A 62,154-nucleotide genomic window follows, 5' to 3' on the forward strand; every position below is an offset into this window, starting at 1 on the left:
GCTAACAACTACAGGTTCAAAAAGGGGCCCTACTAGTTATACATTTGACAGTATTATTATCCACCCAGTCGGCCAACCACAAACCCAGGTCAGAGTTCACTCAAAAGAACACTAACTGGACTCTGGACCAAGATTGCAACATAAGAACATCCTGAATGTCCCTCTTCCCATGCACGCAGGAAATGTACAATTCCCTCTGAGAGAAACCAGAAATTAGCTGAGGGACTCCTACTCACCAGGCAAAAAAGAAAATATGTATATCAAAATGGTTAGGAAAGGCTGAGATCATCTCTAGCCATCACCCCACCCCTGGGGACAACCCCATACAATCTGGATGGAACCCTCAACTCCCAGCTTCTCCCAGAGGAGAGAGTTTGGACCACACATCTAGTGCCTCGGTGTCAACTGCCCCACCTGAGGGATGGACCCCTAAGCACCTAGCTCGGAAAGCCAGTGAGACTTGTGCTCACAAGTCCCACAGGACTACAGCAAACAAAGATGCAGTCCTTAATGGGCCTGCAAGCAGGGCTGCAGCTATCCCTACAGGGCTCAGCGCAGAGGGAGCAGGCAAAAGTCCACATCTTCCCGTTTCTCCCTGGAAGAGGTTTGACTGCATACTTTACAAGCTGCTGCCTGAAGGTCTGACTTCTAATTAGCATGCATCAGGGCTGACTACAATCTCCCCTGAGCCTGGAGGAGCCAGTGGGGACTTCCCCTGCCTTCTTCCCTCAGCTGATGCCAACAATAAAACCAAGTCACCAGCATCCCCCTGGAAGTAGCTTGTTCAAACATCTAGGGCCCTAACTATTAAAGCTGCTGCCTGAGGAACAAGCCCCCAGATCACTTAGCTCTAATAGCTAAGAGGGCTCAGCATTCAGGAGTCTCACGAGACAATAGCAAACGAAGAAATACTTGCTAATGAGCAAGCAAGCAAGCTCTTGGCCGCAGTGGCTATTCCTCCAGGGCTCAGCACAGAGGGAGCAGGCAAAAACTCTTCTCTGACTTTCCCCCCTGTAAGGGACTTAACTACATTCCTGTAGACGGCCGTCTTCTTCCGGTGTCTTCACAGTCTTCCCTCTGTGTCTGTCTGTGTCCTAATCTCTTCTTATAAAGACATGGGTCATGGTCATAATGGATTAGGGCCCATCCTACCAACCTCATTTAATTTTAGTTACCTCTTTAAACACCCTATCTCCAAATACAGTCACATTCTGAGACACTAGGGTTTAGGACTTCAACATGTGAATTTGAGAAGGGACGCATTTCAGCCTATAACACCATCTGAAGCTCTCTTCCATGCTCCTACTCCCACCGTCCTAGTTGAGACCTGTCTCCTGAGGTCTATCCTGGAATCTCAACCCCAGTCTGCCTGCACTCTATCTCCTACACTGCCCTCATTCTTGCTTTAGCTCTACCAAGATTTTAAAATAGGATAAAATTAGACCCCTTCGAATATGTTGCCCAAGGGTCAGCTCTTGTCTGGAAAACAAATATGTTGATAAAGTATGCTCTAAAAGCTTTTAAAAGTCTGCAAGCCAAAACAAAACAAAATCATTAGTCCTAGGGGTTAGTGCAGGAAAATATAATAAATGTACTTTTATTAAACGCTAGTTGAGACATTAGAAAAATTTCATATATACCAAACACCACACCTATGCTTATGTTGATGCTTTGTACTCAGTAGACATTTCATTTCTTACCTATGAAATTTGTAAAAATGTAAACAAATTATATTACCCGCTACAGATAAGGATGAGCTCGTCTATTTTGCTTACTGCTATATCCCAGGGCCCAGAATCTACATAAAATTATCAAACACTACATTCCTGATAGGAGTGATAATGATATAGCACTTTGGAAAGTAATTTCTTCACATAAATTCAAAGCTTTAAAAATATTTATTGAGCCAGTAATTCCAATAAGATTCTAACTTAAGGACATTATTCTAAATATGGAAATCTTCTGCAGGAAGATATTTCTTTCTGCACAAAAGTGTAACCCTGAGAAGATCATTTACATGTGTTTATAAGCGGGTCAAATCTTGAATAAAATAACAATAAAAATAATGGCTTAATAATGGGCCACTTACTATGTGTCACACATTAAGCTGAGTGTTTTACAAATATTACCCAATTTAATCACCACAACACCATAAATTAAATATTATTATTCCTATTTTTATAGATGGAGAAACTGAGACTTAAGATTAAGTAGCTTGTCCAAATTTAAGCCACTATTCAGTGATAGAGCCAATGTACAAACTGCAAAATGTAATTGATATTAGGATTCATTGCCCCCATTTCTGATATTTTTCAAGTCTGTATTCCCTTCAAGTCTACATTATTCTCATTCTTTCCCTCTCTCTCACTCAGAACTTAAGAATTTAAGTGTAGTATCCTTTCCAAGAGTCTTTCAATTTAAAAGAAGACAGCTGAAAGAAACAACGATTAACCAATATCAGTGGCTCTCAAAGTGTCAGCTAGGAACCCATGAGAGTCCCTGAGATCTTTTCAGGAGACCTATGAGGTCAAAACTTATTTCATAACAAATCCAAGATATTCATTGCTTGTTTCACTCTCATTATTTTACAATTGTATAATAGAGTTTTCCAGAAGCTACCTGATAGGTGTTATCTCAACAGACTGAATGCAGAAACAGATAAGAGAATCTAGCTGTCTTCTATGAAGCTAGACATTAATCAGATTTACAAAAATGGGGGTGGGGTGGGGATGCCACTGTTCTCATTATTATTATTATTATTATTATTTTAGTCTTGGAAAATGTAGTTCTTTTCATGATAGCATTATGTTAACATGTAATGGTCTTATTATAATATTTAAAATTTTTTTCTTTTAAATTTTAATACAGCAATATCAATAGATATAACTCACATAAACCAGAGCTCTCTGGGGTCCCCAGTCATTTTTAAAAGTGTGAAAGTGTCCTGAGACCAAAAAGTTTGAAAATCATTGACATAAATTAGTAATAATGAAATCCCTGTTAGTGGCTCCAGGTCAGCCAAGAAAACATTTTGGAGGATGTGACATTTCTAGCAGGTTCGATCTGTTCCACAGACGTGGAAAGCTACTCGACCCAAGTTTGCTTTTTAAAATTATATCCACCTCCAATATACAGCGACTAACAACTCATTTGTCTTTAAACCTAATAAACATTTTTTGGGCACCTACATGAATCAAGTATTTAACACAATCAATATTTGGCAGTGCTGAGACATCAACCTAAGTTTTCTTATTCCAGGTCAATTGCTCTTTCCCCTAGGTTGCCACTAAATAATGTTTTAAAGCAATCGATATAAACACACCCAAGAAGGAACATCACCACCCACTGTGCCAGTATGCTCTCTGTCTCTCTCTGTCTCTCTCACACACAAACACACAAACAACAGTCACACACAAACACACACACACCCTTCCTTAATAGGAACTGACAGAGTTAGATTCACATTTTCTGAGATAAAAAGAGAAATCACTGTTCAACTTTTGTTCTCCTGTGGCAAAACAGTCCCTTGATTATAACAATGACAGAAAAGGCTCTTGCTTCATTTCCATTGATAATAGCATTATTGAGCTATTAAGCTCTCCCCTGCATCACTTACTATTCTTGATGTTTTCCATTCAGTATCTCAATCCTTGCAATAACCTGTGAGCTAAGTATTACTATCTCCATTTTACAAATGAGGAGACTAATGCTCAGAAAGAGTAAATAACTTGTCCAGGTCACACAGCTATTACATTACAGATATGGGATTCATACCGAAATTTCTCTATGTGTAATGCCTCAGATTCTTAACCAGCTCTTTACTCTCCTTTGTAATCTTTATTCTTATTAATTCTCTATGTGATGTGTGAAAAGGGATTACTTGCTTGGCTGTCACATGGTTTGATAGCCCAGAGTAAAGGTAGTGGCTGGATATGGTGATATGGTGCACAAAGGCATGGGGAAAACCAAGTTTTATTCCTATTATCTACTTGCTGACTTTTCGGATAGTTTTAGTTCCTACTGTGTTATGGTTCCTCAAAGGTTTAAACAACAGGTCATGAAGCAAACGAAATGATTCATAGCAGTACTTATTCACCCAGCTATTCTGAGTTCAGTAAAAAATAATAAACTGACTCTCTTTTTTTAATGTTAACTTAGACACTAGAGAGAGCTTGTGCAATGTAGAGAGTATGGAAAGAAACATGGACACTGGCAAGTACAGTTAATTGAACATTTTATAGAACATTGAGAGAGTTCAGGGAAAGTGCATTTCCCATTTTTTATCTTCCCATGTTTAATGAAAATCCACCTATTATGACTGCATAGAAAAAGAGGAAATAGAAGAGAATTATCATTTTTATTTCTACTTAGTAGCTCATCCAAGCATTTGAATCTACTGGATCTACAGGCAATACATGCAGAGAGTCCACTGAAAGAGACAGGAGAAAGCATATACATCTGCCTTCAACCTTCCTCTCCCAGACTAAAACCTTCCCTTCCCTGACCACACAGTCTAGCCTTAAAGTAAATTTTGAAATAGACAAAAATTTCCTTCAACTCCAGGGACTCCTGTTTTGTGCTTTATCCCTCTTACCTTTCCAGTGGGGCGCCCCACCCCATTCTCCCTTGGGTACCTGGTGCCCAAATGAACTAAAAAATGTACTTGATCAGCTTTGGTGGAATATGGTACCAGTGTCTGATACCATTTATATTTCATTGATGACAAAAATCCATAAGTTAGAAGAATAAAGCCTTAGGATGAAATTTCAGGAAACGTGATTATTGATTAGCAGCTGCATTTTTGAAAAGCAAGTCCAGCCATATTGCTACCTTTTAAACCTAATCATTACATTTTTAAACCAAATTTTCAGTAGCAAAGTGTTTATAAATCCTGATGTTACTTTCTGCATATTCACTTTCTGATAATTATATGTCTTCCATGAAACGTTTTAAAGGACATTTTGTTTAAATTTTTTATAGCTTATACATATAGGAAAAAGGGAAAGAAAACGGAAGGAACAGGAGTCGTCCAAGGGAAGGAAGAGAGAAAAACTGAGTTTTTATAAAGAAATGATGCTTTCAAGGGATTTCACTATTAGAACATCGAAGGCTACCACTCTTCCTCCATGGGGCCCCATGTCCTAAAAGAAAAACAAGGGTAAAAACCCAATAGGCAGAGCTCCTATTGGGTAGAATAATATTCTGGATGTCAGACCATAATGCAAGAGCACACGTATAAAATTATGGAAAAGGCATATTATACTGACAGGACTCTGGCAACCAACATGCATGAAATGTTACACATAAAAGGAATCTCAGAGAGTATTATAAGGGAGGAAGAAATTTTCCTCTACCCTTTTAGATTTTTCTGGCTGGTCTAAGAATTAAATTGACATGAGACCGAATAACAGGAGAAAAATCAAACAAAGTTTATCCTAATAGCAACTGAAACCAAAAGACACAAGATCCAGAAAATTCACTCACAAAAATAGTCTAAGGAAGCAAAGACCTTCATTGCACAGGCGGTAAGGATGGTTTTGTGCTCCAGTCTCCCACAGGGTTTTTTCCAGCACTAACAAGCAACAAGGGTTGAGACAGCAAAGGTCCCTTATGGAATGGGACCCTTTATGACAAACTTCACTGACAGCTGACACAGCAGGACAAAGACAGTGCATCTCGGAACCCCAGTCAATTCAACTGGTCACCAAGATGCATGCCGGTGTGTGCATCCTCTGGATGGCGGAGATCAGAAAGGATATTCTCACAAAGCCAAGCTCTCAAGACCTATAATAAGACAAAAGAAAACCTCATCCTTTTTTTTTTTTTTCTTATTTGCACATAACAGCTTTAGCTAAGCTTTGGGTCTCTTGGTGCCAAATTAATACCTAAGAGGGATGTGCTGTGGAGTGGGAGATTGTGTATGGGTTTTACAGTGTACCTCATTCCACAGATGTTTCCTTGAGGTTAGTGGGTGACCTAGTGTCCATCTAACCTATTCCACGACCAACTTATCCTATCATGGGAGTCTTCTCAAGGTGGTGAGCACCCTAATGGCTCTTAAATGCTCCACCCATGCCCACCAACTTTGCAGCCTTGGCTTTCAAGATGTCCCTCAGCAATATCTTTTACCTCGTGTGCATATTAACCCACAACAAAGTTTCTGACCGCAGGGCTGGCCCAAACCACAGGTTTATAGGGCCTATGCCTGTGTCCTGCCCTATGGTTTTTCCTTTCTATGACAAATGACACAAAAGACAGAGACAAGGAAAAACGGTGACCATCTCTGGGAGAAGAAGGATCAATAAAAACCAAAAAGTACTCTACCAAATTTCCCAGTCACTAAGTCCAAAAAATTGTCTTCACAAATATTTTCTCCTGCTAATCCAAATTTAGAAAAGGAAAAAACCCACCACTCTCACTTCCATTGGACCCTGCAGGCAGAGATCTGGGAGACTGACATGGTAAGAACTTTTACCTCTTACCAGTTCTTGTCAGAGGTCCAGCATCTCTCAGCTGCAGCAGTTCCAGAGCAAGCTGTGTCCAGCCAGTTAAGTTGTCTCCCATCCTCATCGCAACTGTAGAAGAGGAAGAAATTTTCCTCTACACTTCTAGGTTCTTCTGGCTAGTCTAAGAATTAAATTGACATGAGACAGAATAACAGGAGAAAATAAAACAAGTTTAGTAACATGTATACTTGGGAGAAACTCAGGAAAACTGAGTAGCTCACCAAAATGGCCAAAGCCACCACCTTAAATACCCTCTTTAGTTAAAGACAAAAGAGGATGCTGGGGGTAGTGATTTGGGACTTCAAAAGGGAGTAAGGCAATTCACATGGAGATAGAAAAGCAAATGATTGGTAAACAGATGGTTGCCCTGCCTTGTAAAGACAATGGGACATGGAGAGGACTTTGATCAAATGGGCCTTGCTAGGTTCCTCCCTGTTGACTATACCTAGTTCATATTGTACTATAGATATCTATGGTGATAGCTCCTACGTGGAACAGGCCTTCTATCTTAAATTCTTTTAAGTAGTTAAGGGGAAGGCCAAACTTTCTTCCTGAGTCTTTTGTTCTTAAAAATAAGCCAAAGAGACACATTTTGGGGTAGCAAATTCTGCTCTCCTACAGTATTCTTATCCCATCCTCAAAATTACCATTGAAAGGAGGAAGAAAGGAAGGAATGGAAGGTGAGAGAGAGGAGGGAGTAGAAAGGAAGGAAGGGAGGGAGGGAGGGAGGGAGGGAAAGACAGAAAGAAAGACAAGAAAGAAAGACAGAAAGAGAAAGAAAGAAGTCAAAGGCAGGAAGGCAGAAAGAAAGAAAGAGAAAGAAAGAAAGGGAGGGAGGGAGGGAGGGAAGAAAAGAAAAAAGAAAGAAAGAAAGAAAAGAAGGAAGGAAGGAAAGAGAGAGAGAGGGAGAGAGGGAGGGAGGGAGGGAGAGAGGGAGGGAGGGAGGGAGGGAGGGAGAGAAAGAGGGAGGAAGGAGGGAGGGAGGGGGAGAGAGAGAGAGAAAGAGAGAAAGAAAGAAAGGAAGAAAGGAAAGAACGAAAAAGAAAGAAAAGAGTAAACTAACTAAAGCTGAAAATGCTAAAGATTTGTTCAAGAACAAAGAGCTAGAGAGTTGCTGAGTCAATTCTAGAATCTCCATTTCATTCCCAGTTCAGAAATTTTTTTCCACAGCTCCACTAGGATTCACTCTGTTTCAGTGACTTGGATTTAAACCCACTCATTTCTAGATGCATTCTCTGGAGACGTTTAGTAGGCACCATGTCCCCATATGTTCTCTTACTACCTTTTTTTTTTTCGTAACCAAATAAGGCATCTGCATCTCTGTGATGTTTGATTTCCAAGTAGAAATTAAACATTCAATACTACATGATCTGGTCATTCTTTTGCTTACTCTCAGATCCATTTTCTGCCCTTCTGTTTCTCTGTTCTGCGTATTGGGGGAATTAACCCCATAAACAACACAGACACCCTTCCCAACTGATTTCCACCTAAAGTTGACTAACGGAAGGCAAATGCAGGAGAATGGAGAGTGAGAGGAAGGGAGAAACAACCTTGTTTCCACTGGTGCCCTCCTTCCCACAGCCTAGAGTGGCATCTATAACTACATCTCCCTATGGCTCCAGCCCACTCAGAACAGCTCATTCCTTCACAGACCCAGCTCCCACGGGACAGCCCTCACCACAGCTCTAGCTTTCACCTAGATCCCCAGGTTTGGGAGCTCTTGTAACAACATCTCCTCCTGTTGTCCCCTAGGCATCGTTGGTAATGATTTCTTCCTGTTGCTAATATTAACTGACTTGCCATCTCTTGTTTGGCTTCTCAGATCATCATCGTCTGTGTGACTATTTTCTTGTATCAAACTCTCTGAAATGCCTAGAGAGTTTGCTGCTTCTTGACTGGACCCTCATGCATCTCAGTTGCAGAGCTAAAGTCTTCTCCCTTTAAAAGATACTTCTTTCTTAGCCACTGATGTCCTCTCATTCTTGCATACTCTTTCCTAGCCCATCAGTCCCCAAAGCCAAGAACTCACATAAGAGGAGGTTTGTGGACAAAGAAGGAAGATGGATACTTGATTTGAGCAGCATGGTGCTCCTCTATTTCTTTTATGGGCTACTTTATAAATGACTACAGCCCAAGAAGAGCTCGATGTAATCAGAATAATTGATGAAAGTTAATATTTAGTCTACTAGTGTCTCCAATGCTCCCCTCGACACACACATACACATTCCCATATCCATTTAGAATAATCACTATTTCACAAAGTTGGAAAAAACTCTGACTTTGCATTCATATCTTATTTTATTTGAAACTAGCACCATATACCTGGTGTTTGACAAACTACAAGCCAGAAAATCGTATACATATGCCAACTTTAAGATGATATACGTAAACTAAGACTATACAGTAAGATTGATTACGCATTGATTATTTGTCTTACAAAATGATTCATCATGTTACTCCTTCAAGTATCAAACATCTCTAGCGTATTTAAAATGTGATTTGATTACCAAAACTTATATTATGCTAGCAAACATTTCTTACCATGAGAAAAAAAAATCAACATACGAAATTTCACTATATTTCAATTTATTAGGGCCCAGTTTCCTTCAGCTCAGAGTGCTGAAGTCTACAATGGAGACTGTTCTGCTGAAAATATTACGCAAGTTAATATAGACTAAATAGTTGAGTATTTGGATTTTGTTCTACTTTGGAGCATTTGCTTTATGGGGTTTCCTTTAAAATAATGGAGATTTACACCATGGAAGTTTAAAGGAGGAGGTGCTTTAGAATATTTGGGGTGCCATGAAATCTGGAGAGCAAAGATAGGACCTAAAGATCAGATTCAGGGAACCCCATTAGAAAAGTGTTTTCCTTTGCACCAAGAAGGCAGTCATAGGAAGCTACAGCTGAAAATATTTGCCTTCTCATTATAATAAGCTTCCAGAAACCCTCCACTCCTGCATGCCAGAGTGGCACAGCTTGGGGTTACTTATTCTGAACCCCTACAGCATCAGTATTTGAGGTGCATTCAAAAGTGAAAGAGCTATGGCTTGGAGAATAATTTATTCTAATTCCGTTGGTTCACCAGAGAAAGATGCGCTTACTGAATGATGACTCAGCAAGTCTGTGGACACACGTAGAGATCTATGTTCTTTTTGTTTGTTTGTTTGTCACTTTATAAGTTACAGAGTTTTTAAAGGTTTGAATTCACAAACACACATATACAGACATACACAATTATTCTATAAGTCAGTTCAACTTTCTGATGAAATTTACCTAGGTCAAAATTTGGTTTACAAAATACAAGATATAATTTTATTTTTTATTGCTTTTACTACCCTGTCAATATTTAAGCGCTAAAAACTCTGTGATTTTGGTTATTTCTGCATCATTTTCCACTTACTTTTCAAAGGTTAATAACTTTGTTAATTATTTTCAAATAGAAAGATGCAACACTAGAAATAGTAACATTAGAGAGCAGGCTTGGCACTCGGAGATATTCATGATAGTAAGAGAGATCTAATCATTCTCTAGTTTTAACCCTACAGCTCTATCAATGAATTTAACAGCAAAAGAGGTGATAGTCCTAACCCAACCACAATTTGTAAGTTGATAGTAAGTAAATTTAAACCCAGCAAGATTTCTTTACAAGCTTATTTATAGCATTGATTTTATTGACTTCAGGGGAAGTCAAATGAGCCTAAATCTTGTGTCTTTTACGTGAAAGCCCTGCACCATAACTACAGAGGGCCAACTTACAACAATATTTACAATCCAAAAGAAGGAAATTTTAAAATCAAATCACCAGAGTGCTTTTGCCAACAGCTAAGGGGAGGAGGTGCGACCAGGGAACCAGGCAAAGAAAGGGTCACTGAGGGTCTGGTCAACAACTAACATGGTCTGTCAAATGTTTTTCAGACAAGAAGAAACTATGTGTTCTCTTTTGCAGAGGTTGCTGCCTCCATTTTGCAGATGTTGCTATCTTGCAGAGAAACTTACATGTTTGCACCAAGACCCTTGCAAAACGTTCCAGGCCCAAGTGTCCTAAAGTTAGTTTAAATTCATTAGCATCTAAAATTCGCCTCCTCTGGGAGGGTCCAAACAGCCATTTTTAGATCATGCAATGTATGTAATAGCATGTTTACCTGCTACACCTGTGCCCTAAATGAATACAGTTGTTACACAGTTGTTACAAATAAACCTTGTATCTTCTGCTCTGTTGTGTATAAAGTCTCCATCAGCCCTGAGCTCAGAGAGACACTGCATTGGGAGCTATCACAGGTGTTCTCCTTGCTTGTGCAAGCAATAAAACTTTTCTTCACCTACCTCTGCTTTGGCTGAGATTTTCGGCTCCATGCTCACCAACAGACAAACCCACTGAGTTCAGTTACAGAGGAGTTTGGAGTAATACAATGAAAATTACAATCAAGTAAATAAAGTAAAATTGCTTAAAGTTTCCTTCGAAGTCAACTTCAAAATTATCTTGGAAAGTAGAATTCACGTAGTAGGAGGAAATGGTTAAAGATCTCAGATGAGGAATAGCCAATCTGATGACTTATCAGATGTCCCAGGCATGTTAATATTCTTACTATATATATTAAAACAATTTGTTAGGCAAGAATACAGAATGATGAAACAATTATGTAGATCATGGTACACTATTTCTAGTGATGATGTCTATAAAAACGTAGAATTTTAAGGTAATCAACAGTAAAATAAGTGTTAAACAACTTTTCAACAATCCATCTGATGGTTTTTCCGAGAAGGAACACTATTGACTGGGAAAAAATAATAGGCGAATTTGAATGGAGTCAAATTTATGACAGTCACAACCACAGGAAAGTTAGCTTGGATCAAATTCATGAGACACCCAGCAGCTACAATGTCATATACTGAGAACTATGAACAATTTAACTCAAATAATTTGCTTCTAGATCATCTCACTGTGTTCAATAACGTGGTAGAGATGGTAAATATGAGAGCAAAGAACTGATTTAAATACTCTATGAATGTTCATCTATATATAAAACATAAGAGGTGAATACTAAGGATTGTTCTACTACACAGATTTTTCCTAGGATTCACAAAGGCAGTGTTCAGAGGCTTCTAATTTATTGCTAAAGTGTACTATTTTTTCTGTTGGAGGAAACAAAAAATGTAATGACAAAGTTATTAACTCATTTATATCCTTAATAATAGAGTAATTCTTAAAGCCAGTGTAGCAATCAAATATTCTCCCAAGACTGAATGCTTAAACATTGCCATGCAAAACTATGAATATTTTTACTGCAAAACACATGATTACTAGAGCAAAAATGAAGTTAAAGAATTTGACAAAGTTGATTGCAGGCACTGTAAGTTGTTTGACCCAGTATTAATGATAAAATTAAGAATCTTATTTTCATTAAAAAATCTCCTTGACATTATTTTTCCTAGAACAAAAAAAAAGCTAGAGCTCAAATAATTTTTCAGTTCACCATATAAAAAGTTGGTCTAATGTCTCAATCAGATGATAAGTATATAGAAATTTCCACTAAGAATAGTTTTAAAACTTTGCACCACACCACCTTTTTAGGAGCATTCTGGGTGTGTCCTCTTCAGTGACCTAAGGGTGAACCAGTTGTTATTTGTATCTGTACTTTTATGGAAGTCTAGATTAATGTAAAAAAAATTGCATCAATGGTGAATTTAAAATGTGGCTTCGTCTCTTTATAATTCAGCCTAACAATCATAATGTGATAGATCAGCATAGAATTGGATCTACAATGAAGTATCAAAACTAGGTAAAGGATGATTATTTATCCTAATGGAGAATAATAAAATATTGCTTTATATTGAAACATATATGAATATATTTTAGAGTAGAACTAAACTAATGATGCTTAATATGAAAGAAAGCACTTCAAATAAGTATGTCCTTGTGTGGAGCTATTTCAGGCTATGCCCTCAGATGCTGCCTTCCACCCTTACATTTCTTTGACCGTGAGGAGATATTTTTGTCAAAGCTTGTGAAACATTAGTGCAGTAGATACAAATTTGGATTAATTAATATCCTACATTATTGACTAGTTCTGTGACTTTGGAAATATGATTTAACTTCTCAGATTCTCAATTTATTCATCTTCAAAAATAGATAACAACATTTAATTCATAGAAGTACTTTAACAACTAAATGTAACAGTAATATAAAAATCAAGATGACTTGTTCTGTGTGTTTATCAACATTCAACTGTGGGAGACAAGCATGGAGGGAAATCATGCCTGCAGAATATGGTGAGTGCTATATCAGAATGGCTTCTAAACTCTCTGAGAGCACCCAGGAGAAACGGCTGAATTTGACCGAGGATAAAGGAGAAGTTATACAGAAGATGCTACACACAACAAAGGATATGACCAGAGAAGTTGAGGAAAAGCATAAGTAACCAAATAAAGGGAGTCACACAATATAAATGGTGAGAGGATTTTCAGGAGGTGTTGGGGACAAAATGGCAGATGAGAATTACAGGTGAAGGTTGGGGCTAAATTAAAGAGGTCCTAATAAGGATGTTGACTTTACAGCATATAAAGTAGAGAGCGGAGAAAAGAGTGTATTGCTTTTGTTTTTTTTAGTGATATATAATTGACATATAACACTGTGTCAATTTAAGGTGTACAATGTGTTAATTTGATATATTTATGTATCACAACATAATTACCACCATCGTGTTAGCTAACGTCTGACACCTAACACCTAATCCTGTCACATAATTATCATTTCTTTTTTGTAGTGAGAACAATTATGATCTAGTCTCTCACCAACTTTGAATTTTATAATGCAGATTGTTGACTATAATGACTATGCTGTGCATCCTATTTCCAGGATTTATTTATCTACTACTTGGAAGTTTGTACCCTTAAACAACATTTATTGGGAAGAATATATTGCTTTTAGAAAGATACTCCTAGCAGCAGTCTGGAGCGTGGTGTGACAAGAAGACACAGATGAAGGAAACTGCCACAGTAGTTCAAAAGCCAAGAGAAGAAACAATGAGAAAATTATAACAGCACAATTTACATAATATTAGAGTCAAAAAGACACTTTTCTAAAATTTAGGAACATACAAAACATGAGGAAAAAAAGAAAAATGTATGAAAAAATGCACTAAATGCAAGCAAAGCTATATTCAGAGACAAATTTATAATAAGTATATTGTCTAACTTTTTAAAAATAAGCTAATCATTGACCTGGAGAAATTACAAAAATAATTAAGTTTTAAAAAATAAGAGTAAAAGTAAATTTGAAACAAAAGGAAAACAATAAATGAATCAAAGGGCTTATATTTTCTGTAAAAAAATATTGTTAATAAATCTCTAGAAAATCTGCTCAAGAATAAAAGATTGAAGTAAATAACTTAAACATGGAAAAAGGGATCTGCTAATAAATAAAAGGGCTGTTATTTTAAATTACCAGTGAATTAAATGCAAAATTATATGTTAAGATATTTGAAAAGAAATTTGTGAAATAGATAATTTTCTGCAAAAAAAAATATTAAATTACAAAATTTACTCAAAGAAAAACAGCAACCTAAATAGAATAATATTCAGGTAAGAAAAGAAAAAAATCTATCAAAATATAAATTTTTGAAAAAGCTTGGAAACAATTTTACTGAGATACCCCTTATGTATTAAAGTAATATGTAGTTTCAATTATTACTAAAAGTATAGCAAATTTTCAGTGGATAGATATCTAAAGATCAACAACTGGCAAACAAATAACAAGCATATTGAAAAGTGCAATGGAGAAGAAAGATTTCACTTATAATAGCTATCAAAAACAATATAAAATATCTGAGAATAATCCTAACAATAAATATGTGGTCCCATAGGAAGGAAGCTCCCAAACTTTCCTGAGAATAATCAAAGACCTAAATAAATCTTTCTAGAAGCATCTGATCTAGTACGACTAAAGATAACAAAGAATGAGTTAATTTTGCCAAATCTAACCAAGTAAAAATATTATTAGATTATTTGAAATGCATAGATTATTGAAAATGGAAAATAATTAGAAATAATAACGGTTAATACTTATGTAGTGTTTACTATGCGCCACGGCACTTTTACATAGATAACCCATATAATCTTCATATCTATCCCTGAGATGCATAATATGCTTTTCTGCACTTTATGCAGGAGGGAAAAAAGAGCTCAGAAAAGGAAATTGCCTGAGATCACATAGCTCGTAGATTTTGGAACCAAGAATTGAATCCAGACAGCATGACTCCAAAATTCAAGCTCTAACCTGCTATGGTATTCAGCCTTTCAATCCCAAATGTCCAAAAATTGGAAACTGGTCAAATAAATTAGGATAGACATATATGTCTTTTAAAAATGGGAAATGCTTAGATACAATATTAAGTGAAAAAAAGGAATAAATAGAACATTATAATAATATAATCCCAGTTATATTATTTTCGCCTATGTGTGTAGGCCTGTATGTAGAAAGAATGCATTAAACGAAAAAAACTGGACAAAAATATACCAAATATGTTAACTGTGATTTGAGGTAAAATTATGTATTATTTTTATTTTTAATACATTCCAATTTTTCTGTAAGCAGCAAGTGCTACCTGTATAAGAAAATAAACAACAAAACTGAATTTTAAAAATAGGCATAAATAGTGACCATAGATTTAAAAAGATAAAAATTTGAATTAAAATAATATTTTACTTAACTGAGACATTGAGACATAGAAAGTTTCCCTCCTTTAACCTTTCCAAATTACATGAAATCAACTAAGAGCCAATGATGAAGCAAAGCTAAAATACCCCTCCTGCCTGATCCAACTCCCAACCATACCCCTCCCTCCTGCCCCCAAGCATATATGATACTACAGGCTAACAGGAATTAAAGTTTGATATATAAACAAGAAAATTGGAGGAAGTCACACATTTCAAATAGTATAAAAAGTTTGAGTCTTTTATTATTCAATTAGTATATAAGGATCAGCAAATTATGCTCCAATCTGTCCGATTAGACACTGTGTAATCCTAGACTCCATTGCAGGCTTTTTCTAGTACATTTCTCTAATGCAAGACATGAAAGAAAATAAAGCAAGCCAAAATCTTTTAGATTATTTTATACCTAAATGAAAATAACAAATAAGCTAAAATATTTTACCTTTTTATTCGAATACTAGAATCTCTTACTTTTTTTTGTTAAAAGTGCAATATTACTGAAATTCTTATCGAATGAACCGTCCAGGATGATGATTGATTTCAGCTCCCTTTCAGTATCCTTTCTGCCTCAGAAAACAACACCCCTCAAAAAAACATGGATGTTTAACCAAATAATGATCTGTTTGAGTATCTCTCTCAAAGTCCACATCTCCTAACTCAACAGGTCTCAAGTTGCACCTGGAAACACAAATTGTATTGCAGTAATGAAAATGTCAGCACAGGCCTCTATCTGCAGCCACAGCCACTTTCAGCTTTCAATTTTTATTTAAAAGGCTTAATTGGAAGTTTTATTACTCCCAATTAGGCTTTTTAATTAAAAAGAAAGGTTGAAAGAGGCTGCAGGCAAATACTGCTGAAACCCATATCAGCATAAAATCAAAGGAAATAAAAACAAAATTACGCCGTTGTAAAACAGCAGTTAGAGGCACAGTTTTCAATAATGTTTACCTCTGGTCATATTTAATGTTGACGATGAAGCGGACGTGACTGATTGGAAAAACCAGACTGTGTCTAATGTAACAATAAAATTCATCAAAATGATACTTAAAAGACCACATTAGCATTCAAGGCAAAAATCTACCAAAATGCACAGTTGGCAATTCAAGTAGTTAGCAACTCTAATTCACCAACACTGCACTAACTCTACACACTAATGTAGACTCTTAAAATCTCTTTAACAAGCAGAATACTATGTATAAACAATGTGGGTAAGTGTTTATTGTTGTAAGATGATTAGCTTTTTAATTTCCTAAAGAATTTTTTTTCTTCTGTATAAAGACTTAGCTTGTCATTATTGTCGAGTTTGGCACTAGTGATGGTTTTTTAACTCAAAAACGAAATTAGAACTTGCATTCGCTTATATTTTTGGCATCTTTTGAATTTCATGTAATATCTTCAGAGCAAAATAGAGCTTCTTATATAGAGGTGAGTTCATCATCTGAGGTAACAGGAATATGTAGAAACATTAGATCTGTAGCAGACACAATTTCATACCTAATAAACTTGGCTATTTATCCCGAATTTTATAATAAGAGTCAGAAGAAGATATTTAAAACAGCTCTCATATAAGCTGTGATACTGAAGAAGTTATTTCTCCATCTGGTAGCTTTCCAACTCACAGATTAGATTAATACTTGCCCCCAAATCACACAACCAAATTTTGGGAAAAAATATGCAAATGTCTATGCAGAGAAGGTAAATTTTAGTATGATATCAAGGCTGACAGAAATCTTTGTTGTTTATGTCCAGTCATTTAAGGAGTTCATATTTTGGCAGTTGGAATCTTGACTAAAAGATAATGCAGGTGGGGGCCACCCCGTGGCTTAGCGGTTAAGTCCCACGCTCTGCTACTGACGGCCCGGGTTCGGATCCCGGGCGCGCACCGACCCACCGCTTGTCCAGCCATGCTGAGGCAGCATCCCACATACGGCAACTAGCAGGATGTGCAACTATAACATACAACTATCTACTGGGGCTTTGGGGAGAAAAAGGGAAAGAAAAAAAAAAAAGGAGGATCGGCAATACATGTTAGCTCAGGGCCGGTCTTCCTTAGCAAATAGAGGAGGATTGGCATGGATGTTAGCTCAGGGCTGATCTTCCTCACAAAAAAAAAAAAAAAAAAAGATAATGCAGGTGTAATGCAGCCCCTCTGCATTTTTCTAGAGAAAATGATCGTGCATAATCTCTTTCAGGAGGAGACATTCACTAAACTTGAGCAGACCAGGAAGGAGGAGTGGGTATCTGTTGTGTCATGGATTACAGTCGTCTTCATCTCCTGGCTTCAACTCATGTCCTCTCCAATCCATTCTCTGCATATCAAATTTTCGTAAGGCATAAGTCAATTCAAATCATTCCTTGCTTTACAAACTCTTTTATGGCTTCTTCTAGTGGCTACGTGGCTACAATAAAATCCACACTCCTATGCGTGGCCTGCAAAGCTCCGCCTGATCTGGCTCATGACTTCAACCTCATCTTGCGTCTTCTTTCCAGCTCACTCTCCTCCAGTTACTAGGGCCTTTTCCCAGTTCTATGAGCACACTAACCAGCTGTCTCCTTCCTTGGGATATTAGCACAGGCCCCACTCTATGCCTAACACTCTTTCCAGTTTCCTAAGGGCTGGCTTTTTCTGTGCTTCTCAGTTTAAACACAGTCTCCATATAAACATTACGTCTTCAGAGAAGACTTCCCGAACCATTTAAAGGAAGTTCATCACAGTTACTATCTTATTCTTTCATAATTCATACATTTATATGCCCCATAACTTATCACAATTGTAATGATGATATTTAGTGGTCCACTTCCTTGTTTTCATATTTTTTTAATGTCTTCAACAAAAGAATATTTCAAAAAGGCAAGAACCATGACTGTTTTGTATGTCAATGTATCATACCACCTACCCAGCACCAAGCCCCATGCCTGGCATACAGCAGGCACTCATTAAACGTTTTTATCCCCCTTGTAACAATGTCTTTTATTTATTTATTTATTTGATTGTTTATTCAACAAATCTTTTTTCCAGCTTTATTGAAATATAATTGACATATAACATTGTATTCATTTAAGGTGTTCCATGTGATGATTTGATACACGTATAATTTGCAAAATGATTACCACAATAGGGTTAGTTAACGTCTCTATGACCTCACGTAATTATCCTTTTATTTTAGAGGTAAGAACATTTAAGATCTACTCTCACAGAAACTTTCAAGTATATAATATAAAATTGTTAATTATAGTCACTATGATGTACATCATATCCCCAGAACCATTCATCTTATAACTGGAAGTTTGTACACTTGGACCAACATCTCCCCATTTTCCCCATCCCCCAGCCCCTGGCAGCCACCATTCTACTCTCTGCTCTGAGTTTGTTTTTTTTATATTTCACATACAGGTGAGATCATGCAGAATTTGTCTTCCTTCGTCTGATATTTCACTTACCATAAAGCCCTCAAGTTCCATCCATGTTTTCACAAATGGCAGAAATCTTTCTTTCTCATGGCTGAATAATATCCCATTACATATAAATATATCTATATTTATATATATTATATTATATATTATTTATATATTATATATAAAATATCTCATTACATATATATATATATGCCACATCTTCTTTACCCATTCATTGGTAGATGGACACTTAGGTTGGTATCATGTCTTGGCTATTGGGAATAATACTGCAAGGAACATAAGAATACAGATATCTCTTCAAGATCCTGATTTCATTAGCTTTGGCCATAAATCAAGAGAAGCGGGATTGTTGGAACATATAGTACTTCTATTTAGGATTTTTTGAGGAACCTACATACTGTTTTCCACAGTGGCTGTGCCAGCTGACATCCCCACCAAGAGTGCCAGAGGGTTCCCTTTTCTCCACATCCTCACTAACACTTATCTCTTATCTTTTTCATTATAGTCATTCTAACAGATGTGAGGTGATATCTCACTGTGGTTTGACATGCATTTCTCTGATGATTAGTGATGTTGAGCATCTTTTTGTGTCCCTGTTAGCTATTTGTATGTCTTCTTTGGAAAAATGTCTATTCAAGTCCCCTGCTTACTTTTTAATCAGATTGTTGTTTTTTTGCTATTGAGTTTAGGAGTTTCTTACATATTTTGGATATTAACCCCATATTACATAGAGGGTTTGTAAATATTTTCTCCCAATCAATAGGTTGTATTTTCATTTTGTTAATTATTTCATTTGCTGTGCAGAAGCTTTTTAGTTTAAGGTAGTCCCACTTACTAATTTCTGCTTTTGTTGTTTGTGCTTTTGTTGTCATAACCAAAAATTTTTGCCAAGACCAACATAAAGGAACTTTTTCCCTGTTTTATTCTAGGAGATTTAGGTTTCAGGTCTCATGTTTAAGTCTTTCTTTTGAGTTAATTTTTTTTGAGTGATGTAAGATAGGGGTCCAGTATCAGTCTTCTGCATGTGATTATCCAGTTTTCACAACACTGATTAATGAAGAGACTATTCTTTCCCTATCGAGTATTCTTGGCTCCCTTGTCAAATATGGTTGATCACATATGAGATAGTTTGTTTCTGGGCTCTCTGTTCTGTTCCGTTGGTCTATGTGTCTATTTTTATACCAGTTTCATACTGTTTTGTTTTTGTTTTGCAGAGGAAGACTCGCCCTGAGCTAACATCTGTTGCCAATCTTCCCCTTTTTGCTTGAGAAAGATTCACCCTGAGCTAACATCTGTACCAATCTTCCTCTATTTTGCATGGGGGATGCCTCCACATCATGGCCACCAATGAGCTGTGCAGGTCTGCACCTGGGAACCGAATCCGGGCCACCAAAGCAGAGCACGCTGAACTTAACCACTAGCCATGGGGCCAGCCCCTGTTTCATACTGTTTTGATTACCATAGTTTTGGAATACAGTTTGAAATTAGGAAATGGGATGCCTCCAGCTTTGTTCTTCTTAGGATTGCTTTGGCTATTCAGGGTCTTTTGTGATTCCATATGAATTTTAGAATTGTTTGTTCTATTTCTGTGAAAACTGCTATTAGAATTTTGATAGGGATTGCATTGAATCTGTATATTGCTTTGAGTAGTATGGACATTTTAACATATTAATTCTACCGATCCATGAACATGGGGTAAATTCACATTTATTTGTGTCTTTTGAAATTTCTTTCATCAAAGTCTTACAGTTTTCAGTGGGCAGATCTTTCACTTCCTTGGTTAAATTTATTGCTAAGTGTTTTATTGTTTATGATGCAACTGTAAATCGGATTTTTTAAAATTTATTTTTCAGATAGTTCATTGTTAGTGTATAGAAATGCATTTTTTGTGTGTTGATTTTCTATCCTGCAACCTTACTGAATTTATTTATTAGTTCTAACAGCTATTTGGTGGAGTCTTTAGAGTTTTCTATATATCAGATCATGTCATCTGCCAGCAGAAACAATTTTACTTCTTCTTTTCTGACTTGGATGCCTTTTATTTCTTTATCTGCTGATTGCTCTGGCTAGGACTTCCAGTACTAGTTGAATAGCAATGGTGAGAGGGGGCACTCGTCTTGTTTCTGATCTTAGAGGAAAAGCTTTTGGCCTTTCACTGTCGAGTATGATGTTAGTTATGGGTTTGTCATATATGGCCTTTATTATGTTGAGGTATGTTCCTTCTATTCCCAATTTGTTGATAGTTTTTATCATGAAAGATGTTGAATTCTTTCAAATGCTTTTTCTGCATCTATTGAGATGATCACATGATTTTTGGCTTTCATTCTATTAATGTGGTGTATCAAATTTATTAATTTGCATATGTCGAACCATCCTTGTATCTTAGGGATAAAGCCTACTTGATCATTGTGTATGATCCTTTTAATATGCTGTTGAATTCAGTTTGCTAGTATTTTGATAAAAAATTTTGCATTTATATTCATCAGGAATATAGTTTTCTTTTTTTGAAGTGTCCTCATCTGGCTTTGGTATCAGGGTAATGGTAGCCTCGTAAAATGAGTTTGAGAGGGTTCCCTCCTCTTCGATTTTTGGGAAGAGTTTGAGAAGGATTGCATTAATTCTTCTGTAAATGTTTAGTAGAACTCACCAGTGAAACCATCTGGCTCAAGAATTTTCTTTGTTGGGAGGATTTTTGGTTACTGATTCAATCTCTTTACTTATTACTGGTCTGTTCAGATTTTCTATTTCTTTATGATTCAGTCCAGGTAGGTTGCATGTTTGGGGAATTTGTCCATTTCTCCTACATTATCCAATTTCTTAGCATATAATTGTTCCAAGTAGTCTCTTATGATCCTTTGTATTTCTGTGGTATCATATTTTATATCTCCTTGTTTGTTTCTAGTTTTATTTAGTGAGTCTTCTCTTTTTTTGATGAGTCTAGCTACAGGTTTATCAATTTTGTTCATCTTTTTAAAAAACTAGTTCTTAGTTTTGTTGATCTTTTCTATTGTTTTTCTGCTCTCTATTTCATTTATTACTGCCCTAATCTTTGTTATTTCCTTCCTTCTGCTAACTGTTGGCTTAGTTTGTTGTTGTTTTTCTAGTTCCTTGAGGTGTGATGTTAGGTTGTTTATTTGAGATATTTATTTTTTCTTAACATAGTCATTCATCACTATGAATTTCCATCTTAGAATTGCTTTTGCTGCAATTTTTTTTTTAAATTTTTGCTGCAAAATTTATGGGAATAAATTTTGATATATTGTTATTCCATTTTTGTTTGTTTCAATATATTTTTTTATTTCATCTTTGACCCATTGGTTGTTCAGGAGTGTATTGTTTAACCTCCACATATTTGTGAATTTTACAGTTTTCCTACTGGTATTGATTTCTAGTTTCAAACCTTTGTGGTCAGGAAAAATACTTGGTATGATTTTGATCTTTTTAAATGATAAGACTTGTTTTGTGATCTAACATGTGACCTACCCTGGAGATGTTCCATGTGTGCTTTAGAAGAATGTGTATTCTGCTGCTGTGGGAAGGAATGTCCTGTATATGTCTGTTAAGTCCATTTGATCTAAAGGATAGTTCAAGTCCAACATTTCGTCGTCAATTTTCTCTCTGGATAATCTACCCATTGTTGAAAGCAGGGTATTGAAATCCCTTAGTATTACCGTCTTGTTGTCCATTTCTCCCTTCAGATCTGTTAGTATTTGCTTAATATGTTTAGGTGCTCCAATGGTGGATGTATATATACATATTCATAATTGTTATATCCTGTTGATAATCTGACCCATTTGTCATTATATAATGACCTTCTTTGTCTCTTATTACAATCTTTGTCTTAAAGTCTATTTTGTTGGATATAAATATAGTTACCTCTGCTCCCTTTTGGTTTCCACTTGCATGGAATATCTTTCCATCTCTTCACTTTGAGCCTATGTGTGTCCTTAATTCTGAAGTTAGTCTCTTGTAGGCAGCATATAGTAGGATCTTGTTTTTTTACCCATTCAGCAATTCTATGCCTTTTTTTTTTTTTCCCAAGGAAGATCAGCCCTGAGCTAACATTCATGCCAGTCCTCCTCTTTTTTGCCGAGGAAGACTGGCTCTGAGCTAACATCTATTGCCAGTCCTCCTCCTTTTTTTCCCCAAAGCCCCAGTAGATAGTTGTATGTCATAGTTGCACATCCTTCTAGTTGCTGTATGTGGGACGCCGCTGCCTCAGTATGGCCGGAGAAGCGGTGCGTGGGTGCCCGCCCGGGATCCGAACCTGGGCCACCACTAGCAGAGCGCGTGCACTTAACCGCTAAGCCACGGAACCGGCCCCAACTCTATGCCTTTTGATTGGATAATTTAATCCCTTACATTTAGAATAATTACTGATAGATAAGGACATACTAATGTCATCTTATTAATTGTTTTTTGGCTGTTTTGTATTTCCCTTGTTCCTTTCTTTCTCTCTTGCTGTATTCCTTTGTGAATTGATGATTTTCCATAGTGGTATACATTGATTCTCTTCATCTTTTGTGAATCCATTGTAGGTTTTGCTTTGTGGTTACCATGAGGCTTACATAAAATACCTTATAGACCTAAAAGTCTATTTTATGCTGATAACAATTTAACTTTGATCACATACAAAAACTCTACTCTGTTACTCTTCCCTCTTTTTATGTTTTTGAAGTCACAATTTTCCTCTTATATTAAGTATTCATTAGGTTCATAGGACCACTTTGTGAGATAAAGTATTCTTTGTTGGCAGTTTTTTTCTTTCAGTACTTTCAATATATCATCCTACTCTCTCCTGGCCTATAAGGTTTCTGCTGAGAAATCTACTGATAGTCTTATGGGGATTCTCATGTAAGTGACAAGCTTCTTTTCTCCTGTTGCCTCTAAGATTTTCTCTGTCTTTTATTTTTGACAGTTTTATTATAATGTATCTTGGAGAAGATCTCTTAACGTTTAGTTTTTTTGAGGACCAATAAGCTTCATGAACTTGGATATCCAAATCTATCCCCAAATTTAGGATGTTCTCAGCCATTATTTCTTTAAATAAGCTTTCCATGCCCTGCTCCCTCTCCTCTCCTTCTAAGAGTCCCATAATTTCCAGATTGCTTGTCTTGATGGTACCCAATGTTTCCACAGGCCTTCTGCACTCTTTTTCATCCTTTTTCTTTGTTCTCCTGTGACTGGATAATTTCAAAGCTTCTGTCTTTTATTTTGCAGACTCTTTCTTATGCTTGATCCATTCTGTTATTAATGTTTCGTAATGTATTTTTCATTTCATTCATTATATTCTTCAGCTCCAGAATTTCTGTTTGGTTCTTCTTTATTCTTTTTATCTTTGTTAAACTTCTCATTTTGTTCCCCTATTGTTTTCCTAATTTTGTCAAATTGTCTTTCTGTGTTTTGTGTTTCTGGGTTTTTTTGGGGTTCACGGAGCTTTCTTAATCCAGCTATTTTTATTTTTTTGTCAGATAAATTGCAGATACTCATGTCTTTGGGATTGGTTACTGGAAAATTATTGGGATCCTTTTGTGGTGTCATGTTTCCTTGATTTTTCATTGTTTCTTCAAGTATTGAGTTGCTCTCTTCACATCTGTAGTAGCAGTCACCTCCTCTAGTCTTTACTGACTGGCTTCAGAAGAGAAATGCATTCTGTCAGCCCTGCTAAGGATTCTGAGGCTTTCTCAGGCCTTCTATAAATACAAATAACCTTACTGTCTTAATTTTCTACTGTTGTTATAACAAATTACTATAAATATAGTGGCTTAAAACAACACTAATTTATTATCTTACAGTTCTTGGGGTTATAAGTCTGACATGGGTCTCATTGTACTAAAATCAAGATATTTGCAATGCTCTGTTCCTTTCTGCTAAGGTCTGAACGTTTGTGTCCTCCCAAAATTCATATATGGAAATTCTAATGCCCAATGTGATGCAATCAATGAGGCAGAGCTTTTGGGAGGTGCTTAGATCATGTGAGTGAAGCCCTTATAAATAGGACTAGTGCTGTTATAAAAGAAACCCCACAGAGCTCTCTAGACTCTTCTGCCATATGAGGATACAACAAGAAGTCTGGAACCTGGAACAGGCCCCTCACTTGACCATGCTGGCACCCTGATCTTGGACTTCCAGCCTTCAGAAGAATAAGAAATACATTTCTGTCATTTATAAGCCACCCAGCCTGTGGTATTTTGTTATAGCAGCCTAAATGAACTAAGACACTGTCTGAAGTCTCTAGGGGAGAATGTGTTTCCTTGCATTCTCCAATTTCTATAGGGTGCCTGAATTCCTTGGCTTATGGCCTCCTTCTTCCATCTTCAAAGCCATAATTTCTCATCTCTCTGACCCCTCTTCTATCATCACATCTGCATCTTTGACCACAGCCAGGAAAAGTGCTCCCCCTTTTAAGGATTCATGTGATGAGGATGGACCCATCCAGATAAGCCAGGATGATCCCAAGGCCCTCAACCTTAATCACATCTGAAAAGCCTCATTTTCCTGGGAAAACAACATATTCATGAGTTCCAGGGATTAGGATGTGGGGAAACCACATATTTGGGGGAACCATCACTCTGTCTTCTACAATTATCTTTCTGAGTCTCAATTCTCTCACTAGTGTAACAAAAGAAATAATAGCTTCTACCTTACGTAGTTAAAAGGATAAAATGTGATTATACACACGAAGCATCTGAGCCAGCGTCTGGCATATAATTGTGAACCTAAAACTGTTAGCTACTCTTACAAATAACAACCTGCCCCTGCTGTGCCCAATCACTTCTAACAAAGCCCACTTTCTACTGCCACAAAATGGTTAGGGTCATTGGTTTTGAACCCTTGCCTATCACAGATTCTTTTCTATTTCTCAGAGGACAGATTTTTCTGTTTCTACAGGTTAATCTTAAATCTTTCATAAGCATTTGTCTCCCCTTCAAATAAGCAGGAGAGGTGGTACCAGGGGTTACCTGTACAAGTGAAATTTTCGAAACTGCCACTCACTAATGGGTCCTAAACCCCAAACTTCTCTTATGACCATTCATGGTTACTTTCCGATCTAAATAAACCTCACACTAAAATTCATCATAAACGTTCACATGTCTCTTTCCCCCAGGCCCAGAGCTGGACATGGTGAGGCAGCTAGCCAATCACCTGCTGTTTTCAGAGGGCCTGGCGTCACAGTGTAACCAGATTGCCAAGGTTCACCTAGAGGATTACCTGCTAAATCACAAGTTTAAAGAAAACAATTTAGAGTTACCCAAGAGGAAACAACACACTTACTTATCTCCAGACTCTCCACACAGACTGTATTAAATTTTCCGTAACCAAATTTACTGCAGGACTGAGAACAAGGATGTGATATTTCTGCTGAAAGTTTTTGATATTTGAAACTGCCTTGTGTAAAGAAGATGAAAATGTAGGTGCAATTCCCTATCTCTTTGGCAAAACATTTTTTCTATTTGGGAAAACTGCTTGGTCATCTAATTATTCCTGAGTACAAAGTAAAAATAAGTTCAAAGCACAGGACCTAAATTAAACTAGATAATGCTTTCCAAGGTCAAGATTTTTTAAACATGGTATCTGATATCATCAGACTGTTCGACAGTTCTTTTAGCACCAATTTCTGTGACGTTTTTAAATCAATAAAACAAATACTCAACTATTGGAGAGAAAAAGAAAGGAAAGATGGCATAAAATTCCTTTCTTAACAATTTCTAAACTAAATATATATTTGAATATTGCAATTGTTGAGCCAAGCTGGTAAGGAACACTTAGAGAACTATCTAGCATTTTTCCAACACTTGGCAGTCACTTCATTAGGTGTACAGCATAGGAATTTAGAAAACAAGTAGAATTCAGCCAAATAGATTTGTTGTAGTCAACACTCACAGATGCTAAAAACGAAAGCTTGTTTTGTTTGAAAAGGGCACCCCTATTCCCATCCCTGCCCATCAAGTGAAAGGGAAAATATATGAGGATGTCAACCGTGAAATGTCAGCATACTAAGTAGGGTATATAGCTCAAGTTTCTTGATATGAGAGGGAAAGATTTTGGTGAATACTATTTGAAAGTCCATCTGCCACAGAGTTCTCCTGTACTTTCCCGTGTTTTATAAGGCTGCTCGGGGGGATGTGCAGAGCGTGGAATTACTATCTCCACACATCGCCCATCACCACCCACAGCTGTTCCTGGGAGTACTGGAGAGAATTGGATGTACCAAAGAAAATGAATTTAGAAATAGAAGAGCTTCAGAATTTGAACAAGAAAAGGAAGAGAACTGAAGCAAATGATACGGTTACCTTACCCCATGAGACAAGCATGCGTGAATTAATGAATATTATAAGATTTTTTACTAAGCCTGAACATAACTACAAAATATAAAACGGGTCTAGATCTTTTGTTGTCACTATCAAAGGGCGAAAAATGAGCCAGTCCAATGTGACAGTGCTAACGGCATATAATGAAAGCTTGAAATTGAAATGGTGATAAGCTCCGTGTGCAAGTCCTGTAGATCAGATGAATATTTATTACAGTTACATTTCAGATTCTACTAAAGAGCACATAACATCTTAAAGAATAACTTTAAAAGCCCTCATCTTTTCATTTCAAAGGAAAAGAAAAAAGGGATATAACCTACATAATGAATGGCAATAGTCACAATATCGTAACGTTTCTCAAACCAGAAAAACCCCTAATCACGTCCCAGATTTAACAAGATGACATCCAACTATAAACAGGATCATTTCACACACAACGATATCACAGCCAGCTCTGCGGAGACAGCGGAGCGACATTACACAGTTTAAAAGCGCATTTGAAAAGGGAAAGTGCAACCAAACTACCTGGAGTATATGAGTGAACATCATAAGATTAATAATCTGTGAAATTTAGCCAAAATCTTGCCGTCCATAGCAGGTATTTCAGTTTTTCTTAGACAGTTAAGATGGCTGGAAACTTTTAAAGATAGGAGACTCGTTTGAAATGGATTTTGCTTTAAAAAAGATGGTTTTGATGTATCTCTACACAGCGTCAAAAGTAAACGGGCACCCAAGTGCAACAAGGGCTCTCAGGAAGACACATTTTCAATACTGACCTGGCCAAGGGTGAGACTGTGGAAAACATACTGAGGTTTGATTTGATGGTTGTCTCAAGCTAAAAAAAAAGAAAAAAGAAATAAAATAAATCTTCTCTCACTGTATCAACAACAAGATGGTGGCATTTCTTTTTGAATCATCAATAGAGTGATTACTCGTCCTATAGCATACAGCTCATTAATCTCTCTTATTAGACCAATGATAATTTGGACTAAAATTTACAGTCCACAAAGTATATTGGTTTGAGACAGTATAAAAAATATACCTAGCTAATGAAACTTACAATTTTTCTTTGTTTTCCCTTAATCATCTGGATAATTTGTCTAAAACATTGCCCCCATCTACCGCATCTTTCTAAATAAATATGGCTAAATACATATGACTCATTTTGCAATTGTGCCTCCCCCACCATTTCATATGAATCTGCCATCCTATTTTTCAAAACAGAGAAATCAAAAACACCCTCCGTATTTTAAGACTATAAAATCGTGGCAGAAAAGTACCAGAAGGTAAATATTCTTTTTTTTAATTTCCTTCCTCTTAACCAGTTTAGGGAAAAAAAACCTGTCTTGCTTGAGCTTTTAATTAGTTAATCTCCCAAACAGGTAAGTCGGTGCTGTTAAGTGCTGTTCTGGTTTCAAATAATTACCTGAAAATGAATGCCTGGGGTTAGATTAACTATTGCGTCATCAGCATTCATCACTACCGCTATAGCATGAAGTGAAAGGAAAATAACGTCAAATGAAGAGAGGAGATAAAACTATAAAAACACAATGGACACAATTTTTTTTTAAATCTTGGCATTGACCTTCTCCTCCCCAGACGCTATTTCATTGCACACATTGTGATGGTCACGTAAGAGCCACATTCTTGAAGCATATTTATCTGGCACAAATTTTGTATGTGTTTCTGCTTTTCACGCACAGACTTTCACACCTTAGCGGGCACCAGAACCACCTGGGGGAGCTTATTAAAAGTTAAGATTCCCAGATCTTTTCGGATGACATGCCTACCCAGACTAGGGAAACTAAAGAAAAAATAAACAAGTGGGACTTTATCAGATTAAAGAGCTTTTATAAGACAAATGAAACCAGAATCAAGATGAACAGACAAATGAAACCAGAATCAAGATGAACAGACAACCAACCAGCTGGGAGAGAATATTTGCAAAACATACATCAGACAAGGGGTTGATCTCCATAATATATAAAGAACTCACACAATTGAACAACAAAAAAACAAACAACCCGATCAAAAAATGGGCAGAGGAAATGAACAGACACTTCTCCAAGGAAGATATACAGATGGCCAATAGGCACATGAAAAGATGCTCAACATCACTAATCATCAGGGAAATGCAAATCAAAACAACACTAAGATACCACCTCACGCCCGTTAGAATGGCCATAATCACCAAGACAAAAAAACAACAAATGTTGGAGAGGATGTGGAGAAACAGGAACCCTCGTACACAGCTGGTGGGAATGCAAATTGGTGCAGCCTCTATGGAAAACGGTATGCAGATTCCTCAAAGAATTAAAAATAGAGATGCCCTATGATCCAGCCATCCCACTACTGGGAATCTATCCAACGCACCTGAAATCAACAATCCAAAGAGGCTTATGCACCCCTATGTGCATTGCAGCATTATTCACCATAGCCAAGAAGTGGAAGCAACCTAAGTGTCCCTCGACTGACGATTGGATTAAGAAAATGTGGTATATATATACAATGGAATACTACTCGGCCATAAAAAAAGACAAAATCGTCCCATTTGCAACAACATGGATGGGCCTGGAGCGTATTATGTTAAGCGAAATAAGCCAGAAAGAGAAAGACAAACACTGTATGATCTCACTCATATGTGGAATATAAACCAACACGTGGACAGAGAAAATTGGACCGTGGTTACCAGGGGCGGTGGGGGTGGGGGTGGGGGTGGGGGGTGGGGGGTGGGCACAAGGGGTGAAGGGAGTCATATATATGGTGATGGACAAACAAAAATGTACAACCCCAAATTTCACAATGTTAGAAACCATTAAAACATTAAAAAAAAAAAAAAAAAAGTTAAAATTCCCAGGACTCAAAAGGCTCTGAGGAATGTACATGTACATTTGGGGGCCCAGAAACTTCCAAACATTCCACATTGATTCTCATTTAGGGGGTCTATGGATGATACATGGAGAAACACTACCCTAGAGGCTCTTCACTACATCCTCTTCTACATATTGAAAGAAAAAAAGAGAAGATTCCCTGCATGTGCCTTGTACCTGGATAAGGCAGAAATTCAGCCACAATTTTATCTCACTTTCCACTGTATGAATGATGGTAATGCCACTGACCCTAAGCCGAACCTTCCAGTGACAGGTCTTCAGCCCCTCTCGAAGTAATTTATCCCATCTTTGAACAACTCTGATTGTTCTCTTCTTCTTACATTTGCATGAAGATCTTTGTTCTAACCTTTGGAATCACATTCTATAACAGCTATTTTATTCCAATAAGCCCTCAAACTGCCAGTGTAGGCACAGTGTAGACGGTCCCACCCAGACGACTGGCATGGGCACAAAACCCAGTGAAAATGCTCTGAAGGTCATACAAGATGGCTCATTCTTATCGAAAGATGGAAGGATTTAAGCGATTTGAGATTTGGGTAAAGCTTCATGTGAATATAAAACGTATAGACCATGAGAATGGGGAATGGAAACACAAAGGAGAGTTTGTTTTCTAAAGATACAAGATACACATGAAAAAATAAATTCAAACAATACGAAAGTTAAGAGTGAAAAGGTAAGGTCTTTTTTCTCAAATCTGACCTTCTAGCCCCATACTCCTAAAAACAGGTATTTCAACAGTTTTTATTTTCAGTTATTTTACTGGTTACCTTCTTCATAATATGTTTATTTGTCTCTCTTTACTTATAAAGGCCTGAAAGTTCCCCTCGTTTCCTCACCATGAGAGATGAGGAGAGGGCACCTACCTTACTTCATCTATCTGTCTCCCCTTCACCTTATACTACTTATTTGAGTTAGCCCAGTGGTTGCCTCTATGGCTTTAAATTACATAGTTAAATTTCCAGCCCTGAATTAATCATCTTGGGCAGCATCTAAAGATGATATGAAAAATGAGGAAATTAGCACAGATCCTTCCTAAAGGTAAGATGTTAAAAATGTTTTCTTAATCACCAACTTCTGTGTTAGGTGGCTGACCTGAGGCAAAGCTATTGAATTCATTCTCTCTTCTATCCATAGGCAGTAGTGTTGCTGACATGTATACTGTGGAGAATTGTTACAAAGTTTCTAAAACCTTATATTTCACACAAACATGAGTTTGTGGAATATACACACACTAGACTGATTGTCCTCAAACATTTCATTCAAACAGACACACTTATCTTCTTGTAACTTTCATATAACACATGATTTTAACTCACACAACGTGATTCTAATCTGTTCCGAAAGAGTTTATGCTTTATCTTAAGCTTCCTGGGTAACACACTCTATTTTCAGCCCCACAGAAAGCCTTCTTTATTTGACAGGGTCCTTGACTTTTAATCAAACTTCAACAACATCACTCAAGAGTAATAAAACATTTATTGCAAAAATGTCACCAACTAATGTCTTAGAACAAAGCCAAGCTATCAGTTCTGAAAGAATGGTTGCTTCCAAACTACCTCACTGGGTTAGTCTTGGCTGTAGAATAAATGACAGAAATTTACTCAAAAGCTAACATATAATGAAAGAAATGACAGAGCTATAAACAGGTACTTGATGAATCACAACAGTAAAAGATACGGCATTGTTGTAACATGTTCATAAACTACAATGGCAGACTTAATTATGCCCAATGGGAATGTGGTTGGTTTCATTGCTGTTATTTTGAGTAATGATATTGACAGTGAATCAAAAAGACAGAGAAACAACACTACAATTACAAACCAAAGAACAACTTTACAAGAATTCTATGTCGTACACAGCTAGGATGCAATTGTCATTTTTTCAATCACACTTGCACTACACAGAGAAATCACTTTCAGTATTGTCATGAAAGCTAATTTATGTAGACCAAAATTCGACTTTCCTGAAATTGATTCCTTAATTTTCCCAGTATGAAGTTAGTGTCTTGTAGAAAATATACAGGATTAACTAATCATACAATGTCCTTAAAGAATTTATAGTAAGGCTTTAAACATCAATGGACTAAATGCTCCAATTAAAAGGCATAGGGTGGCTGATTGGATAAAACAACAAGACCCATATACATGCTGCATACAAGAGACACACTTCAGACCTAAAGACACTCACAAACTGAAAGTGAAGGGATGGTAAAAGATACTCCACGCAAATGGCAATGAAAAGAAAGTTGGGGTAGCAATACTCATATCAGACAAAATAGACTTTAAAACAAAAACTGTAAAAGAGACAAAGAAGGGCATTACATAATGATCAAGGGAGCAATCCAACAAGAGGATGTAACACTTCTAAATATCTATGCACCCACCTAAATATATAAAGCAATTATTAACAGACATAAAAAGAGAAATAGACAGTAACACAATAATAGTAGGGGACTTTAACAGTCCACTTACACCAATGGATAGATCATCCAAACAGAAGATCAATAGGGAAACATTGGCCTTAAATGACACACTAGAACAGAGGGACCTAGTAGATATATACAGAGCATTCCATCCAAAAACCGAAGAATACACGTTCTTTTCAAATGCGCATGGAACATTCTCCAGGACTGATCACATATTAGGCCACAAAACAAGTCTCCATAATTTAAGAAGATTGAAATAATACCAAGTATCTTTTCTGACCACAACAGGATGAAACTAGAAATCAACTATAGGAAGAAAATCAGAAAAGCCACACATACGTGGAGATTAAACAAAATGCTACTGAACAACAATTGAGTCAATGACGAAATCAAAGAAGAAATCAAAAAATACCTGGAGAGAAATGAAAATGAAAATACGACATGCCAGAACTTATGGGATACAGCAAAAGCAGTTCTAAGAGGGAAGTTTATAGCAAAACAGGCTAATCTCAGCAAACAAGAAAAATCTCAAATAAACAATCTAACAATGCACCTAAAGAAACTGGAAAAAGAAGAACAAAGTCCAAAATCAGTGGAAGAAGGGAAATAATAAAAATCAGAGCAGAAATAAATGAAATAGAGACTAAAAAAAAAATATAAAAAATTAATAAAACCAAGAGCTCGTTCTTTAAAAAGATAAACAAAATTGACAAACCTTTAGCTAGACTCACCAAGAAAAAAAGAGAGAAGGCACAAATAAGTAAAATCAGAAATGAAAGAGGAGAAATTACAACAGACACCTCAGAAATACAAAAGATTATAAGAGAATACTATGAAAAGCTATATGCCAACCAATTCAACAATCTGGAAGAAATGGATAAATTCTTAGAATCATACAACCTTCCAAAACTGGATCAAGAAGAAATAGAGAATTTGAACAGACCAATCACCAGTAAGGAGATGGAAACAGTAATTAAAAACCTCCCCCAAAATAAAAGTCCAGGACCAGACGGCTTCCCTGGTGAATTCTACCAAACATTCAAAGAAGACTTAATACCTATCCTTCTCAAACTGTTCCAAAAAATGGAGGGGGGGGGGAGCTCCCTAACTCATTCTACAAAGCCGACATTACCCTAATACCAAAACCAGACAAGGACAACACAAAAAAAGAAAATTACAGGCCAATATCACTGATGAACATCGATGCAAAAATCCTCAACAAAATACTAGCAAATCTCATACAATACGTTAAAAAGATTATACACCGTGATCAAGTGGGATTGATTCCAGGTATGCAGGGATGGTTCAACATTCGCAAATCAATCAACATAATACACATTTATAAAATGAAGAATAAAAATCACATGATCATCTCAATAGATGCAGAGAAAGCATTTAACAAGATACAGCATCCATTTACGATAAAAACTCTGAATAAAATGGGTATAGAAGGAAAGTACCTCAACATAATAAAGGAGAGACAGAAATAGCCAATAAGCACATGAAAAAAAGGTTCAACATCACTAATCATTAGGAAAATGGAAAGCAAAAACACAGTGATCACCACTGCACACCCATTAGGATGGCTACTATCAAAAATCAGAAAATAACAAATCTCGGCAAGGACGTGGAGACACTGTAACTGTTGTGCACGCCTTCCTTTTCCTCTGGATGATTCACACCACACTGACACACTCAGCAAGTCAGCTGCACGCTTATACATTTACTCATTTATTTAAAAAATCTAGGCGAGGATTTATTTAACAAACACTTACATAAATATATTTACTTATTTATGTATTTATACTATTACTTTACTGCCTCCCATTCTCCTATGTCTCTTCTCCTTCCAGTTTAATCAAAACATCCTCCACAAAACACGTTCAAAAACAACCTAAGGCCCCAATCCACTGATATATAACAAAATATGACCACAAACCACAACACTTACACAACCCCGATCAATAGGCTGCAATTCTCATTATCATTCCATTAAAGTAATATGAAATTTCTGTTACTACATAACCAAAAGTCAACCCTAAAATCTCAAAAAATAATGATTTTCAATTTATAAATTATTATTTACCCCCCTTTGCGCCACAGTTCTCTTTGAGTCATTTTACTGGTCATCTGCATCACAGGGAATAATAAAAGAAAAAGAGTGCAAACATGATTTTACCAAACTGCTTATTATCCTAGAAAAATATATGGTGGAAGAAAAGGTTAAAATAATTTGCTGAAAGGGGCTTAGGTGTGAAATAATCGTTGGCTCACTGTGTGAGAGACTTCTCCACTGTGTTTTACATTCAGTCATCATCACACATTTGGTGAGTGATCAACAGTACCTTAAATTTAGTACTAATTTTATATTGTCATTCTTACAAAAACTGTGAACAGAAGGAATGAGAAAATAGATATGTAAATAATAAATAAACTTTAAGTAATGATTAATGCCAAGTATTTAAACTAAATTTCTAATACTTGTTTCAAAAGTTTCCACGGAGTATAAGTGAATCTCCACATGGACACTTCATGTTTCTACAACTCTCAGCAACCTCACAAGGTGTCAATGAGCTACTGATGGAAGGAGCATGTCCCACATCCCATTAATTAATCACAAAGGAGACAAAAGATATAATCATTAATCTATTTCAACTCAATTTACTGTTTATCAAAATGCTACTATTAAAATTACTGTTAATCATTGCTACTCCCAGGTTAGATGAACAAATATCAAAATTTCACATATAATCTTTAAAATACTTATCTTTTACAGAAATTCTTTCATCCCATAAATCATGTCTGCTTACAGTTTACCAAAAGAAGAAAATTATTTTAACAAAAAGGAATAATGTCTAAATTTTACCTTGCCGGGCATATTTCTTCCCATTTAAATCAATAGCAAAATCTTCAGGGTAGAAGTCAATTATACTAGAATCCTGTATCAGGGAGAAAAGCAAAGATTCAAAACAAAAGTCACATATTTCTGTTATAAAGAATTTGATACAACTTTCATTCAAGTTATCAGGCCTGATAAGAAAATGAAGTTTCATTCCTTTTAAAAAATGTTATTAAGATATCAGGTCACTAATCCCGGGCCTAGTAAAAACAAAATTCACAATTTTATTTTAAAAGATGAAAATAAAAAGGCCTTATTATAAAAGAATTTTAGAACTGACGACTGTGGGCCCAAGACAGTGAAGAGTTTATTAACTCTAATAATTCCTACTTCTCAGCTGGGTGTCACTCTTTCTAGCTAGGACACAAAACACACGCAGCGGTGACTGCAGGTAAACCAGCCTTCATGCTCTGGTACCCACCACACATGGCTGGAACCAATAAAAATAAGGACTTACAGGTATGCTGAGAACAAAATGACTGTTATAAGAATTTCTCCCAAACACACATCAATTTTATTTACTGGGTAGGGTACTGATGGCCAAGGAAAGCAGGGAAAAAAAAGTAGCAAAAAATATACAGAAGAATCCAAATACTTTTACTTTGTTTCTGGACTTCACTATTGTAACTATAAGATGCAAAAGCAATTGTGACTAGTGCTAGCAAAATGTACGACAAAAATCCAGTTATCAACACACTCAAAAACTAAGACACTCACAGGATCACGCGTGAGCTTCCGCCACGATGGAGGTAGGAAGTTACCACTTGCAGCTGGAAAAACTCCCATAAGTTGTTCCAGTCGTTTAAACTGCAAGAAAGAAAAAAAGTTTAAGATAAGACACAATTTTTATCTAAGCCAAAATTCTACAAATGTTATGGCTCTAAATACTCAAGCTTACCAGTTTAGTACCCTTCTCAAAATCAGAAGGCATGTCTGCAACACCTTCAAAGTCTGAAGCAAATGGTGCATAATGAAATGGATAATACCACTTCCAGGAAGCACAGCCCTAAAATCAGTAAAAACAAACAGAAAACAACAACAAAAACAAATCTATGTTAATGATGGACACGGTAAAGACAAAAGAAATTAAACTATCAACCTATAATATTCTACTGATAAAACATATGACTTCTGGTACATATTCCATGTATTAATTTTTTTCCATGAGTCCTCAAAGATGTTTGGATTAAATCTAAACTTTTACTGCGTATCAACGGCTCCTTGATTTAAAAAATACTGCAAAGCATCTTTAATAATCAGTACTTAATACCAAACTTTATACTAACAAACACAATTTGGTGAAGATTTTTATCCTTAAAATGTGTTTGGTGACATTTCTTTCCAACTCGAGAGCTGCTATCATCACATAAAATGAAGAACAACTGCAGCTGACACTCACTGAGTGTACAGGTGGGTAAGGGACATCACTAGAAGAGTGACTGAGAGTAACAGAGCCAAAAGTTTCATTTTACAATTCCCTATTATATTTTCATGTGACAACTTTCTCTTTACTTTAAAAATATTTAAGTAAACCAATCAAAAAGAAAAAACAGTAAGTTATACTCAAAGAAAAGAGAAGCCTTCCTGAAATGAGTTTTGACTCTGCGCCTAGTGAATTAAAATCCTGAGGGTCAGAGCCGACCCAGTGGCACAGCAGTCAAGTTCACACGTTCCACTTCAGCGGCCCAGGGTTCGCCGGTTTGAATCCTGGGCTCGGACCTACTCATCGCTCATCAAGCCATGCTGAGGCGGTGTCCCACATACAAGAACCAGAAGGATTTACAACTAGGATATACAACTAGGTACTGGGAGCTTTGGGGAGAAAAATGTTGAGGGTCAGAGTAAAACACGAAATGAGAATATTTTACAATTGATACTTAGTGTATTAAATTACTTTCTACTTTCCAACAAACTTCACCTATTCCCAAGTCACATCAAATCTGCTTCACTCCCCAAGCACGAAACCAGGTATTATCAGTGCTACAATCCCCTATATGTCCGCCTAATCGCTCACCAATCTGACATCTCATTTATCAAAAGCTTTAAGTCAGATACAGATTACTCCAATGAGAATGCACTTCATGTAACATCACTACACTATATGGAGGAAATGGGATCATTCAAATTCCTTTCAAATTCTTACCAGTTATTTTCCAGGCTTTTGTCCTTTGTTCAGTCATTTAGCGACTGTGTATTAGTTACTCTGTTATTTTTTATTCCAACTAAACAAAACAATAAACTTTAATAATTTTAAAGACCAAGTACTCTCAACCACAGTATTTAATGCTGAAATTCTTTAGCATAACAAAAATTAGCTTCGTTTATATATTAACACCTAAGGAGCTTCAAAGGCTTTACAAACAAATCTTATTTAAAGTAATGAATTTCTTTATAGGAAGCTTGAAAATATGAGTCTGGGTTCAATTTCAGAATATAGCTCAACAACACACACTATTATAGAAATAACTATTTTCTTAAAATGATTAACTAGAGATTTAGAGGAAAATATTCATTTTGTACCTGGTAATAATATCGAAGAACCCAGCAGAGCCCTTCAACGTACGACTGTACAACTTTACGACGGAATTTGTCATCAGCTGCATCAACGTCAAATTTGTTCTTGTAGTACCGCTGCTTCCAACCAGCTTCCCAAAGCCTAAAAATCAGGCAAAGCCAGTTCATGTTGAATTCATACACTTTCAGTAACTAGCTACCAATTTATCATCCAAATCAATTTATACTTAATATCCAGGTAAAATGTAAATGAGTTAAACAGTAATATTAACATAGCTTCATTTAATTATTTCTAAAAAGTCCACTCACAGGATTTATTATCAACTTAAAGATAGTTAAACGTTAAAAACTCAAACACTGATTCTAGAAAGATCATTACAAAACTACAGTAAAAAAAAAAGAGAATAACCATTTATTAAAGTAGATACACAACACTTGTTTGCTCAGATTTTCATACTGTTTTACATGTTTTTTTGATTGTAGAACAATTCTAAAACTACATTTTAAGATGCAAATACTGAAGATATTTTATATAGTTCAAGTTCCTCAGTTTGTTAAAGTATATCTAAATTACACAAAGAAAGTCAACTAAATTACTTTTTTAAAAAAGAATAATCTAGAAGCCAGGCAGAAATTAAGTATATACCTACTCTCCCTATCCTTGGGCCTTCTCCCTCATTCAGCAAAGCGTTGTTGGCATAAGTGAAGGACACGGACACACACACACACGTTCTGGTAAAACTTAGAAGGAGGTCATCAATTCACTAAATTTTCATTAATCACTGAAAATACAATGTGAAAAACCACATTTTCACTCAAAGTATATTTTTTTATTTTTTTAAGTACTCATTTCTCAATCTCTGAAAGATTTAAAGATGCCAAAGAATACTAAAAAAAAATCAAGAACGATCAAGAACGTCAGGATGATTCTCCATTAAGGGCTCTTTTCTACCATGTGCCAGATCTTACTAATTAATTGCAGTCATGTTTCAGAATACACCATATCAATTTTTTTTATTTACTTTTTTTTTGAGGACGATCAGCCCTGAGATAACATCCAATGCCAATCCTCCCCCTTTTTGCTGTGGAAGATTGGCCCTAGGCTAACATCCATGCCCATCTTCCTTTACTTTACAGGGGATGCCGCCACAGCATGGGTTGACAAGAGGTTGAACCTGCGAACCCCAGGCCGCCGAAGCGGAGTGCGCACACTTAACTGCTGTGCCACCGTGCCGGCCCCTACACCATACCAATTTTAACTTTGCCCCCACGCAAAAGATTTACAGAACATCAATTAGGAGAAATATCTTCTATCCATAATGTTGAATATCACTATTTTACAGAAACTACTAATGAAATAAATGCTAAGAACTCCAAGCATTTCTTGATAGAAGCAATTCTACTTTGATTATCTTCAGCACCAAAATTAAACAATAAAGTACTAAAAAAATCAAGTTAACTATTAAGCTGATATTGATCATGATGGCTACATGGTAAAACAAAAAATATACTCCAAGAGTTGCAGAAGCAGAGGATAAAAACTCAGATCAGGTAGATGCTCAATCACAAGTCACCACAGATCTCTGAATCTGACATCAAAAGATGTTGGGAAAATACAGAACCAGACATCACACTTCTGAAGTTTCTAATCATAAATACAAACACATCATCCACGTCCTATAAAAGAAGCATGAGCTGTGAACCACTAATGTTTAACTTTGAAATAAATCATTTTGCAAAATTCTAAATGAGTTACAATTATTGAGGTTGTTGGCCCTTTGCACTTGAGCCCAGGGTTCAAATCCAGATTTAATCACACAAGAAGCTGTTAATCTTATTATATAATGATCTCAAACTTCTGTATAAATTAAAGAATCCAATTTTCCTATTATAAATTTTAAGTATATAGCTAATGGGAATCTTCTCTGTCATGAACTATAGTTGTGCATATGCAAGTTCGTGGTTTTTAAAAATATATTTATCTCTTAACCGAAAGCCTTTTGCATATTTCATTTTAAAGAAGAAACTTTTCAATTGAGATGATTAAAACAAACTATATCAAGTAACCAAATGTAACTGAACTTTCTGGGTTAAGCAGCTTGAAAATTTAATCTCATAACAGTAACATTCAGATCACACAGAGCTAAACACCTCATGTCTAGCCGATCTAGTGCCTGGTCTCAGAGGGAAAAGTGGCTCGGAGGACAAAAACCAGCATGCATACTAATCTAGACACTTAGGTTTAACAGCTATAGCTTACACATCTCACTGGAATTTACTGACTATCCTAACCCTCCACATTAATTACTGGTGGATAAAAAGATCACAGGCAAGCATCTGAAGGCACTGCTGCTCTAAGCTAAATAGCATTAATTAGACGGCATCTATTTCAGCAATTTGCTAACAAAGTGCTACCAAAATATGGCTTCACCTGACGTTATCCTCTGGTTCAGGTTCACTGTCACTGTCTTCTGCTTTTCGCTTAATTCCTCCTATCGGAGACGGGGAGCCATCAGAAGTGAAACTCGTATTAGGAGATACTGAAGGACTCTGTAGACAATTATGACATTACAGAGGAAGGATTTAATTATTCATTTCACATAAGAAGTTACATCCAATTACTGTTACCACCATGCTCCACAGTAATACATTTTTTTTTAAGCTATTACATAGATATGGTAAATATATTTAGAAAGTATAAAGACTGATCTTGGCATACTCTACCTCTCCAAAAAAGAATAATATAGTACCAAGCCTCCTACGCTTAAACTCAAAAGAATTTGAACATTAAGGTAAAAACTGCTTCAGAAGAAATAAGAAAAACTTAATTTCATAGATTTTTTTTTTTTAATTATAGGACTTGAACATTTTCTTCCTTTGGTGGTTCCCTCGTGTTATGAATTTGTGATCACTTTCCACCAATTAACTAACAAAGCTGTAAGGGGAAAAATATATATATATGTATATAAATTAATACATAAAATACTCAATGCTGGTGAGAATAAAGTTAGATGTAAGTGGTTCAACCTAGTACAACCATTCTAGAAAGCAACAGTTTAATGAGACTCCGCCAGATATCTGTTAAACTATTTTATACCTGTTGTTTTAAAATTCATTGTACAAATAAAATCTATTAGTCATCTTAGAAAAATGCAGCTTTTATTATTTCAAAGACTTGGATACCACTTTAAATTTACCATTATCTTCCCTTTGTACCTAACTCAACGAACATAGTAGCACCCTAAAGTATTTTAATATTTAACTAAAAAATTAGGGGCAGCTTGGTGGCATAGTGGTTAAGTTCACACACTCCGCTTCAGCGGCCCGGGGTTCACAGGTTCAGATCCCGGGCGCACACCTACACATCACTCAGCAAGTCATGCTGTGGCGGCATCCTACATACAAAATAGAGGAGGATGGGCATAGATGTTAGCTTAGGGCCAAACTTTCTCAGCAAAAAGAGAAAGATTGACAACAGACGTTAGCTCAGAGCCAATCTTTCTCACACACACACACACACAAAAACTAAAATGTTCTGCAACTTTAATGTTAAATGACCAAAAACCGAAGTGGCAGAAAATGTTCTCATGGTAAAGTTTTTCTTCTGTTACTCACAGTATATTAGATATTTCAAGTAAATTATTTTTAAATCAAGAACTCAGGAGCCTATTTTAATGATACTGTAACTAAAACCTCAGCATGAAGGTAGTTCACAACAAAGGCCAAGAAAAGTTACAACAAAGCAAAACTATATTTCACATAGAGCTCACAACACTTTCCTTTAATAAATGTATAATATCAATTTTATTCATGATACTGTATGGCTAATACTATCAAAAAAAAAAAAAAGAAAAGAAAAAAGAAAACAGGGGCCAGCCCTGTGGCCTAGTGGTTAAGTTTGGGGCCCTCTGCTTCAGCGGCCCGGGTTCAGTTCCCGGGCACAGACCTAAAACACTCGTTGGCAGCCATCTATATACAAAATAGAAGAAGATGGGCACAGATGTTAGCTTAGGGCAAATCTTCCTCAAGCAAAAAGAGGAAGATTGGCAACAGATGATAGCTTAGGGCCAATCTTCCTCACCAAAAAAAACCCAAAAAAAAACCCCACAAAGAATAAAAATAAATCCAGGAAGGCACTGTTGTACTTGGAAAATGAGATGGGTATTTTCCGGCAGACACATCTGAGTCTGAAATACCAAGTCCAACCTTTAACAGCTGTATGGCCTTGGGCAATTTATTTAACCTCTGTCAGCCTCAACTTCAAACAGGGACGATACTGTTCTATCTCTTTACAGGTTATAGCAAGGAGTAAATGAAACAATATCTGTAAACATCAAAGCTGCCTGCCTGGCGCATGGCGGTTAACCATTCAGGAAGTCGTCTCTATTAGATTTTAAACAACACTAATCCATTTGGATTAAATTAGGAGAGTGATGTTCCTGTCAATCATCTAAGTACAGAGAAGGTGTAAACAAAGCAATCTTTCCCAAATTCACAAACAAGATATAAATTATCTTTAGACAACAAAAATAATACACCTTCAAGGGAAAAAAAGAAGAAAAGAAGGTGTTTGCTCTTTAACGCTAAAGATCTGCTGCTCTTTTCTGCTCTATCTCTACTAACAAAAGTATTCAGAAATATTCTTTCCTAAACATACCAGAGTCATACCAATTCATTCAAATTTCTTTTTAAAAAGCTGTTTTTGCAATCAAAGTTGATTAAACTGAGAATGGTCGCAAATATAATGAAACTACACTTCAGAATGCAAAATTTAAAAACAAATTTATGAGGAAACAGAAGCTATCTAATAAAACATTAACCATGTTGACCATCAGTAGATACCAGTCAAGTACTGGAGCCCAGCACACCCAAACAGCTCAGAAAAAATAACACAGCAAAAATCCATAACTGTAAAGGCTTCCTTTAAATAAACTGGTCATTTGGCTTCATGATTTCCTTAAATTCAACACATTCTAGATGAAAACTCCTCTATGCAAAGATTCCAGTAGAAATAACTGTGTCAAGGAGAATTAAGGCAGGATCAAATAAGCAACCTAATCACCAATCTCCCCATTCCTATTCCCATGGCAGACATTATTAATCAATATAGTCTAATCCTGTGGAGCCTGAATATTGGAATCTTTCTCAAAGCAATCATAGCTGGCAAAGTTTAAACCTACCTGCCTCCCTGAGATTAAGAAAAAAGCATTTTATCATCAACGTGGTCTTAGCAATACTAGTCACTCGCAGTTCATTCTGTGAGGACGGTAGTCACTATAATCTTAAATGATGGACATCAGCTTTTTCCATTCTACACAAGAATCTCACTGCAAAACCTTTCACTGACTCTCCATATCCCACTCTGTTAATGGTGTAAGGAATAAGACAAGAAAGGAAAAACAGACCAAAAAACACAACAGAAACCCCAGCCGCTTCTCTCAGAAGATGCAAAATCTGTTTCCAAATTCCAAATCTAAGGTCCTAAAACTTCTAAGTGTGAATTTATGGGAATATAAATTCAACCAGTCTCATGATATGGCAAAAATTTCACATATAGGGTTGCCTTGTGATAAAGGATTTGAGCATCAATAGGATAACTATTAGAATAATGAAATTTAAATATCCCAACTTATGTAATTTCCTTGGATATATCATAGCAAAAGTTTACATAGGATACTGTACCTTATATAACATCTTTCCTCCCTCTAGAACATTCTCTCTTTCTCTCGTGCCTACTAGCCTGAAATAAGCAATAGCTTTGATTACCTTTTGTCTGTGTACATTAGTTCACGGTCTGTTCCCTTACCCCTGCTGCTGCCCTGCCGGGTGCTCTGAGCTCATGGTCTGCTGCTATTACAAGAAGCTACTGAACAGAGCATAGCCTTGCTGGCTGAGATGATTTGCTTCTGCAGTCTGGATTACAACGTTCAAATAAGGAGGAATACCATGAGGCAAATCCATTCAGTTCCTGAGTTTATAAATAGGGACCAACCGAGCCAGCCCTGATGGCCTAGCGGTTAAAGGTCGGCGCGCTCAGGGCTGGCCCCGTGGCTTAGCGGTTAAGTGCGTGCGCTCCGCTACTAGCGGCCCGGGTTCGGATCCCAGGCCCGCACTGAAGCACCGCTTGTCCGGCCGTGCTGAGGCCGCGTCCCACATACAGCCACTAGAAGGATGTGCAACTATGACATACAACTATCTACCGGGGCTTTGGGGGGGAAAAAAAAAAAGGAGGAGGATTGGCAATAGATGTTAGCTCAGAGCCGGTCTTCCTCAGCAAAAAGAGGAGGATTAGCACGGATGTTAGTTCAGGGCTGATCTCCCTCACAAAAAAGTTTGGCGCGCTCCGTTTTGGCAGCCCAGGTTCGGTTCCCGGACGCAAAACCACCTCACTTGTCTGACAGTAGCCATGCTGAGGTGGCGGTTCACATAGAACTAGAAGGACTTATAACAAGAATATACAACTACGTACTAGGGCTTTGAGGAGGGGGAAAAAAAGAGGAAGACTGGCAACAGATGTTAGCTCAGGGCAAATCTTTCCCAGCAACGAAAAAAGAGCTCTAAAAAAAATTTGGATAATGAGAGCTACCTTAAAATATGTATTCAGATATATTCCACGTCTGAGTTGGAGAGGGAGAGTGTAGGCAGTGAGGAGTACCTGTATTTGACAAACTGAGGAATACTACTCTGCAAAATGCCCATAACTGATCCCTGGGAGAAAAGGGGAAATATGGCAGCAAAACCACCCTCTTCTCTTGCTCTAGCTATGAGACATTTGGATGTCCTGTCATGCTTCTGGCACCATCACCACCCAGTACCTTTGGGGAAGCAGGAAGCACTGTGGCCCGACTGCATTAGAGAAACACTGCAGCCACTTAGCTATCCACATTTACATGTATGTTCTTTTCTTTCACATCATTTAGATATTTTCATATTAATAAGGATTTAACAGAGTTAAAAATATCTCAAGGCAAAAGAAATTGAGAAAAACTATAAAACAAAACAACGCCAGGCTAAGTGATCAAATTCACACACAACTGTAAGAGGCATCTGAAAGTCACCACTCTTCAATGCTACATAAAAATAAGTTACTTACAGAATTATTCTGCATCCTCATTTCATAGGCTGCTTGTCTCGGATTACTGGCTACTTGAGAACCTGGTGAATTTCTTGAACCCAAGGCATGAGGGTTTAATATTCCACCAGGAGTGAAAGCTGGTTGATCTCTCTAACATAAATGGAAATGAATGTAGAAATTAAAATTAAATCACAACACAGTTAGATGACAGGAAGAAATGAAGGCAATGGAAAAGAGTCCCTGCTGTAAGCTCTTTAAAGATGAAATGGATTTCCGTTAACATTACAGGGTTGTCTACAGTTTGATTTGATGGTAACTCACCCTGTAAACAATAGTCTGTAATATTTAATAACTCTGCTATAAAAGTACATATAATACACTTTTCTGATACACAGAAGCTATTCAAATCTCATTAGGTTATTCCCTTATGTTCACTTACAATTTCAAAACGCATGCAAGACACAATTTTAGGCAAATAAAGATAACTATTAAGGTAAAAAAATAAGCCAAGAGTTTGATTTATACTTAGGAAATACAACTTCTATTTATCCTTCACCTTGATGGAATTTAACTCTTTGTTTCCAATTAGTTAGAGCTATGATTATAGCTACAGTAGGTGACAGTCATGGCTGACTGATAAAAGATATTTTTTAAACAGACACTGACTGAAAGAAAATAATAATATATAAGGTAGACATCAAACATGCCCTTCCCTATCTAAGTGGTTTTGAACCCACCTGCAACAATCAATAACTCTACTTTTCTCCCTTATAGGTTCCTGAAATTGCTCGATTCTAATAAAATATAATAATAAAAGGTGGTCCCCAAACTCCATTTGTTTAAAATCCAGTAAGGAAGACAAGAAAAACAAAAACTTAAGAAGTTAAGTGACTATAAAGTGTTATGCAATTAACTAAGCAAACAAATATCACAAGCGAGAAGCACTAGAGTTAAAAGGAAGGACTGCTCAACCTGGATTACAAGCGGAAGCAATAGGGAGGCCTCGTGGAAAATGTAAGATGGGAGGGAGCCGTGGAGTCAGAAACCCATTGAGAGGGACCAAACAAAGGCAATGCTCTGAGTCAGGAGGGACCTGGTATATTTAGAAGACAACTGGGGAAAGCAGGGTGAGAACTTGACCAGATCATAGTATGCTCTGCACGCCAGACTAAGACAGAACTGGATTCTGCGGGAACTAATGAGTCACTGGTAATTTCTGAGCAGAGAAACAACAAAGTTTCCAGTGTTGTGTTCTAGGAAGAGTAACCTGACAAGGATATAGACAGAGTGTAGTAACTTTCAAGAAGATACAAAGAGCTAACTATTTTTATTACAAAAACAATACCCAATTACCATAAAAAATTCAAATAGCTAAGTGCTACCCGGCCCCTCTGGCCCATCAAGTGTATCCCTTCAGACTCTAGAGCTTAGAAAGGACTTCTTTAAAAGTGACACCAGCATTCTTTCTCCAGGTAAGAGGCAGCTGGGTAGACATTACGTCCCTAACAAACTACTGGATAAGGAATAAAAAGCTATCTTCCTCCCAAATTGTAAATATATGTTATTGCCAATCTGATGAAATTAATTAAAACTCACCTTCATTCTCTTTCTTTCTTCTTTCTGTCGTCTTCTAAAACTGTCCTAAAAGTATAACATCCACATATTCTGTCAAATAATTACACAAAAATGTAAGAGTTAAACATTACCAGGAATGATTTGGGAGACAAAGTTTTAAAGGAAGACCCCAGAAACGTAACTAATTAAACTAGGCAATGGACTATATGTTCAAAGTGCTGCTTATCAGAACTTTAGATAGACAGAGAGCATTCTAAATTGAGTTTAGATACACTTTAATTATTCCTCTTAATTTTTTTCAGATAGTTTTTGATATCATTTCAGGAAAGAATGCAAGAGTCATAACAAAGAACCTCTGTTTTACCCTGGAGCAAGTAGCCCACCAATACGGAGAAGATACAAATAAGTAACTCCCCACTTACTTTGGGCCACTCAAAGGCCTCCTTTACCCCAGAAAGCATTCCTCCCACGCCCAAGTTTCTGTGAGCATCAAGGCACTGAGACGACAGCTACGGTGGCCAGGGCTGCTGCTGTGGACAGAAACAGGGGCCAGCAGGTCCTGTACTGACTGTCATTCTACCAGCAGCTGCACTTCCATCACTTCCAAGTCAGTACTGCCACCTGCAATATAACACCCCATTGAGATCTGAAATTTGTGCTTTCTGCCAGGAGAGGGGCTGAATGCTGGACACATGGTGACTGACGACCTTAAAACCTCCTAAGACAGCAACACCACCAATTCCTTTAACCAAGCTTTTGCCCCATCTTTAAACTCATCTAGGTCACCAAGGACCCACAGACTGTGAGATCCATTACTCAGTTTTCAGTCCGTATCTGACCGTGACTCTTCCTTCTTGATCCGTGCTCTTCACTTGGCTTCCAGGACACTACACTCACCTGGTTCTCCTCTTTCACTCTTGCTGAATGCCTTCACTCCTCAACTTCCCAACACCTTAATATTGGCGTTCCTCTTCGCCCAGTACTTGGACCTCTCACTCTCAGGGGAGTAATCATCTAGTCTCACGGCTTTAAACACCATCTACGTGCTGATGACTCCCCAGTTAGGACCTCTCCCCACTCAACATCTCCACTTGGGTGTACAAACTTCACATGCCCCAAATGGCATCCCCACCCCTAGCTTTGTGCCTCCCAGTCTTCTTTATCACAGCAGCTCAGACCATTTTTCAATTGCTCAGACAAAATGCTTTGGAGTCATTCTTAATAGCTTTCCTTCTCTCACCCCTAGCATTTAATTCACCAGCCAAATCCACTAGTTTTACCTTCAAAACATGTTCAGAATCCAATTACCTCTTATCAATCTCCACTGCCACCACATTGGCTCCCTTGGATTATCGCAAAAGAGCCTAATTGGGCTCACTGTTTCTATCTTTGCCTCCATACAGTTAGTCTCAACAGGGCAGTTAGAGTGATCCTTTTATAATATGTGTCAGATCTTGTCACTTTTATACTCAAAACCCTTCACTGATGCAGAGTGAAAGCTCAAGTTCTTATAATGACCTATAGGGTCCTACCAGATCTGGCCCTCCACCATCTTTCTGACCTCCTCTCCTACCCCTACTACTTTCCCTCTGCTTCCTCTGTGCCTGCCACACTGGCTCCTTGCTGTTCCGTGAACATCCTGGGTAAGCTCCTGCCCTAGAGCCTTTGCACTGGCTATTCCTTCTGTCTGAAATGCTCTTCCTGCAAACACCTGCATGATTACTCCCTCATATCCTTCAAAGTCATCTGTCAGTGAGGCCTTCTCTAGTCATCTTTTCTAGAACTGCAATGTCCTCACGTCCACCTTCCCAGATATTTCCTCATCTGCTTTTTTCTTCACAGCACTTATCACTCTCTAACACATGACACACTTTACTCAGTTTTTGTGTTTATTGTCCATCTCCCGCGGAAGAATATCAGCTCCATGAGGTCAGGAATTTTTGTCTGCTTTTTTCTTTTGTTTTTTGTTGTATCAGTAACACTCAGAATACTATTTGGCACACGGTAAACACTTAATAAATATATGCTGAATAAATGAAGAAGATTTGCAGGACAAAAGGCAAACATCAAAGCTCATAACATAAAAAGCATCATATTTCTGACCTAACTGCTCAATTTTAATAATAAATATTGATGTATTCCTCTTTTACCATGTATTCTGCTGGTCAGTTAAATACCTATTTCTAAGGGTGGTAGTTACACATAAGCAAAATAGGTACACCTGGTTGGACTTGACTGATCTTTAATTTTTGTGTGCTATGAACTCCTTTGGAAGTCTGTCAAAAGCCGGAGACACACTTCCTGGGAAAATACACACACCTAGATACTATTATATTGAATTTCTGAGGGTTCATAAATTTCCCCGATGTCCAACCATGCTGACAAACATCATATGATGTCAGGGATACCAAAAACGATCCAAAGCTTTAAAATGCCCTCTCTGCCAGGCCAGCTGGAAACTTTATTACTCAAACCTGAAGCACTCTGGTATCTATCAAATCCCATACATCCCACTCTAATGGCAAATATCACCAATACTTAATAGTACAGAGTAACCTAAAACCACATAAAAGGACTGTTCTAACGTGAGGCTTTTACACCAAGTACTACACCGTACGTGTAGTTTTTTCTTAAGCATAAATGGCAGCAGGTCAGGTGGAGACACCAGAATTGTTGAAGGCTTAGTTAAAAATGGCTGTCCTGATAGACATTTGATATCCTAGACAAAGTCAGTTATGCTATTTAAATTTTACATGTGAAAAATTCTTGCCATCACAGAAGATTACCAAGTACCAAAGGCTTTAAAAAGAACACTTACAGTCTACTCACACTGGTATATAAAATGGTACCCAAGGTTCTAAAAAAGAGATCACTAGCTATAGCATACAAAGCTGAAGAAAATATAAAATCTTGTCAGATGCAATGACATGTTTTAATCTGTTAGGAGATAATGAAGCAATGTAGCAATATTATTATGTTGCTATTTGCTCAAAATAGCCATATGACTTTTTATAAAATCAGTTTCTAAAAGGATTTCCTTCACTCTCTTTCTAAAAAGCTACTATCTGCTCATTTTACCCACTGCTTGCCTCCCTTGCCACTCTTGCACAATCACCCTGCAACCTACTCTGCCTCCAGGCTACTGTCCCTCCACCCCACTAACTCTTCAGGACCTCTGAACCCCTGGCCATGGACTAGGGGCCTATCTCACTCTGACGCCTCCGGCAGCACCAGTGGCTTCTCATCTCTTCAGGGATTTCCTCCCACCTCTCTAGAACTGACTCCTCTTTCTCCTTAACATCCATGCTTCTTAAGGTTTCTGTTGGAGGCACTTGAACTCCATACAAAACTCCAGGGATTTCAACTTCACACTCATGACGTGAAGTATTCTGCTAATGTTCTCAAATCTCCTTCCAAAAGACTTCTGCCCTGAGCTTTACACGTATCCATCTAACTGCTTCACGGACTTTTCTCCTCTCAGGTGTCCTGTGACCCCTCCAACTCAGTATCTCCAAAAGAAACTCAATTTCCACCTTGTCCTCACACCAACCTGCTCTACCCCCACTGCTTGCTGTCTCATGAACGGCCCAACCACACTCCCAACTGCCTAAGCCAGACTGGACTTCTCACCTAAGCACTCACTCCATCATATGTCATCAATTTCCAAGTGCTTTATTAGTTTATTTCTTTCTTTCATGTTTAATTGCTTACTCAGAGCTGCAACCCTCTGCCTAGACTGATGCTATCTAACCCAGAGGCCCCTACCCTCCACTACCAGAGTACAGAGTTCCTAGGTCTTCACCTGACTTCCACAGCATAAACATTTCCTATAAAACATGGCATCCACTAGTTCATTCCCAGCATTCTTCCAGTCTTGGAACCCTCATTTCACATCCTGTTGATCAGACATGTGTTTGGATTTTTATCTTAATCAGGATTATGAAGAGAGAAAAAAATTACAGTGCAATTCACACAGTGTGCAATACATAGTTCCACACAGCAAGCATCACAGCCTTTATAAAATAATCAAAGCACTGGCCACTCATGATTACATTGGCATTTGACACACTATAATAATATAACAATGCACTCAAAGAGGTTAAAAGTACAATCACAGGATCATCATAGCCTATTAGAGACAGGAGCGATTTAGCTACTGCAATAGAAACACTTTACCTCATCATCCTTTCTCTTTTTAAAAATGCTATCCTCAACTTTACCAACTGCTAACATGATCATCTGTACTCTGCAGATTGACATAACCACTTTCTGTAAGGTAACCCTGTAAGTGATGAAATACATGTAAAATGATCTTCTTATAAAAGCAAATACTTCTGTTTTGAAATTATTCAAGAATGAACTCACCCCAGTTTTGTGAACCACATTTTTGTATATGTTAACCAAACGGTCAATTGCACCTTCCCTGCCACCAGGAAACAAACGTTATGTATTAGGACCAGTACGCACTGTAAGCAAGAAGGCTGCAACAGTAGTTTAAAAACTCACACAAACACACATACCAAATCTCTAACGACGACAGGTGAGGAAGGAAGTCATTTCCCACAAAGAAGCACATGAAGACCCAGTCATCAACGCTCCTCTCGACATCAAATGTGAACGGTAGGCTGGCCATGGTGAGCTCTCTTTCCAAATACTACAACCAAAAAGGAATGCTGCCATTAAAGCTATGAAACGGCACTCTGCTTTAGAGCGCTGATTCTAGTGATTATTGCTACATACCTCACGAAGAACATTAAGACAAAGGAAGATAAACTCTCCTTCTGCACAAGGAAGACTATCTGCAAGTTCATCGTGCTGCAACAAAAGGAGTAAAGATTAAACAAGTCTACTCTAAACCCTGTAATTTTTTTCCAGCCAAACGAACATTATAGCTTTTTTTAAAGCAAGATCCATTTTAATATTACAAGTACTAAATAAAAAAAGAACTCACCAAACCATTTTAAAAATAAAAATTACCCATAATCCCAATCATACCTAGACCAGGGATTGGCAAATGTTTTTTGCAAAGGGCCAGATAGTAAATATATATATTTTAGCCTGTGCGGGACACACAGGGTCTCAGTTGCATATTCTTTCATGTTTTATTTCGTTTTTACAACCTTTTAAAAATATAAAAACCAGGGCCGGCCCCCTGCATAGTGCGTAAGTTTGGCATGCTCTGCTTTAGTGGCCAGGGTTCACAGGTTTGGATCCTAGGCGTAGACCTACACCACTAGTCAGCCGTGCTGTGGCGGCAACCCACATACAACATAGAGGAAGACTGGCACAGATGTTAGCACACGGCTAATCTTCCTTTAAAAATAAAAAATTAAAAAAAAAGTAAAAACCATTCTTAGCTCACAGGCCAAATCTAGAGGGCTGGAGTTTGCCAATCTCTGACGGATAGCCAACCAGTATTTTGATGTGTATGCCTCTAGACCCTTCTCTGTGAGCATACAGTATATTTCTTACCTGCTTTTTTCACTCACTATGTCTTTTAAAGAGGTACCATATTCTTAAAACAGATAGAAACCTCTTTAGAGACTGGATATAATCAAGTGAACCCAAAATATGCAGAAACTAGGAGTAACTTAAAAGTATCAACAAGTTTAAAGTATCAACAAGTTTAATATATTTGATTTGTAGTTCCTTTTAAGAATAACCATTTGAAACATTACTTGTACAAACAAATCATGTGCCATGGACATTATTACCTATGAGACTGAAGCCTCGTATACTTACAAGCTATGTTAGAAAAAGTGGAGAGTAGAAAGAATGAGTACACGCATGCTTTTGAATGTGTCTTTAAAGAGTTTTCAAAGACACATTTCTATGAGAGGGAACAGAGTAAGTAGGTAAAAAATCTAATCAAAAATAGTCTTCTCTTTATTTTAAAAATGAAGCAACCTGAATATATTTAATGCTGTTCAATTATACACTTAAAAATAGTTAAAATGGTATATTTTGTATTATATATATTTTATCACAAAAAAAATAAAATAAAATTTTTAAAAATGAGGCAACTACCATCTCAAATTTCTTACCTTTCTCTTCTTTTCTCTTGGCAAACCTTCACAGTCCTTAACTTCATGTCCAAACTGATTACAAAGAGCACATGGCTTAGGTTTGTTTGGTTTGAATTCTTCTCTAATAATGGTAAAGTTGGGTTCATATGTAGCAAGGCCGAGCATAATGAGATCAGCTATCAATCAACAATGACAAAACACTGAACAGTGAGCACTTTCAGAAGATCCTTACCATAACCAAAGACATAAGACATTACCATAACACAAGACACCAACACAAAGAAAAGCCCAAAGGAGCACACAAACAGAGGCAGCAAAGTCAAAATGCCTAAAACTTCCTAGTAGTTCTCAGTCAACAAGATGTCCCCCAGATACATGGGCCTAGAGTGTAGACTACCACTCAGGAGTCAACACTCGTCCATTTTAAAGGTATGTGCAGCCATATTAAAAGGTAGAAAAATGTAAGAAAAAAATTAAAGATAGGTAAACATTAATCACAGATTAAATAACTCAGTACTAATTTCCTCTCAAACATAAAATCAGCAAGGCACTTTAGAATTTCCAGGCAATCATGAATAATTCATTACTATACACCAAGTCATCAACTTGCTATGGTTTAATCCAAGAGACTCAAATTCCAAAGAAGAAACTTACCATCTGCTCCACATAAGCAATGATGAGTGTTTGGGTCATGGTTAGGCTGAGCTAAAGGAGGAGAAAACATATATTTATTATATTTATACCAGAGGAATATCACATTTTACCATTTTCTATATAATGGCTTGTCAATCAGATATTCATAAGTGATTTTTTCCTCTTTGTCTTCTAATGTAATCTATAATTTTATGTTCTCCTTCACCAGGAGCACTAGCATCAGATAAAATAACCTATAAAAGACAGTTTTTAACACTTTCAGCTCATCTCCAATTTTCTAGGACAAAAATCAACAGAACTGAGTATCTTAAAATAAACTGGGATAATTCTATTAAGATGTTATTAATTGGAAATTTTTCTTAATAAGGTGTGTGTGTATTAAACACCAAAACTATTTACTTACCGCATGGAATAGAAAATCAAATGTCTGGGTTAAACTTAGCCATTAGCAAAACTGACCAGTCACAAGTCTCCACCATTCTCACTGCCACCTAAGGACACAGCACTGAAGCACACAAACCCTGGGAGCAATCAATAAAAGACACCCAGTAAACACAATTTCCCACACCTAATAACAGGGAAATAGGCTTATGACCCTAAAATCACACAACAGTTTGTTTAAATTTTACGTAAATACTTAGGAGAACACAGTGATTCTTTCAAGGCAGACCCACGACTTTAATTTTGCTATATTTTGATTTCAAATAGAAATTTTCATTTAAAAATTACTTTCATACATAAATAGATATTTTTTAAACCATGAGTACCATTTTATGGCTTCATAGTGACGGTACGAGGACAAAAAATTGGCATTGAGAGAAAATTCGACTGTCTAAAACTGGATCATGCAAGACATCCCATTTCTAATAACCCTGGCAGCCTCTCCTTTCCTCTGACAGTCAACTAGGATTTCACAGGGGGGAAAAAAGAAAAAAATACTATCAGTCATATCAAAGTATAGACTCAAATATCACCTTCATCTTTTTGAAGTACCAAAATGTGAAACTTACTGTCAAAATTTTCCACCCAGGATCATTATTTAAACGATCAGCTATGTAATAGCGAAGGCATTTAGCAAGATTGTCCATGAACTCGGTTCCCTAAAATGATAGAAGGAAATAAATTAAGCTATCATTTAAGAGTTAGCAATAGCCAGCAAAGTCTGAGACTACTTACTGGTGTAATACAGTTGCTGTCAAATCTTTCTTTTATTTCTTCTGGAGGAAGAAAGCCACCTAGAGAAAAAGGCAATGTTTTGTTATCGCCATAAAAAGTGAGGTAAACTACACAATATTAAGCCCAAACAACAAAAACAGTAAGTTCAAATACAAAAAAATGAGAAGTATTGTCACTTGAGGAACAATGTTCCCCTTTCTGGGAAGAAAATAAGATTCCTCTCCTCAAATTTAAATAAAGCTTTAACAGAAGTGTCAAACAATATATAGTACACAAAAGATACTATATTGTTATATAAAAATATAAAAATTATGATGTTCTTCCTAAGGCCCTCTGCAGCAGAATACACACACGGGTTAGGGGTTCTAATTTGATACCAGTTCTTAAAATAAAGGTGCCTTAGAAAAACAAAATTAGGGCCAGCCTCGTGGCTTAGCCGTTACGTGCGCGCGCTCCGCTACTGGCGGCCTGGGTTCAGATCCTGGGCGCGCACCGAGGCACCGCTTCTCCGGCCATGCTGAGGCTGCGTCCCATGTACAGCAACTAGAAGGATGTGCATCTATGACGTACAACTATACACTGGGGCTTTGGGGGGAAAAATAAATAAATAAAAATTATAAAAAAAAAAGAAAAATTAAAATGCTGAATTTATCACAGCTTATGATAAGAAATAAATGATAAGAAATAAAAATATCAGCTAGAGGGATACAAAAATCCTATTTTTCCCTCTGTATCACTGATTAGCTTTTTCTCAAGACACAAACATATTTCATAACATGTTCAAGAAAGAAGACATCTTTAAAATCAAAGACAATCTGTTATAGATACAAACAGGTTTTAGAGTATTAGTATAAGCTACAGCTAAAAGTAACTATATACTCGCATACTTCTAGCAAATTAAAATAACATAGAATGTATCATAATTGCAGGCTTGACCTGACTACACCATGGTATCCTTTTTCAACTTCCAAGTGTAATATCCTGAGCCAATAAACTGTGGCTTTCCTGGTCTATCATATTGCCCTATGTAACAAAGCACCAAACAAACCACTCTGCTACAACCACGCCCCATCTCACACACAGGTGTCTTGGGAAAGAACCAGTCAGAGTGGGCATGAAGACCTCTTGACCTTTCTCCTCTCTGAGCTTTAGCCAACTCCTACCTATGTACCCATCAGGAATTTCAAGGCTTTGAAGAATTGCAAAAATGGCCACATCCCACCCCTCCCCTCCTCAAAATTGAGAGAACCCTGGGTACCTCACTGCCTCGGTTCCTGCTACATCAATCTAGACTGACAGTGTGTGTGACTTGGTGAAAGCCTGGAATATGGATCACATCATCCCAGGCCTCCTCATGTAGACCTCTGAGTTCTAAGAGGAAGCAATAGGCAAGCTACCAAGACTGATTTGAGGAAAATGTTTACAGAATGCTAGCTTTCTAATAGCCCCCATTAGAAAAAAAGAAGTAAGAAGCACTTAAAATATTTCTGTTTTACAGATATAGAAAAGTTAGCAGAAGAGCTGCACTTGTCCTGAGAGGGACTGACAATCTGCTCTCCCTACCAGAATTCCCTCCTTGTATTCCCAAGTTTCTCTTTTACTACAGAGTTTGGAAACAAATAGTGAAGAATTCCATTAACAACTTTTCCTCAACAGTGAACATAAATTTTCCTTGCATATTCTGGGATTCTAAGTAAATTAAAACCTTATCTATTTGAAAGAAAAAGTTGCCGCCCCTCCCCCTTCTGCATACATCTTATAAAAAGTCCACCTTCAAGACTCATTTTCTTTACCTTTTGCCAGTATTTCTTCCCTGACTCGCTGCTTCTCTACTGCTGCTTCCATTCCTTCCTTTGATGCTCTGAACCTCCTCGAACGCTGCTGGTTCATTTTAGCACGTGGTTCCTGAAAAACATGTATTTCACATTCACATAATATTATTCAAAATATTTGCAACTAAATCTGCACATTATTTTGAATCAGTTGTTTTTATAAAACTAGTACACTAAAATGGAAAAGGTAAGTAATATGTCTAATAATCCTTTCACGACAGACAGGAGATCCTGAGGACTTAAATTTGGACCAAGAACCTAAAAGCTGAGCTCAGTGAGTGACATATCAAATGGACAAACATCCTATGAAGCCACAGCACTTAACAGTGCAGGCCCCACGACCTAATGCCAATTCCACTGGGTTATGGTGCTTCAAAGCACCCAAGAAGAAAGCTCACTTTACTCAAAGACTCAGCCAGCAGACAATGACTACAGAACCAGGATCAGGAAGAGCTTCCTTCTGTCCTTGCCTAAGAGGAAGGACGGTCTCCAAATGAGATCCACAATGCCCTATAAAAGCAAAAGAAAACTACTTGATCTGTAGGACCCCAAGGCACTTCCATTTTGTACTTCCCACAATAAGCTTCATAATCACCACTCTGTCTCTACAAGCACAGCAGGAGACAGGGAACAAGGTTTTTACCAAAAGTACTTTTAAATCATTCTAACCAAGTGAAATTTAAATCACTGGATAAACCTAAATGAAGTGAACTGGACTGTAAGGTTCTGAAGTTACTGAACTGAGTTTTGGGGTTGGAAGGGACTCTAAAGTATCCTGTCTACAAAAAATAAGTTATTTTATATTCTCTTTTAAACAGTTCCCTTTTCTGTAAAATGAGACCACCTAATCTAATTCTTTCAAGCACCAAGTTCTATGATCTACATTTATATTTTAAGAAAAAAACATGTTACAGACATGAGCACGTACACAACGCACACAAATATGTACATATTTTATACTTGATCTAGCAGTAAGGGCATACTGCAGTAAAGTTAAAAATTTTCTTCAAGAAACTTAGCTAATGTGAATTGGAATATGCTCCAAATAAGACATATTCCTGTTCCCTTTATTCTTTACTCCACTTTAAGTACAACTTAACAAGTTATCAGGTAGCTAAGATTTTTCTTTGAGTAAAGAGAACCTCACAGAAAAGTTAATCTTCTTGGACCCAAAGTTTTCTGGATTTTCAAAATCATTCCATTAGCTACTACAATTGCTAAATCTAAAAGATAAAGAGAATCTATTTGCATATGGATAAATAAATTTAGGCTTATGATTTACCTTAATTTTCCTTGAACCCTGGTATATAGTTTGCTAACCAATTATAACCTAAGCTACTTGATATTATTATTATAGGTCAGTAAGTTATTCCCCTCTTAAGGTCCTGTGATGACTAATCACAGCCTATAGGATAAAATCCAAACTCCTGAGTGTGGCAGGTGAGGCCTTCTTCAAGTCATCACTCTACTTCCCTTTCCAATCTAAAACTCCTACAGTTGCCCAAATATGTCAGTGTGATCATAGGCATGGAGAGTGTGTTTACCTGCCACATTTGAGAAGTCCATAAGGTCCTCCCTCCCCATATCTGTCCCATCCATCCCCTTCCACTGCCCACCAATCTCCAATTATTCTTTATCCTTCAAGAAATGGGACAAAAGTCACCTCCTCTCTATCTTCCAACTCTCTTAGTAGCACTGATACCTTCTTCCCTCAACATGCTGTATGTGTTATCTAGTGCCTATAAAGCCCATAAATAACTAACTTCACTCATTTATCTAAGTCTCTGTCCCTTTACTGGTAAGCCCTTCAAAAGCAAGGGCAGTCACCAACATCCCCAGCATTTCACAGTACTTGGTACAAAACAGGCATAAAAAGTGTTTGAATGCATGACTGAAGGATGAGGCTTGCTTTCTCAAATTTACCACACTCAATATTTTTCTTTATTTAGCTGACTTTCATTCTAGACACTGGGAACACAGCAAAAACAAAAACGGAAGACTCTAAGTTAATTATTTTAGCACTTACCACTCCATCTATTGCCATGTAGAGAAGTCATCTTGGTCTTACTATATTGAAAAGTCTGTCAATGTATTCAAAAATTGCAACCATCATTTCATCTTCGTTTTTTGGTGCCGGTCTATAATGATAAGCAAACAATGTAATATAATATAGTACTCTTCTGTAACTGGTGATGTCAGTGACAAAAACAGGTTACGTACCTGTCTTCAGGATGAGTACAGGGATGGATGATTCCATTCATATCCAAATACAGATTACCAAACTCCACGTCATTTGGATTAGGTTTACTGGCATCAACAGGAATCTTTACACCATTGCATTCTTTTGGCTATGAGGAAATGATAATTAATAGTAGTTTGATTGTTCAAGTCTGAAATTGATATAACCTAGGCTCAGTAAATACCTGTGTTTCATTTCTGAATTGGAAATAAAACACTTTAAGCAATCTTTAAATTATAAGTTATCTTATTCCTTAAAGCAAACTGAAGTAGATATTTCATTTGTAGAAAGGAGACAGCTTCCAACACAAGTTAATCTTCTCTATGTGGGGGATAGTTATCAAATTTCCAAATCATTCAGTTGTCCAAGCGAGAGACCAGGGGAGTCACCTTAGAATTCTTTTCCCTGACCACCCATTCCAATAAGTCCTGTCAATTTAACATGAAAAACGCTAACAGCATCAGGGCATCATCTCTCACCTACAAGACTGGAACGGTCTTCGTGTGGACTGCCCACCTCTAGACTCTCCTGTCTCCAGCCTGCCCTCTATGCTGCCAGAGTTTTTTTTTCTAAAATACAAATGTGGCTGCATCTTAATCTTGCCTGATTCTCCCAGTGATTCCCATAGCGGGTGTAAACCAATGAGCCTGGACCCACCCTAGTCTCCTGTCCCACCACGATATTGTTCAGGTCCACCCCATCTCGTCTAAGTTCCTGGAAAACGCTCTCATCTCTCAACGTCTTTGCACACTGCTTCCTCTCTCTCAACACCCACTTCCTGAAATCTTAGTAATTTTCCAGGGTCAGACTCAGATCAAATGTCGTTCATTTTATAACGCTTTGCACACCTCTCCTAAGAAATTAACTGCTGTTCCTTCTGCATTTCCACAGAATTTTGCTTATTCACTTGTAGCACTTCCATGGTTTTATAATTAATTTGTCATTCTAACCCAGCTACACTGTGCATTCTTCAAGAGGTAAGGACTGTGCCTTACTCACTTCTGGAGGCACTCAATTATACTTTTGTGATAAACATTACCTTTGTCTTTTTCTCCCAGAGCTTCAGCAGATAATAAGAATATGAGATAGGCTTTTACTGTTACTAATAGTAAAAGTCACTTAAAAAATAATAGTTCCCCAACACATGCAAAGCATCATTTGTAACAGCAAAAAACTGTGAACAATTTAAAAGCCCACTATGTACATGCTATATCATGGATGAACCTCAAAAACATTCTAAGTGAAAGCCAGTCATGAAAGACCACAAAAGATTCCATTTATATGATCCAGAATAGACAAACCTATAGAGACAGAAATAGATTAGCTTTAATCTGAGGGTAGAGGAAAGGGAAGGGAGATAGGAAGTAACCACAAGTGGGTACAACATTTCTCTTGGGAGTGATGTAAATGTCCTAAAATTAGATAATAGTGATTGTTGTACAACTCTGTATATATACTAAAAACCACTGAATTGTTCACTTTAAATGGGTGAACTTTACGGTATATAAATTATATCTCAATAAAGCTATTAAAAATAGATAAATAAACGGTCAACTTAATTAGGGAAAAAAAAGAGCCCAAAGAATGGATTAATAAACTGTGATATGTCCATATAGTAGAATATCAAATAGAAGTGAGATTCAAAGAAATAGAGCTGGATGGTCACAAATATATTGCTAAGACAAAAAAGCAAGCTGCAGAAGAACACATACAGGACACCACTTATCCAAAGTCATCACACAGACAAAACAATATTAGGTATTGTTCAGGGATGAATACATACGCAATGAAAGCAAAATTAGAAAAGCAAAGGAATGATAAACACCAATTTCAGGACAGTGGTTATCTTTGAGAGAGAGGGAAAGGAATGAGATTGAGCTTCAGTTTGGATTTATAATTGGGAGAAAAGGATATCAAAGAGATTTAAGGGAAGAATAGGGAAGAAGCTATCAGACAGTGTTCCATACCTCCGTGCTATGAATCAGGAAAGAGGGGTTCAATCAGAAGCAGTGAATGGGATAACTGGTAAGGAAAGCAGGAGGTCAATTTTTGGGGGGTCTATTGAAAAAGATAACCTGATGACCCCCAAACATAACAAAACAAATTCTATGAAGGCAGGAGGCTCTCTGCCTATCCAACTAACCTCTACACTCCAAAGTCCACATTTTCCTCTCTCCTGCACCAAATAGACACCAGACTCAGGAGAATCCACACCCACTTTATTTATGCTCCCCAGGAAGCCAGACAGTTAGTATTTTAGACTTGTTGGCCATATGACCTTAGTTGCAACAACTCATATCTGCCTTTGTAGAGTGAAAGCAACCATAAAGAATACAGACATGAATGGGTATGGCTGTGTTTCGGTAAAACTTTATTTACAAAAACTGTACACTGGCTTGCTAACCTCGGCCCTAGCGCCTAGCACACCACTAGGCATATTGTAGCTCTTCACGGATGTTGCGTATAGCTACACGAGAATTTCTACTCCCACTACCTAGAAAATATAGCACAGGGAAGGGTGCATGGGGAGGTCCTAACTTTGAGAAAAGAGCTCCAGGCATTCCCAATAAGAAAACTGAATATACTTTCCTCTCAGGAGTTACTGTAGATATAGTCAACACATTAATTACATAAACTTAGAGTTTCTTTCTTCAAGAGAAGATTTTGATGCTCACCAAAGGAACTCACTCCTCAAGAGCCTTGCCAAACACAAGCCAACGTGTCTCCTGCTGCATTAAAGAGATCCTCAATCAAAGGGCAGCTAAAAGGAGAGCCACTCTGAACCCTAAAAACAATTCATTTCAAAGAACTTTTCACTATCTCTTGGATTTACCAGATGATAAACTGAGCACACACTGCAGCCTTCCCTTTTTACTCCAAGACCACATGAAAGACTAAAAACAAACAAATAATCACAACTGCATAACTGTACTGGAATACCAGAAGAACCCTCTGCGGCTGAGAAACCATGAGGGATGCCTGAAATGTGGAAAACTAGATCTGACAAGATGGAGCACACAGCCTAAAACAGGCAGAGAGGAGTTCGGCAGCCGAGCAGTGGGAGAACACAAGAAGGCTCCAGGCCCAGAGAGGGGGCTCAAGGGATAGTCTCTGGATGATCCATCACCACCAGCAGCAGGGAGAGCCAGGTGGGTCAACCCCTGCACTCTCCTCTCACCCCCTCAGGCCCCACGTGCAGCAGGCAACTGGAGACAGGATTCCCAGAAAACCCGGGCGCTTGAGTAGGAAAAGCAGCGCAGTACTCTGGCTCTCTAGCAGTTCCCCAGAGGAACAGGGCGCACATCTGCCCAGAGGGCTGGCCGTCCAGCAGTTCCGCCAAGCAGCAATCCCACTTCTCCTCCACTTCACGGAAAAAGAAAGGGATCTATTTATCCCTAATAGGCAGTTGGGAAATTATGCTATTTGTACACAAAGATGCCAAGGAATCAAGATAAAGAAGATATTTAAGGGCCGGCCCCATGGCTCAGCGGTTAAGTGCGCGCGCTCCACTACCGGCGGCCCGGGTTCGGATCCCGGGCGAGCACCGACGCACCGCTTCTCCGGCCATGCTGAGGCCGCGTCCCACATACAGCAACTAGAAGGATGTGCAACTATGACATACAACTATCTACTGGGGCTTTGGGGGGGAAAAAAAAAGGAGGAGGATTGACAATAGATGTTAGCTCAGAGCCGGTCTTCCTCAGCAAAAAGAGGAGGATTAGCACGGATGTTAGCTCAGGGCTGATCTTCCTCACAAAAAAATAAGTAAATAAAACTGTTTAAAAACAAAAAAGAAGATATTTAAAGAATTAAAGATGGTACAAACATGCAAATAGTGAGTCTGTATAAAAACACACTCCACAGGTTTTGAAATAAACCCCCAAAATGAGTTTCCCAC

The 62,154-nt window shown here is 37.3% G+C and overlaps 1 protein-coding gene across 1 annotated transcript; it reads right to left on the minus strand.

Moving 5' to 3' along the window:
* Positions 1–35,967: 35,967 nt before the first annotated feature.
* LOC131402407 (5'-3' exoribonuclease 2-like) lies at positions 35,968–58,157 on the minus strand (the record flags this gene model as incomplete). Its single annotated transcript, XM_058537182.1, is given in 18 exon segments — positions 35,968–35,972; positions 36,075–36,171; positions 37,686–37,821; positions 40,111–40,229; positions 44,773–44,904; positions 46,351–46,395; positions 50,506–50,578; positions 50,580–50,611; positions 50,695–50,752; positions 50,850–50,983; positions 51,070–51,144; positions 52,374–52,531; positions 53,010–53,062; positions 53,172–53,242; positions 54,020–54,109; positions 54,186–54,244; positions 55,979–56,090; positions 58,044–58,157. Coding segments are annotated over 18 exon segments (1,563 nt in total), but the record flags the coding sequence as incomplete, so codon positions are not given.
* Between the last annotated feature and the right edge of the window lie 3,997 nt (positions 58,158–62,154).

Source organism: Diceros bicornis, unplaced genomic scaffold (assembly GCF_020826845.1).
Source record: "Diceros bicornis minor isolate mBicDic1 unplaced genomic scaffold, mDicBic1.mat.cur scaffold_100_ctg1, whole genome shotgun sequence".
NCBI classification, from domain to species: domain Eukaryota; kingdom Metazoa; phylum Chordata; class Mammalia; order Perissodactyla; family Rhinocerotidae; genus Diceros; species Diceros bicornis.